Source organism: Pseudochaenichthys georgianus, chromosome 15 (assembly GCF_902827115.2).
Source record: "Pseudochaenichthys georgianus chromosome 15, fPseGeo1.2, whole genome shotgun sequence".
NCBI classification, from domain to species: domain Eukaryota; kingdom Metazoa; phylum Chordata; class Actinopteri; order Perciformes; family Channichthyidae; genus Pseudochaenichthys; species Pseudochaenichthys georgianus.
In genome coordinates, this window is record NC_047517.1 from 6,461,172 (window position 1) to 6,533,260 (window position 72,089).

The 72,089-nt window shown below is 40.3% G+C and overlaps 1 protein-coding gene and 1 pseudogene across 1 annotated transcript; one reads left to right on the forward strand and one right to left on the reverse strand.

Annotated features, from left to right (window-relative positions):
• Window positions 1–21,789: 21,789 nt before the first annotated feature.
• On the reverse strand, window positions 21,790–23,716 carry LOC139435264 (uncharacterized; annotated as a pseudogene).
• A 26,996-nt stretch (window positions 23,717–50,712) lies between these two features.
• On the forward strand, window positions 50,713–52,543 carry LOC117459980 (uncharacterized). Its single transcript, XM_034101166.2, has 5 exons — window positions 50,713–50,781; window positions 51,312–51,390; window positions 51,496–51,637; window positions 51,744–51,871; window positions 52,229–52,543. The coding sequence occupies exons 1-5, from the start codon at window positions 50,759–50,761 to the stop codon at window positions 52,541–52,543; spliced, it is 687 nt and encodes a 228-aa protein (XP_033957057.2). The 5' UTR covers window positions 50,713–50,758.
• Window positions 52,544–72,089: the final 19,546 nt, after the last annotated feature.

The following is a 72,089-nucleotide window of genomic DNA, read 5'->3' on the forward strand; positions in this document are numbered from 1 at the left end:
AGCACACAGCCAAAGTGCGAGTGAGCTAGGGAGAAAGGGAGGGCGCTGTTGTTATTAGCATCTGGTGCTAGCTGCTCTGACGGAAGAAGAAGATGTTTCTACAATGATGTGGAGGGAGAGTCTTCTCCAGTCAGACTGAGAGGCTGATAACTTCAGCTCAGTGAGGTAAAGGACTCTGAGTGTTTAGATAGTTCACTTTAGTCTAAGTTATCTCAGTGGGTCTCAAACGTTTTGATCACAATTTATGTAAACACATAAGGCAATCTTTTATAATTATTGGGATAAAACAGGTTTGAAATCATTCCAATGTATACTATAGGACAGTAAACCAGACATATCGTTTTAAACTGGAGATAAAAAAATATGCATAAATAAAATAGTAAAATAAGATATGAATGAACAACAAAAATAAAATGCGTTACATGTAGGCTATTTGTTATTTAATTATTAACCGATCTTTTTCATATGGGTGTTTAGAGTTGTACCCCCTAGATCTAGTCTCTAGTAATTCTGCGTGTGCACCAGATTGAAGCATTTTACTTCAAACATTTCTTCCCGGTATGCCTGAGAAGGCAGATATGCTTGTTTTTCTCAACAAGAACTGTTTTTAAAAGTTGGACTGTTGCACTGTTGTAGCTTCAGTGGTGCTCAGGTTAAAGTTACATAGCTGTGAATATTACTTTAAACTAACCTGTGTAAAAGTTTCTCGAATAAATGTAATTTTTTTGGTGGAAGAAGCATGTATCATTTTTTTACCCTGCCCCTCAAAGAATCGGAATCGAGAACCGTTAAGAACCGGAATCGAAAAGTAGAATCGGAATCGGAATCGTGGAAATTCAAACGATACCCAACCCTACTGAACACATATATCGACACTCGTCACTAAGTCCATATGTTGACACTCGTCACTACACACATATGTTGCACCAAACACAGTCTGTAGTGTCCATGACACATGAGCAAAGGGTATGAGGCGTCTGATCGCAGCAGAGCCTCCAGAGTGGTGATAGTTCCCATCAATCAATCAATCAATGTTTATTTATATAGCCCAATATCACAAATGTTACATTTGTCTCAGTGGTCTTCACAGTGTGTACAGAATATCAGTATGACAATACGACACCCTCTGTCCTTAGACCCTCACATCGTACAAGGAAAAACTTCCAAAGAAAACCCAGTTTAAAGGGAAAAATGGGAGAAACCTCAGGGAGAGCAACAGAGGAGGGATCCCTCTCCCAGGACGGACAGACGTGCAATAGATGCCGTGTGTAAATTGAAAAGATAATACATTTGCAACATAGGTAGTCCAAATGTTTGGAAATGCATGTGTGTATAATAGGAAGATGAATCCACGAGGACATCCATCCAGGACCTATGATCCAGGACCACAGCCACGACTCAAGATCCAGCGCTCGCGATCCAGGACACAGGACCGCAGGATCATCCATGACTCCGGATCCCAGCGTATATAGACACCAAAAAGAAAGACATTTGGGGAAGCTGGGTTAATCGGAACATGAGTGTACACGGGTATAGACAGAGAGAAGGAAGAAGTAAGATGTCCCCCGACAAACTAAGCCTATATCAGCAAAACTAGGGGCTGAATCTAATCAGCCCTAACTATAAGCTTTATCAAAAAGGAAGGTCTTAAGCGCACTCTTAAAAACGGATAGGGTGTCTGCCGCCCGAACACAAACTGGAAGCTGATTCCACAAATGTGGAGCTTGATAAGAAAAGGCTCTGGCTCCCATTGTACTTTTAAAGATTCTAGGAACAACCAACAACCCTGCATTCTTGGAACGCAATGCCCTAGTAGGACAGTAGGGTATAATGAGTTCTTTAAGGTAAGATGGCGCCTGCCCATTAAGGGCTTTGTAGGCGAGAAGAAGAATTTTAAATTCTATCCTGTGTTCTATAGGGAGCCAGTGTAAGGCAGCCAGAACAGGAGTAATGTGGTCCCTTTTCCTAACTCTGGTTAGTACATGAGCCGCAGCATTTTGAATCAGCTGAAGCGACTTGATTGACTTCTTGGTACTCCCTGATAATAAAGAGTTACAATAATCCAGCCTAGAAGTAACAAATGCATGGACTAGTTTCTCTGCATCGTTTTGAGGCAAGATATGCCTGATTTTTGCAATGTTACGTAGATGGAAGTAGGCGGTCCTTGAAATTGATTTTATGTGGGCGTTAAAGGATAAATCCTGATCAAATATAACACCAAGATTCCTTACAGTCTCACTGGAGGCCAAATTAATGCCATCCATAGTTAGTATGTCTTTAGATAATTTGTTTCGTAGATTCTTCGGGCCAAGTACAATAACTTCAGTTTTGGTCGTGTTTAACATCAAAAAGTTTAAGGTCATCCACGTTTTTAAGTCCTTAAGGCAGTCTTGAATTTTATTTAGATGATTAATTTCATCAGGCTTGATTGATAAATATAGTTGAGTATCATCCGCATAACAATGAAAGTTTACAGAATGATTCCTTATAATATTGCCTAACGGAAGCATATATAATGTGAACAAAATAGGTCCGAGCACTGAGCCCTGTGGCACTCCATGGCTAACTTTGGTTTGCGTGGAAGATTCATCGTTAACACGTACAAACTGAGAGCGTTCAGATAGATAGGACCTAAACCAGCCTAAAGCAGTTCCCTGTATGCCAACTAAGTGCTCTAGTCCAGGCTTTGTAGTCCTCTCCAGCAGGTGTGCGCTGGGCTTGCACAGGGATTGGAGAACGTCGGGCCCGGCGTGCTCCAATCAGTGTCCTCGGAAGTGGACCAGGAGATGACAGCCAATGACGTTGGGGCAACCACACCGCTCATTTACATAATCACACACAGCTGAAAACACTCACAGGCAGGTTAATGAGCAGACAAACAGCAACCGTAACACTCCCCCCCCTTAAGACACAAACCCACAGTTTTGTGAACCAAACACACTAACGAACTCCGAATAACACCCATTTACCATTACACACTCAACTTAACACACTAACATCATAAACTCAACCTGGACAAAACATCGGTCACCACATCCTCTGAGCCCTTTAAGGACGGGTGTCTACTGTTGTAGTCCCGCACAATCAGAGCCCATTGCAAGAGACGCTGATTGTGCTTGGTTACGCCAGGGCAGAATATGAAGGGATCATAACAGCTAAACACCACAATTGGCCAAAGGCTGGGTCCAACATGAATCTTAACATGTTGTAGCGCTAACACCAACACCAGGATTCGATAAACTAACTGACGCTCTCGGGTTACCGGGAGTGTCGAGAAGTCTAGAGGCTTGTCTGAGCCGGCGTGTTGCGCTGGTCTCACTACATCCTCACGAGGAGGAGGGGGAGCCACAATTTCTGGCTTCTCCCCGGACACAGCTTCATCTGAAAGCACAGGCACAATCACAGGCTCAGATAATGGGACATTAGGAACACTTTTACTCGCCTGTGCACGGGTATGGGCGATCAGACCAATACCGTTTGGTGGAGACATATTTTGCCGCTGCTCTTTCCGCTTCAGAGTTGCGCAGTTGGCGATGACATGTCCAGATTGGTGACAGTAATAGCATTCTCTCTCCTCTCTTTTTACGTTAGACACATTCCACGGCTCAGTCGATGGTGCGGCTGATACACGGTGCGATCTCTCAGTAGAGACCGGGGAAAACACAGATTTATGCATCAGCACATACTCATCGGCTAACACAGCAGCAGCAGAGAGGGAATGTACTTTTTGCTCATTCACGTACATACCAATGTGCTCAGGCAAACATTTCTTAAATTCCTCCAACATGATCAATTCCTTCAAGGAAGAATAATCTGTAGCATTACATGAGGCAATCCACTTAGCAAAACACATTCCCTTTTTCCTAGCGAACTCTACGTGCGTTTGATCAGGACTCTTCCTATGTTGTCTAAACTTTTGCCGGTAAGCTTCAGGGACTAACTCATACACTCTAAGTATGGCCCCCTTCACCAAGTCGTAATCTAGACTGTCCTCCAGCGAAAGAGCAGCAACTGCCTCCTGAGCTCTCCCATGTAAGTTACACGTTACCATCAGAGCCCTGGCCTCAGCCGGCCACCGTACCCCAGTGAGATGATAGTGAACTGTTCATGAAATTGTCATGAAAAGTTCATGAAATATTAGTGAACCATATTCATGAACAGCTCATAAACAGCTCATAACAAAGTTGATGAACTGTTCATGAAAGTGACATGAACATTAAATGGCACTAGGGCAGTTCATGAACTACTCATGAAACTCCTGTGCTGGAATGGTTCATGAACAATTCATGGAATATGGTTTTAGGCAGGTTCATGAACAATTCATGAAATGGAGTTTTCAGTGAGTGTGTAGGGATATTCAACCAAGAACATTTCAAGAATTGTTCATGAACATATCAAGAACTGTTCATAACAACTTCATGAACCGTTCATGAACAGTTCATACCCAGTCACTGAATATAATTCAATGGCTGGCTATGAACTGTTCATGTACATGAACTGTTCATGAACCACTGACTGTGGGTCAATTGGCAACCATAGAAAACAACAATTATGTCAATCACAATGGAACTTTACTCAAATTAACAAACAAACATACATGTATACAGGTGGAGCACTACAATTAATCCTATCACTATTTGAAGCAGTTCTTGACACTCAGCTACACAACATTTTTTGTTACGGGTCCCAAAAGCTTGGGTACCACAGCAACAACAAATGATTTCTGTAGAAAACAGAAAAGTGCAGCAGCAATAATTATACACAGGATCCAGTTGATCGTCTGGAATGCTTCTTACACAGTTACATTCAAATAGCTGAACTTTACAAACATCACATTTCTCCATTTAAGTTATCTGTCTGTCAGTCAATTACTGTATCTCAAGGAGAAATTCAACATAGTCAATATAAATTATTACATTACATTGCATTTAGCTGACGCTTTTATCCAAAGCGACTTACAATAAGTGCGTTCGACCAACAAAATACAAACTTGAAGAAAACAGAATCATATAAGTACATCAGGTTTCATAGAGCAAAAACATTTCAAGTGCTACTCAACTGGCTTTAGGTAAGCCAGTCCATAAGTGCTTTGTTAATAGTTCTATTGCTCGAAGTGGAGTCGAGAGATGAGTTTTCAGTTTGCGCCGGAAGGTGTGTAAGCTATCTGCTGTCCTGATGTCAATGGGGAGCTCATTCCACCATTTTGGAGCCAGGATAGCAAACTCACGTGTTTTTGCTGATGGGAACTTGGGTCCCCTTCGCAGCGAGGGTGCAGCGAGCCGTTTGGTTGATGCAGAGCGGAGTGCACGTGCTGGGGTGTACGATTAACCATGTCCTGGATGTAGGAAGGGCCAGATCCATTCGCAGCATGGTACGCAAGTACCATTGTCTTGAAGTGGATTCTAGCAGTTACCGGAAGCCAGTGGAGGGAGCGGAGGAGCGGCGTGGTGTGGGAACATTTAGGAAGGTTGAAGACCAGACGAGCCGCTGCATTCTGGATGAGCTGCAGGTCGGATGGCACATGCAGGTAGACCAGCCAGGAGGGAGTTGCAGTAGTTTAGGCGTGAGATGATGAGAGCCTGGACCAGAACCTGCGTCGCTTTCTGGGTCAGCTGGGGACGCATCCTTCTGATGTTGTAAAGCGTGTATCTGCAGCAGCGGGTTGTAGCAGCTATGTTTGCAGTGAAGGACAGGTTGTTATCTATAAACACATAACACTATCAAATAATACTTTCTATCAATATATCTATCTTTACCAAATATAACATATTATGGAGATCACAAAAATACACTGTCAATGTTAATAAACAAAAACCAAGGCAATGTGCCTGCAAGACTGCACTCAGGTAAACTAAACATATTACCCGTGCGCAGCAGCTAACCTGCCTGCGAGCCTTCGCTCAGGTCACATTTACCCAGGTGCGGCTGAAGCCCGCGAAAATGGCATCTATTGTTGCCGACAGTTTAGTATTTTTAAAATACCGTTACTATGTCAAACATGCTCAAAACCTTCTGACACACTCTCCTAAACATCTCCAACATTATATCTAATTCACACAAGTTAACATCGATCATTTTCATTATGTACTGACCTGTAGAAAACAGAAAAGTGGAGCAGCAATAATTATACACAGGATCCGGTTGATCGTCTGGATTGCTTCTGAGAAGGGGGCGGAAGTGTCCCCCTTAAGGTAACCCAGATGTCACCGCTCACCTGCCAAAGGTTCCACCTTGGCGCTACTTACTCGTACTGCTTCTCAAACAGTACAGATAAACCATAAAATGATATGAATGTCACCAAAATAAATACAGATAATGTTCAGTTTCAAATTCACTATTGTTTTGTTTTAAGATTAAACATTTTAAAAAAGAAAGAAATGTTCAAATAGTAGATGAATATTCAAGAGGTCTTTAAAAACATCACACTGATCATCAAAAGTTCATAAAATGCTCATGAATATTCCAAAATATTCTGAACTTGCCACAATCATCCAAAATTCATGAAATGCTCAGTCATGAAAAGTTCATGAAATACTCATGCACACTTTTTGGGGATTTAATTATAATGTTGTGATTGGCTGGATCATGAAAAGTTCATAAATTGCTCATAAAAGTCTGTCATGAGCAAAACAGGAACTTTATATGAATGAACAATGTTCATAAACATTTCATGAACTGCTCTTTAAAATGGTTCATGAGCATTTTAAGAATTTTGGTTCATGAACATGACAAGTGAACATATAATGAGTTGTTCATGAATGTTTCATGAGTGCTCATGAACAGCTCATAAAGTCATGACCTCCATCTCGCAGGGGTAGTGCCGCTGCAATACGTTCAAACGCACCAAAATATGCATCCACTTCAGTCTCACGGAAAACCGGCACTAATGCAATATTTTTCCCTACGTTGAAGGCAGGCGCGCAGCTCGGAGTCTAGCTCCAGCTGACGTATCCGCACTTCCAATTTCCAACTTTCTGACTTCCTTGTCCATTTCCAACTTTCGTAGCTCCAGCTGTAACTGCCTGGCTTTCTCCCTGTCGTTAGCTTCCCACTGACGCTGCCTGTCCTTGGCTTCCAACTGGAGCCGGGCGAGACGGACCTTGAGTCCACTCCCTTCCCGGGAATCTAGACTACCAGGAGACGGTGGACTATAGCGAGGCGGCGCGGACGGTGCTTTACACTGCTCGCTCCCCTTGCTCTCACTACCCTCTCCCTTAGCAAGGACATTAGGCACAGTGAGCTCAGCTTGAACAGGCAACACCAGAAAACCCTTTTCCACCAACTCATCCACCACCAGAGCCTTTAACTCTTTTTTTAAGGTTTGCTTAAGTCACTGCGAGACTGAAATGTTGCGCGATCTCACATAAGTCGTCTCTACGACACTGAACTAACTGCTCATGAGAAGGACAGACCAAAAACGACTCCAGATCAAAAGTTGCCATACTCAGCTAAAACTGCACACCTTACCAAATAGTTTTTAGCTGTACAAAACCACCTATAACCCCAGGAAAGTATTTAAATATCCCAGACGATCCCCCACGTGTTACGTTCCCTATTAGGCTAGGGCAGAGGTCTGCAACCTTTTTGACCAAAAGAGCCATTTTGCTCCTTTTTCCAAAAACATTTTTTGTCTGGAGCCGCAAAACATATTTCATAGTTTTTTATTGTTATATCAGACAAAAACTACAGTTTTTTTTTGCATTTATTAGGCTATTTATTACATGATATAAAACTGTTAACCTCTAATAAGAAACAAAGAACTCTTATAAGGAGAATTACAAATAATACACAGGCCTACTTTAAAATAAATTAAACACAGCACTTGAGAACGTCGGCCCGGCGTGCTCCAATCAGTGTCCTCGGAAGTGAACCAGGAGATGACAGCCAATGACGTTGGGGAAACCACACAGCTCATTTACATAATCACACACAGCTGAAAACACTCACAGGCAGGTTAATGAGCAGACAAACAGCAACAGGGTGGCTTAAATGGAGTGGCCTCTTTAAACACACCCTCAGGGTGTGAGAGGAATGGTGTAGTCCAATTAGCTGACACATCTATAAAGGCAGGTGGTTTTCATCAGCTCAGCCATTTGCCAGGAGCAAGATGAGCTGCAAGACACTGACAATAGGATTACACACAACCCAATTAACAATAGATATTTTAAACAAGATTGCGTGCACTCAATCTAGCAAAGTAAAGCTGTTTCAAATAAATGTGTCTGTCTGATGTAAAACAAAAAGCATACCCTTTAGCATGTGTGTTTGTTTGTGAGGCTTGAAGCCCTCACAGGTAGACAAAGGAAGAAAACTCTATTCCAAACAGGAAAGGGTGAGCATTAGGAGAAGAAGGGGAGGAACAGTGAGAGAGGAGGTGGTTTTGAACCTTAGGATAGGGCTAAGTAATTTAAATGGAAGACTCAAAATCCTGGGCAAACAGCTGACTGTTTGATATATGTGGGGAGGAAGAAATTGAGGCTAGGGGTGACTAAAGAAATACATACTGGATTATGGGAAAAATTGCTCAGAAAGGGGATGTTTGGTTGGCTATCTCCAAAGAACTGGATTGATGAATAACTAGCAGAGTAAAATGGCATTAGTGCAACAACATGGATACAAGCTGCAAAACCATAGAAGAAGACACTCACTGCGAGATTTCCATCCGATGACGTCAACCTACCTGTTTACCAAATCTTCTGCCTGGCCCTGACCGATCTTCTGGCTGTCCCCTGCTGGTTTATCTGCTTGGACTCCTGAACCTGCTGAGATTTGACATTAACTGTCATTGTCAAATTCACATTCATTAAGCAGTGTGCATAATACGATGTTTCAGATATTTTTACATTTTGGCTTAAAGTTGATTCCATTTGATAAAGGGCCATAATCATATAATTGTTTTTAAATGATTCAATTATTCATAATTCAGGCAACATTTCAGGGGATTTTCTGCAAATCTTCCAGATATTTGACAGATGTTTGCTTTCATGCGTTGGAAGTTTTCTTTTAGAAACTTCATCCTGCACACAACCAGATGCCAGTATGACCTTTTCTTTTCTGTATGACCAGCACAAAGTGGGTCAGGTTGTGTAATACAGAGGAAGGAAGTGAAAAACATCATGTCTGCCTGGTCCCCATGTGGCCTCAGTGGGATGAAGGGGGAGGAGGGATGTGTTTTTGAGGTGACACATGGTTTTTCTCAGCCCAGACAGATCAACATCTCCCTGGCCTTCTCGAGTCTTCAGGCAAACAGCTGAGACTTGACTCAATTCTGGTCTGTTTCTGCTGCCTTCCACATTGTGGTTTGTGTTTGATCTCAAGTTTGAAGCACGCCTCCTAAGAGGAATGGAAAGCTTGTGACCTTGGATTATCAATGCTCCAACTATTTCCCAGGTGCGTTTTAAGTAGTATCAAGGGTGTGATATAACCCTTAAAGCCTTTTTTTTAATTCATTCTTAGGGTTTTATTGGAGAGTTAGTCAAATTATGTTTCAATGGTGCTACTTCTTCACTGTATTAGACATCATACTGATTAGGTAAAATGAAAGATGGCAAAAGACTCATCCAAAAGTCAGATTTAAACCAATAATATACAAATAAAATACTTTTTGGGGAAATCTGATATGTTTAAGTACTTTTTGTAACTGAACCATTTTAGAGATCCACACAAATGTTGTAATATTGGCCTATTTCATGCTAAAATTGTTATGCATCTGCGGCCAAAGTACATAATGTGCTTTGTTCATATTCCATGTATTTTATTAAGCAAATGTAATCAGATTTGTATCATAATCAGAGGTGGCAAAAGTACACACTCTCTTTACTTAAGTAGAAGTACAGATTCTTATGTAAAAAAGACTTTGGTTCCACTTTTTACTTAAGTAAAAGTACAAAAGTACAGTCTCTGAAATGTACTCACAGTAAAAAGTAACATTTAAACTGGCTGTTTTTGTGCAAAGTTAACTAAACCTTACATCATATTAATATAATATGAATATAAGTGAAAAGGAGCTTAATTTCAACTTGTATTACTGCCATTCTGAATGTATTCAGCGTGAACAACAAAAACAAAGCACCTGTATTTGCTCTCTCCAACATTGTAGATGAGTTACTTTGCCTTAATATAGGCCTAAACAAATAAAAAATGATTATAGTGCATTCGCCACGAATCATTTTGCGCCCACAACTTCAAACATCTCCCTCAAGTAAGGCCATGGATGCGGGATGTCTTAATGGTGGTCTGATGAATCGCCTCCTCGATGTTATCTTCATTTTCAGTAACGTCGCTGAATGTACTAGCGTTACTCATGGACATTATGCCGTTAGACATTTCTCCCTTAATGTCTCTGCCTAGCTGTTTCGTCATACGTCTTTTACGTTGTTTTTGTCTGCCGTGCATGATCTGCACACCATGGCTCGTCTTCTCTACGTGTTATTGTCCTATCCACTTGGATTGGCAATGATGCAAAATAAAAATTCTACGCACATGCATTAAAACGAAAGTAACAAGCCTCTTTTGAAAATGTAAGAAATAGAAAGTACAGATATTTGTGTTAAAATGTAGGGAGTAAAAGTAAAAAGTCGTCAGAAAAATAAATACTTAACCTGGAGGCCCCCTGCGGGGTTTTTTTCACGAAACTGTCTCAGGGCTTCTTAACATTTAAAAACCTATTAACGGGAAGAAACTCAGCTAACTGACGATACGAACCATTTTTACGGAAACAAAACACAAGTCTCACAAGAAGCCCTGAGCGAAAAAATGCTAACGCACTTAGCACAGCACTCTAGGTATAAATACCCTTATTACACATCGGATCTGCACAAACAAGATATCGACTAGCAAACTGAGATTCCACAGATTCCAGAAGTACAAGGCAAGGCAAGGCAAGGCAAGTTTATTTATATAGCACTTTTCAACGCAAGGCAATTCAAAGTGCTTTACAAAAAAAAATTAAAGACATTAAGCATTAAAAAAGAAAAGCTAATAAAATAAACATTAAGGAAAAATACATGGATAAAAGTTACAGTGCAGTCTAAAATATGAATAGTTCAATTAAACATTACAAGAAAAAGTACATGGATAAAAGTTACAGTGCAGTTTAAGATATAAATAGTTCAATTAAAAGCAGCGACAAAAAGAAAAGTCTTCAGCCTGGATTTAAAAGTAGTAAGAGTTGCAGCGGACCTGCAGGTTTCTGGGAGTTTGTTCCAGATATTTGGAGCATAATAACTGAACGCTGCTTTACCATGTTTAGTTCTGACTCTGGGGACAGAAAGCTGACCAGTCCCTGAAGACCTGAGAGATCTGGATGGTTCATAGTTTAGCAGGAGGTCAGTAATGTATTTTGGGCCTAAACCATTCAGTGCTTTATAAACCAGCAGCAATATTTTGAAATATATTCTTTGACACACAGGAAGCCAGTGTAAAGACTTCAGAACAGGAGTGATGTGATCCACTTTCTTAGTGTTAGTGAGGACTCGAGCAGCGGCGTTCTGAATCAGCTGCAGCTTTCTAATAGATTTTTTAGTGAGACCTGTGAAGACACCATTGCAGTAGTCGAGTCTACTGAAGATAAAGGCATGGACAAGTTTTTCCAAATCCTGCTGTGACATTAGTCTTTTAATCCTAGATATATTCTTTAGGTGATAGTAGGCTTATTTAGTAACTGTTTTAATGTGACAGAGTCCATGACTACACCTAGATTTCTGGCTTTATCTGTTGTTTTGAACATTGCAGGCTGAAGCTCAGCGCTAACTTTTATACATTCTGACTTGGCTCCAAAAACCATTACCTCAGTTTTATCTTTGTTTAATTGGAGAAAGTTCTGACACATCCAGTCATTGATTTGTTCAATGCACTTACTCAGTGTTTGAATTGGAGCATAGTCTCCTGGTGAAATTGTTACGTACATTTGTGTGTCATCTGCATAGCTATGGTAACTTATTTTGTTGTTCTTCATTATCTGAGCCAGTGGTAGCATGTAGATGTTAAAGAGAAGAGGCCCCAAGATGGAGCCTTGAGGAACCCCACATGTCATATTTGTCAACTCAGATGTGTATTTACCTATAGAAACAAAGTTGTTTCTATCCTTTAAGTAGGATTTAAACCAATTTAGAACTGTTTCCGAAAGTCCTACCCAGTTTTCCAGTCGGTCTAGTAATATGCTGTGGTCAACAGTGTCAAACGCAGCACTGATATCGTACAAGTATCATTACTGAACGATCAGAACTCTCGACAGGGGAAGCAAACACAGATATCACAACACAGAGATTTACGGAGCAAACACGGCCAATTTGTCTTACCTTTTGCTGTTTCTGATCAAAAGTTGTGTTCAATGGCATCAAAACGATAAAAACGCTGCTGAAGGTTAATCCAATGGTTAATCCAATGTGTCTGTGTCACTTTGAAATGATTACTGATGTGATAATCCATCTTCATCTTTACTAGTTTGAGCCTAGGTTTCAGTTGTCAGAGCGTAACATAGCTTTCGACTGCGTGCGCGTCACTCTCACTCCTCAATGGTAACGTGTGTGTGTATGTGGAACTTCCCCTTCGATTCTATTGGCTCTAACGGTTCAAAAGAGATGTCAATCACCAACATCGACCAATGGGTTCCAGAGAAACAGCAAATACACCCAAATGGGTTTTTTCTTCTTCTAAATCTCTCTAAAAAGGTCAAATGTCACTTGTTTTGCATCAATCTTGATACAGGGTACTTATTATATGTTATAGTTTGGATTCCTAAAGCTTTTAGTCTACTATCCCATCATTCAAGGGTGGTTTTCACTATAAGTAATGTTTTTTTCCGGACGGACACTATAATTTACATTTTTTTACTTCAATCTGAATTTACTTTAAAATAAAAACATTTATATTGATTCTGACTTTTCTACATCCAACTCACAGGTTTATCATTGCTTTGAGAAAAAACGTTTAGAAGTGAAGTTATATTCATTTGTTCTGGGAATGTCATTTTCGAGCCCGAGACCTGAGACCTGAAAAACAGGCTCGTACAAGTGCAATATATACATTTAATGGCCAATATATATTTGTAAGAATCTCCTCAGAAGTTTTTATTCAGTCAACTTTGAAGCTTACAGATGCAAGCCTCATCCTAAAGAACACCATATGCCTACACTGGAAGCATATGCTTCCACAAAAAATACATCCATCTATTTTTACTCGCGCTCAAGCACACATACAGACTGACACACACAAACATGATGCACAGCAGGGGAGGGGAATAAATCTGCTCGACTTTCTCAGAAGTGTCTGTGGCCTGAGACATGCATCAGGGGCATACCGTCTGGATTTCCAGCGGCGCTGAAGGTCCCAAAAGAAAGCCAGCTGCTCCATCACACTCTTCACCTGAGGCCACACTCATTTAGAAATGCTGAACTCCATACAGCCTCATGGCGGGCCAACATCTCATTAGTGTTTCACCTCTACTGCCCCGGCTCTGACCTCTGACCATACATTTCAGAGATGATGTAAGGGATAATGTGCAGCAAGGCAGTTATTAATTATTACATGGTTAGATACAGTACCAAAAAAACCGGATTTGACTCTAAATGATACCAACGGCTGTAACTGTGATGACACTTAAAATGGTGGTGCACTGATGGAGTTTTCTGTAACTGTCCAAGTCTGTTCACATTTCCTTTTCTATTAACCAGTCCTTAAACACTGCCAGAGCCCATACCGTGGTGTTCCTTTTAGTGTTTACTTCCTGTCTGTCTTCTCCTGCTGTTCCCTTCAGTGTTTACTTCCTGGGTGTTTCTCAATGTCGAGGAAGGCTCCTCCAGAGCCACTATTTCAAGGATGCTACAGTACGTCATCGAACCCCGCCGAAGGACTGTTCCAATGTCCAGGATCCTTGGAATTCTACCGAGGACTGAATCCTTCATTGCGGGAAATTTCGAGGATGCACCAGTGTATCCTCCGCGGTCTTAAAATCCCCACAATGCTTTGCGCACGGACCAATTTCCCAAATCTTTGGCGGAAAATGTAAGGCGGGGCCTCTCATATGAAGCACACCTGCACACTTGCTAGCCTGTCCCATTCCTCGTTCTCCGAATGAAAGGAAGGATTCTTGCCTAGCCTCTGAAAGACCTGACTCGGAGGGACATGTCCTAGGAAGCGTCCTCGACATTGAGAAACACCCCCTCTCTTCTTCTGCTCTTCCCTTCAGTGTTTACTTCCTGACTGTCTTCTTCTGCTCTTCCCTTCAGTTCCTCTCTGTCTTCTTATGGGCAATTGTAACATTCCTGCCTCCTCACCACCTCTACTTCTCTCCTCCTCGGTCCTCCGGTAGTGACCTGGAAATCGATGTCAGCGCGCCATGTTGAAGGACATCTCATTTATCTAAATGCACATCGAGGACCGAGCATCGAGGAGGCTCTCTGGAGGAGCTATAACCGAGGATACATACACTGATGTATCCTCGGGGATCTATTTCCGGCAACAGTGATGTTTAAAAGAGGCTTGACCCACGGCTGGACTTATCTCAACCAATGACAGCTCTGCATACTCTATCCCCTGGATATTAGGCTCCTTTTTTTATTTTATTAACTGCTTTAATTGTGACGCGATGCTTACAGTAAGAACAACTGCTGGGGTCCGTGCAGAACAGTGTGTATAATATATATCACTCAATAATATAACAGGCCTAAAATACACTGTTTATTTTTAGGCTTTAGTAGATATCTACAAACAAAGAGTAGCTCTTTCTCTAAAACCATATAGTGCTCTTCATAATAAAATATACAACGGATGTAGCCTGATATTATATGCTTGAGGAGCTGAAGGTGTGTGTTGTCCAGTGTGTTTTCATTCCATGACCTTAAATTGACTGGATTTCTTTCGGAGGACTGATAATATACTGTCGTCACCTAATCAGATCGTCCTCCTTAGCTGCGGTCTGCTAGCAAAACATTGCAGACGTCTGGAATCTCCAAATTCACTATCAGAATCGAGTATTCAGCTAAGCCGTGTAATAATTTAAAAGAAATGCTCAGATATTAGTAGAAGCCTTTCTTAAAGGTCTCCAATTATACTATTTTTAATAGTGTTTGAATTGTGAGAATTTTTTTTCCTCAAAATACCGAACAGATCACCCTTTGTAGCCATGCCTCATACCCCTCTATTTCAGCCCTGTTACTAAAGTGCGGATTCTGGGTCCGTGGCTTTAAATATTGCCAAACTGCTGCTTGCCACGCCCCTTTGGAGCGTGCATGAGCTCTCCTCTGTGCAGAGAGAGGTTTCTACCCACATTCTCAGCTAAACGCTGCCGTGATTAAACACCATATTGTATTCCAAACCACATCAAGGATTATTTCTGAAACAGTATGGAGCTCAAACGTTTTTTCTCTTACGGGTTTACCACAAGGACAGTACCTTTTGTATATCCAGCTTCTTTACACATACTCTCTCAGTACAAGTTAGCTCTGAGTGTTAGCGATGCTTGCTAATGTAAACACAGACCATATTACTTCTAAAACACGTCGCGCAGTGTTTCTGATACTGCAACGTTTCTGATAGGGCCGTGGGTGTAAAGAATTCCCATATTTAAGTAATGTCGTCATGACCGCAGCAAATCTGGATCAGCTCTGTTTGTGGAGTCTATTTTTATTAGGGCCGGGACTTTAACGCGTTAATTAAGATTAATTAATTACACAAAAATTAACGCGTTAAAAAAATTAACTCATTTTAATCGCACTTTAATCGCACTTATTTTTGCACAGCGGAACGTTTCTTACTGGATGAGTTTCAGGCGTACCGATTATACTGGAGCACCAACTAACGTTCATGACTTCAGCATGGGACTTCAAACAACAACAAACCACGGTGAACAATAGTCAAACATGAACGAACAAGCTGATGAGACCGCTTTGGTTGGCCCCGTGGATGGGACATTTTGTTTTAAAAAAACGGACGGATGGAAGCGTTGATAAGAGCACGGTTGTGTGCAAATAATGCAAAAAATAATGTGCATATCACCGCAGCACATCAAGCCTAAAGTGTCACCTAAATGCAAAGCATGTAGCAGCTAGCGTGGACGTTAGCCCGACTCCGAGTGCAAGGAACCACACCCTGACCCAACCCACACTCAACCAGATGACTGGTTTCAGGGCCAGGATAAGTAAGTCCACGTCTGAGAAAATAACCAATTAATTCTAATTAATTAGAGTAATTTTTTTAATCGAGTCCCGGCTCAAATTTTTATATAACATTAGAAAGACTGATTCTTATTGAAGAAGAAGATTCAACTTATTGTCATTACGTAGTACAGGCACTATGTAACGAAACGGTTTCTCTGCATTTGACCCATCCTAGTGTTAGGAGCAGTGGGCTGCCATTATGTATGGCGCCCAGGGATTATTATTACATTATAAGCTTATTGTGCTCATTTTATGTTGCTGTGATTTTGGAATAAATAGACGTTTTTAGCTTGCAATACTAAAGTAGCAAGGTCAGGTATAGACACTGGAAGAATACAAAGAGGCAGTCAGAACAGGACATCGCTCCGACCTTGAGCTTTGGGTGAGCCCCGCTCCCACACATAGCTAGAAAGCAGCATTATGAAGACTCCACATTTTCTGTAGAGACTTTAGCGAAAACAAATTGCGTATGATGGCGACAGAGTAGGCAGGGACTTCCACAGGGTGGCCGAATGCTGATTGGGAGGATTGTGTTGCCAAGAGACTTTTTTCAAAGTCTGTGCACCTACCAAAGGGAACTAAGTCCAAACCACGGTATCTCTTCACCTAGTCTTGACCAATCATAAATGTACGGGCAACGCCCTGTGCAATAAAATATATTGTCGCATGAAGTTCGGGGCTCTTTCCGGAAATAGTGGTTACAGATTACAGCTTTGCTGCCTGTGATTTCTATGACGTGACGGAGTCCTTGGCCAAGTGATATATATCTTTTGCTCTCTTATAATAAATAGTTAAACTTAGAAGTTGTCTGTCTTTCCTGGCATTTTAAACACAACAGTTGTACCCCCGTTTTTAGAGATTTGAGTACGGAGGAAAAAAGAGAGGGTTGTATTTTCTGACACTTTGTGTGTCTCCTTACACACAGGCAAGGTCGGCAATAGAACAAATCAAATGGGGGGGCACACACTAATGTCAACAACCAACACACAAACACCAACGCAACTTCAATTTAAAATAACATGCTGTAAAGTCTGTTGTCTTTCACACACATTGCAGAGGTGTAGTGCTATTTTATAGCGCACCTATGACTTGTGCATACATGCATGGTTGTGGCACGACCACCAAAACAGAAACATATGGACATAGGCCACCATATAAAAAGTGTGCAAATGTATTTAGTATCCTATCCATGTGAACATGTTTTAGGTGGGGGTGGACCTCACCTCCTCTAGGAAGGTCTGGGGGCATGCTCCCCCGGGAAGATTATTTTTAAAATATTGACGTTAAATGCATCAATCTGATGCACTTTGAGAGCAAAATGAAGAGATCTATGGATAGCCTACATCTCTCAACATCCATATTTCAAACCGGAGAGACGTGATGTAAGAATTACATATTTATTGTTTACACGTCATATGAATGAAATGATTGCCATGATAATACAACAGGAGAATGTAATGGTGTTTGGCGATTAGGCCCCGGTTTGCAGGATAATCATTCAGGATGGAAAGCACCGCTCCGATGAAATCCCCGGGGTCTAGACACTGGTGGTGGTGCTGAGTAGGTGAGACCGGTCTGAAGAAGGAAGGTTTAGCTTTGTCCTGGAGGAGACTGGAGGCGAGAGGGGTGGAGGTGGGTTGCGGTCATCTGCAAATGACAACTGACAGGGAGGAAGAGCAGGCATTTAAGGAATTTAGCATGTGCAGCTATTGGCTGCTGAAGGGTGACGCCCTCATATTTAATGAGGGGGGAAGGGAGCCATCGAGTGACGTGTAAGTGACTCGTGTTAGGTCTTCCTTATTGAACTTGCGCTAAGCTTCATGAAACAGAACTGTACACAGATTTACTTTTTCTTTATGGATATTTTACTAATCACTCCCCTTTTAAACTGTATTCTTGTGTTACTGTCCTATAGTATTTCATACCCATTTTTCATTTATTCTCTTAATAACTATAATATGATCATATAAAGGTAGTCTATTCCTCGCAAATACTTGTTTACATAAATGATGACCGAACCGTTTGAGACACACTGAGATAAGTTAACCTACACTAAAGTTAACTATCTAAATACTGAGAGAGTCCTTACCTCACTGAGCTGACGTTATAAGATCCTCTCAGTCTGACAGGAGAGGACTCTCCTCCACCTTGGTGTAGAAAAAGCCCTTTACTGTATATCCGTTAGCATAGCTAGCTAACCAGATGCTAACAACAACATTCCACGTTACCGCTCGCGCAGTCACAAAATGCGCTCGTGCCACACACACAGAGAGCCGAGCTTGAATGAAACACAGAGACCCAGAAGTAGGCTACTTGTACTGTACTGTATATCATATTATTTTCGATGGCTTTACCAGGGTTGCCAACTTTGGGTACCTGGCTGGAGTGAGATTTTGGTATCATGGGTTTGATTACACATATGCGCACGAAATGACTGCTATCGTGTCAGTAGCAGGACCTTAGCATATATATAGGATATATATATACAATATATACAAATACATAATATTGGACACAGACTATAAAGGGCACACAGTTTCATTCACTAATGAAAGTCAAACACATGTTTGTTCCCACTGTTTTATTGTGTGCATAGGCCTGTCGCGATAAACAATTAGTTATCGTACGATAAATAAAAATGAACTCGATAAATTGCCATTTACATGAGGATGTGACTAGCAGTTTGAAAGGATGTACTTGAATTAATATTATATATTATCATTATGTCAGTGGTCTAAAATGGTCATACAACGGTGCCGACAATATTATCGTTTATTGCAATAATTTCCGGGAAAATGTATCCAACAAAATTAATTATCGTGAGATGCCAATACATGAAACACACACACACAAACAAATTTACAGACTTACTCCAAACTGCCAAATATATTAATTAACACACTCTCACTCTCATACTCTTTGACTCTATTTTGGCCTAGTAGAACAATAAGCTACAAACTTTTACTTTTTATAATTTCCACTGGATCTTAGATCTGCGCATGTGCAATACGGGGCGGCAGTGGTGGCCACGGAGTATTTGTGTTGGGTAATCTATGGTAGGGCTAACCCATACAGTGGTGGGGCTCAAGTCAGTATTTGCAATGTAATTGCATACACGCTCCCCTTGACAGTGAAATGCCACGCGTGAGGTTTAGATTATTTCCTCAATCCAAATGGAACTGTATGAAATAAAAAGGCACATTTGTCATGTAGTAAATAAAAAGGGCGACCTGGAGCCAATCCTGCAATTTCCCCATAAGTGAAAGAGTTGACATGCTGAAAACCCAACCCCTGTCTGGGGAGATTCTCTCCCAGGAGATTTTTTGAAATACTAACATAAAATACACATTCTGGTACTCTCTTGAGAAGAAAAATAAATACATCTATTACTACACAACATATTTAAAAAAATGAATGCCTTTTTTGTTACTTTGTTCTGAAAGCTGAACCTGCTGCTCCTCACAGAGAGAAGAGGGAAGAGGCTGTGTGAATTACTTTACATTGTGGATAAGGGTGGATAGCCCCCATTGTTCTGTGTGTCAAAATGAAAGACAGCCCACACACCTATCAATCATCAAACCGTGGGGTCTTATTTCATTATGTGTTGATTTCTATCAACACGTAATGTTGTATCGATGTATATAGAGATGTACTACAGCAAAAGTATTCTCCGTCGGGACTTCTTGCAACAACACAACACCGTTACCTTGATTCTGATTGGCCAGAAGACATTATCAAAGATGTTCTATTGAGAAGACGATCACTACGTGACAAATGTTTTCAAAACCGTTTCTAGTCTTCGGTATTCTTGTTTTGGCGTGAGAATAGTTTGGGCAGCGTGAGAGCGTGAGATTGAGAGTGAAAGCGTGTGTCACACGCCAGATGCGTGAGAGTTGGCAACCCTGGCTTTACTGTATAATCAGTGTAACAGATGGACAGATTGCCACTGGGCTTTCATCTAAACACACAGCCACGTAATGATAACAAAACAAAAGTCGGGGGTCATTGGTCAAGCAACACAGCAATCAGAGAGCAGCAGTGAGCACACCTCAGGCTGTGTTTCATATTTGTATTATTTATTTCTGATGTATTTCACACAAAAAACCTTTAGTGGAAACGTTTTCACTTATATGATTAAAATTAAAACAAACTGCAAAGTGGCAAGGCTTGCCCACCCTGCATATTCCGGTCATATAGCAAAAACGATCTTTTATACTTCATATTATCTGCACAAACGACATATCATCTGAAAGCTGCGATTTCACAGATTCCATAGGCCTAGGTCTCATCACTGCACGGCCAGAACTCACTGAGCTAGTAACCAGAACAGAGCAAGAAAACAACATCCGTTTTTTAAAACCATAACAATAATTACATCTTACCTTTGCTATTTTGTGATCAAAAGTTGTGTTCAAGGGAATACAAACGCTGCTCAAGGTTAATCCAACACATTGCTGTTGTGTTTTCTGAAATGCTGTTGTGTTTTCTGAAATGTTGCGGCGTTTTCTGAAATGCTGCGGCGTTTTGTGAAATGCTGTGGCGTTTTCTGAAATGCTGTAGCGTTTTCTGAAATGCTGTGGCGTTTTCTGAAATGCTGTGGCGTTTTCTGAAATGCTGTGGCGTTTTCTGAAATGCTGCGGCGTTTTCTGAAATGCTGCGGCGTTTTCTGAAATGCTGTGGCGTTTTCTGAAATGCTGTGGCGTTTTCTGAAATGCTGTTGTGTTTTGTGAAATGCTGTTGTGTTTTGTGAAATGCTGTGGTGTCTTGCACTTTAGGGCCACCGTAAGTAACAGTACTTCAAAAGTTACTAAAAAATGGTCGGATAAAGCAGGATTATGCGGTTCGACTAATAGTTGCTCAATTTCAATACCATAAGTCAGAACAAGGTCGAGAGTGTGATTACAACAGTGGGTTGGTTTATTTACACTCCGACGGAAACCAATATAGAGTTAAATGCAACAGTCAGGCTATTTTTATCATCGTCAACATGAATATTAAAGTCACCTACGATAATTACTTTATCTGTTTTAAGAACCAAAGTTGATAAAAACTCAGAGAATTCTGATACAAATTCTGAATAAGGACCTGGTGAACGGACGGTACACATAACAAATAAGATTGGCTGCAAAGTTTTCCAGGTCGGATGCGTAAGACTAAAAACAAGGCTTTCAAAGGAGGTATAATTTAATTTTGGTTTAGTATTGATAAGTAAACTTGAGTCAAAGATTCCTGCAACTCCACCTCCTCGGCCTGTGCCTCGAGCAATATGAGTATTGATATGGCTGGGTGGAGTGGCTTCGTTTATGCTGACATATTCTTCATGTCTCAACCAAGTTTCAGTGATACAGCATATATCAATATTATAATCTGATATTAAATCATTTACCAATATTGCTTTAGATGCTAGAGATCTTATGTTCAACAGACCACATTTAATCTTCCTGTTTTGTTGCACTGTAGTAGTTGTTACATTTACTTGTATTAAGTTATTATGTGTGACACCTCTATTAGGTTTTACTTTAAATTGTCCTTGGGCAGACACACACACCGTTAATATTGGGTATTTTATTCGAGAGAGCGCAGAGAAGCGTGTACAACTGTGACTGCTCCTCCTGGTCTCAACTCTAGTTTGTCATGGATTAAGTCCACAAAACCCTGAAATGTTTGCTGAAATGTGATCTGCACCTTCCAAAGTAGGATGAATGCCGTCTCTCTTAATCAGATCAGGTTTTCCCCAGAAGGCTGTCCAATTATTTACGAAGCCCACATTGTTTGCTGGGCACCACCAACACAACCAGCGCCGAAATGATGACATGCGGCTATACATGTCGTCATTCATAAGATTGGGGAGGGGACCAGAGAAAATTACGGTGTCCGACATTGTTTTAGCATAACTACACACCGACGCCACATTAACTTTGGTGCATACTGATTGGCGTAAACGAACATCATTACCACCGACGTGAATTACAATCTTACTGTATTTATGTTTATTCTTAGCCAGCAGGTTAAGATGCGCCTCAACGTCACCCGCTCTGGCCCCCGGAATGCATGTGACTGTGGAGGCATTGGTCTCTAAATTGACGAATCTCAGAATAGAGCTACCAATAACCAGAGTTGGCTTCTCAGCGGGTGTCTTGCTGAGTTGAGAAAATCTGTTCGATAAGTGAACAGGTTGGTGGGGACCTGCGGGTCTCGCTTTATGCCCCTTCTGAGCAGTCACCCAGTCTCCTGGCTGCCTCGGGAGTTGCTGGGGGACGGCTAGTACGAGCTACCTCTTGCCGGTCTGTACCGACTAACATGGGTTTTAATTAGGTCTGTCAAACGATTAACATTTTTAATCAGATTAATCACAGCTTAAAAATTAATTAATCATGATTAATCACCATTCGAACTATGTCCAACATATGCCATTTCATTATGTATATTGTTGTGGGAATGGAAAGATAAAGGCAAGAAGGCGGATCCATTTAACATACAGTATCTATATTTATTATAAAAAATGTCTGCGTGTCAAAATGAAAGACAGCCCACACACCTATGAATCATCAAACCGTGGGGTCTTAATTCATTACGTGTTGATTTCTATCAACGTTGGAGTACTTCAGGAAAGTCGACAGGGCTAGTGGAGTACTTCGTGACCACAGAGTGTGAACGTTGTGATCAGCTGTTTTAGCGCAGTTCTCCAGTGAAGGGGGGAGTCTCCCTCCGCAGCCGGTTGACGTAGTTTTGGCACAATTCCGTTGTACAGACCAACGTTAACAGCAGCCCTGTCTGTGCACACGGAGACCGACTCTGTCGTCCGGTGATCTAACCGCCTTCTGGAAAAGCTTCACAAGTACGTCGGTACACAAATGCGCTTTGTGATACAAGTGACGGTACGCATTTCAGATTACGCACATAACCTGCGTACCAGTTATGTGCACCCCTGTACTACAGCAAAAGTATTCTCCGTCGGGAGTTCCTGCAACAACACCACGCCGTTATCTTGATTCTGATTGGCCAGAAGACATTATCAAAGATGTTCTATTGGGAAGACGATCACTACGTGACAAAAGTTTTCAAAACCGTTTCTGGTCTTCGAGATTTCCAGACAAGTGGCTACTGAAATCAATCTTACTAACTGCTGTCTGTGCAATTTACTCTGCGCGAGTTGGCAGACTTTAACATCATTGTTCATGGTGTGGCTAAGCCATTTCTTGGTATGGGTGTAGCCTACCCCAGCCCCAGCCATACCCTGGCGCTGCCACTGGTGGGATGTATGGGGCGGGCCATTCTGCACACGCGTTAAATGCGTTAAATATTTTAACGCAATTAATTCAAAAAAGTAATTACCGCCGTTAACGCGATAATTTTGACAGCATTAGTTGTAATGTAGCCGAGTTACTTTCTAAAATTCGGAGCCGGGCTTCTATGGCTATGATTCCAGCCTCCAACCTAGCAACTGTACTATATTTAACACACGCAGGCCTATTGGTACCAGTAAAGGAGGAAGGGAAATAACCAAACATAAGACGGATAGAGTAGGAAATGGCACCCGAGGGTGGGGAAGTAGCCATTGTTAGCTATCAAGCTAAAGTAGCTACCGTCAGCAAAACCGAAAGAAGTGTAAGCAACTGTGGAGTTATAGTCGCTAAGAGAAGGAGAGTTGTGAGTGCTTAAGCTGTAGTAACGTGTGATTATAACGTCAGGTAGCTGCCGTGATCAAGAGTTTTAAAACGATCGATTAAGTTAAAGGGGACCTATCATGCAAAATGCACCTTTGTACGTCCTTTATACATGAATATGTGTCCCCGGTGTTCCAGGGAACTCACCAAGTGTCAGAAAACACAACCCTCTCTATTTTCCTCCTTTGCCAAATCTCTAAAAAAGGGGCTGCAACGGATCTGAAAAAAACGGATCCAGATTTCAACACTTTTCTACGTCACAAAGAGGTGCTCCGTTTATTGGTCAACTCTCCACCTATCATGGGAATGAGCCAAGGCCACGTGCATTGCCAAACCTCTCATTCGCATATAGGCTATCGGCAGGCTAAATAATCAACCCCAGTGACATCTGTATTTTTGCCTGCTCTTGCCAGGATGTCTAAGCCAGTTAAACGTTGTGCTGTTGTTAGCTGCAAGACTCGGGACAGGGGACTGCATGCAATGCCATCAGTGGAAAAAGAAAATAATCTGTGGCTAGACTTCATTTTCAAGGGACATGTGCCAGAAGACCCCGGCAGATTTCTGTTTGTGTGTTCCAAACATTTGACCACGGACATGTTTATGAACTTCTCTCAAGTCCAACACGGATATGCCTCCAAACTAATGCTAAACCCGGGATCAATACCAACCATCCGGGACCAGGCCAGTGAGGACACATCCAATTTTGAAGCTGTAAGTTTTTATTTAGCGGTGTTTTTCCTGATAAAGCTATCTCTAGCTTGTATATGTAGCATGTAGCTTCGCCGTATCAATGTCACCTCAAACCCAAATAGTAATCGGTTAGGTGTTTATATGTTTTTGTAGCATTTTATTTTGTACGCTCCGCAGTCTTTGCTTTGTCTTTTATTTTAATTATCAGGAATTTGCTAACATGTTCAGATATACTGCCGTAAAGGCGATCTGTGTGAAGGCTGTAAAGCCACGCCCTAGCCGATAAGTATTTATTCTCCTATGTATTAGTGTTTTGTATCCTCTAAAATCATATTGAGTAAGTTATAATAACAAACGTAATCTTCTGTAGGTAAGTGCCGTTTTTTCCAGCGTTATATGTAAAAGCTTTTGTGATTGTAGTCTGTAAGAACGATCAGATATCATCGATCTGTAAGCTAAGCTACGCTACGCTAATGAGACATGCCGTTTTTTGCAGCGTTATATGTAAAAGCTTTTGTGTGTTTAGTTGTTTGCGCCCATGAATATAAATGGGGGTGTGTTAGGATACAACACTGTGTGTATGTATGCGAGGGGGGACACACACCACGAGTAAAACTGAGCTAAAGCCCCGTTGGTCTGTTGTTGTTGACAAGGCCTTACCTCTAGCAACAGGCTAATTAGTGGCTAGCACTCATTACAGTCAGTCTACTGAGCTCAGCCCCTCTCCAACACATCACCTGTATTGAGTCAGAAACACAGCATGCACGTTACGGTTCAAAACTAACTCAGATTGGAAAAGGCTAAGCAAAGAGCTTTGCTAAATAGAGAGTTTTAGCCCCATCTTTTGGGATTTCAGACTATATTTATCCAAATAGTATTTTCTCATCCTGAATACTAAGTTGAGATGATTTTGTTCTAACTATGTGTTCTTCTTTACAGGCCAGCACCTCACATACTTACTAATTAGTGACAATTTGTACATCCTTTCCTATTATTTACATTTTTTTTTATCATGGCGGAAATGAAAGACTACCTGGCAGCCCTGCACTACAATGAAAACGCTGAGCGTGCACAAGCCACTACATCCACTGGTAACCCTCTGTATAAACTGCAGTTCCCAAAGGCCAGGAAAGGAGAATGCAGAGCAAAACCAGTAAAGACTGACCCCACATTCCGTAAGTGTTTAAAATATTTATTATACAACTATTTACAAATATAAAATAAAAAAATTAGAAAGAACTTTCAGTTTTTTACATGCATATACTAATCTAAACCACATTTTTTGTTGTGCTTTTTTTTTAACATTGCACAGGCTACGTGGCCAACTTGATGGACCTCATCTTCGACCAAGTCTTTGTGGACCCTGCACCATCATGAGCGACCTGACGGGGAGGAGGTCATCGCCGGGTTCAATTTGGCTGCTGTCTGAACCCAACATCGACATTTCACGCATCAGGAAACTCCCTGCGTATCCTGAGGACAACGCAGACCGGAAACACCACTCTGATCCTGCGTCCAAGGAAGCCCCAGCACCAGCTCACAAAGCTTCTGTAAAAATATTTAGTGTCATTTATACAAAATACAAGTAGGCTACATTTAGTTTTTTTGTATGGGTTCAAAGAACCGTTGATTTTGACAATAAAGTTCTGAGTTGATATCAAATGTGTCGTGATTATTCATGTTTGGATGGGTAAAGAATATTCTGATTTCAAAAGCATAAGGTTGTGTGTGGACTTTTTTTGTCGTACACATGGGTGTGTTATGCCATTGCTGTGTAGTATATAATATAATAGTACATGTACAATGACAGAATGAAAGATTGCATAAAGCCATATACACCAGTATTTATTTCCATGAACAATATTAGCATTCGTTTTACAATTTCAGTCAAAACAAACAAACCACTCACTGCTCTATTTGCCTCAACTGTAGTCCACCATGTTCAGCTCTGTAAATAGTCAACGCATTCTGCAGGGAGAACATATTTAGGCACACAGGCTCCAATCCAGGATGGTCCACCATACAGGTTACAGAGTCCTCAAGTTACTGCATCCGTCTTGACACCTAGTGTGATAAACATATATTGAATGACATGTGAAAAATGTATTCTCTAAACAGACAACTTAGTGAAGCTATCAAAAATGGTACCTGTGGTATCTCCATGCAGCACACATTCTCCGGTTCAGAAGGCATCGTGGTGCAATTTGCACAAAGAAGTCAATAACTGAGCTTTTAAAAACACATGAAACTACACACATTGAGTTATACTTTTTATCACCCTAAGTTATTGAACTTTCCAACGGTTGTTGTACGATGTTGGAAGAAAAGGACTGTAAACTATTAATAAACGCAATGAGGCCATTGTATATATGCTGAACATATGAATGTCTCCCTTTATAAATATATATATCGCTGTTTTTGCGTTACAAACTGTACACATTGCATTCTTGCTAATTAGCCAAAATATGAACGGAATAAGGAGCAAGCATCGTAACAGAGTAAAATAAATAGGGACAACAGCTTGTCAGCTAACCATTCAGAAACGTCCAGCTGCAACCGAGATTTTTGCACCTCCACCAAAACCTCCGCTGCTTCAGGGTCAGTTTCTGGATCAAATTGATAATATGCTTGAACACATGCATTGCTCTGAGATGACATGTTTATTCCACACTCGTAATCACAGCAAGCATGGTAACGTGACTCGCCGGCTCATGCCTGCTCTTCTGCAGGGGGGCGTGGTCAGCTGCTGCTCAGAATTTTCAAAGACAAGCTTGGAATAGAGGGAAAATGAGCGAAACGAGGCATGGCTAAAAATGATCTGTTTGGTATTTTGAAAAATAAAATGTATAAATATACCTTATATAGGTATGGTCATACACTATATCATTTAAATATAGCATGATAGGTCTCCTTTAAGATAATAAGCTATCGGCAACAGAACAGGCACACGGGATAGCCCGGAAGTGACAACACGCTTACCGCAATAGTGAGGGTCCGTCCGAAATCGCTACAGCAATCGACTAATCAGAACAGAGCAAGCTGACCAATCAGAGCACAGTGGGCTCATAGGGAGTGGGGGGGCAGGAGCTCCAACAAGGGGTGTAGGACAGAGTGATATGGGCTCAGAACAGTCTCATAATACACACATGCACACAGGAGGATTCACACTTGTATTTCATGATCCGCAAAAGGATTCACACTTGTGTTTCCGGATCCACACTTGTGTTTTTCAATGCACACACAAATGTGTTCCGTTTCATATACATGTAAATAAAATCCAAATACAGAAAAAAGTTTCACATATGTATTTTTGATCCACACATATTAGTTTTCCGTTTAAAACCTCTGAACCTGCAAACACAAACCACTTTCTGTGCACGGATCGCTGTGCATTCGTGTGTGGGTTTTTGAGACTCCCCTGACGGTCAGCCAATTCATACTTGTATTTTTTTCTATCTATAGCCAATCAGATGTCTCCTTCATTCTAAGCCAATCACATGAGCGCGCCCCCACGAAGGTATGATTTATTGCGTTCATGACACTTCATATACGCATTTTGCGCAGTCCGGTCAGCTCGCTAAACAGCGGGCGGAGCTTCAGGTGATTATGCAGAGCTGCGTGTCTCCGTCAGACTCAGCAGCTGATCTGATCTCTCTCGCGTCCGGTTATATTTCACTCGCGGTTATGTCGATATCGATCAGATCCAGCTCTTCTGATCGGCCTTTATAGAGAGCACCGATCAAACTATTAAGAGTGAATATCGGCCGATAATGACCGGCGGGGCTCCCCCTGTTGACAGTTCACTGTCTAGCACTGGCTTCGTAGTGCACTGATCGATTAGGCTAAGCTAACCTGCTTAGGTTAGCTTAGCTTAGCTGCTCCCTCCACACTCACAACAACTTCATACAGACATAAATAAAGCAGCTGTATTGGCCATACAGGAAACACAAATTTAAAACGGTTTTGCCTGCCGTTTTTGTGTACACAAGCATTCATCAATGGTTCGGAAAGTGGCATTGTACCTTAATAATATAAAGGCTTGTATTTGCGTGCATTTCCTGTTCGGAAAGTGGCAATGTACTGAGAGTGGTGGTGTCCTGAGATTAGCGCCTGCCGGCAAGCTCCATGGACCTGTCAGCTCCGGACTGCGCAAAATGCGTACATGAAGTGCTACGTCATGAACGCAAGAAATCATACCCTCGTGGGGGCGCGCTCATGTGATTGGCTTAGAATTGAGGAGACATCTGATTGGCTATAGATTGTAAAAATTACAAGTACGAATCGGCTGACCGTCAGAGGAGTCTCAAAAAACCCACACACGAATGCACAGCGATCCATGCACAGGAAGCGGTTTGTGTTTGCAGGTGCAGCGGTTTTAAACGGAAAACAAATATGTGAGGATCAAAAATACACATGTAAAACTTTTTTCTGTATTTTGATTGTATTTACATGTATATGAAACGGAACACATTTGTGTGTGCATTGAAAAACACAAGTGTGGATCCGGAAATACAAGTGTGAATCCTTTTGTGTGCATGTGTGTATTATGAGACTGTTCTGAGCCCATAGAGTGAATACACATACTATACAGAGATGCTGTATGAGAAGCCAATGTGATTTTGGAACATTGAACAATGGAAATCTATTCTAGTAGACCTCAACAATGGAATTATGATCAGTAGAAATGGCCAAGACATGGGACCTTTAACATGTAATTGTGAGAAAAATCGCACTACTTCCGTTGAGAGTACCTTAAGCCTTTCAATCGGATTTTAAAATTGCTTTCGGTAACACTTCATATTAAGGTACACAAATTCACCATCAACTAGTTGTTCATTAACATGCATATTAGCAATATATTGGCTCTTTATTAGTCATTATAAAACACTTATTAACCTGTTAAGCCCCAAGCCTGTTTTTCAGGTCTCAGGCTCGAAAATGACATTCCCAGAACAAATGACAATAACTTCCCTTCTAAAAGGGATTAAGTTAATAATATTTTTTCTCAAAGCAATGATAAACCTGTGAGTTGGATGTAGAAAAGTCAGAATCAATATAGATTTGTTTTATTTTAAAGTCAATTCAGATTGAATGTAGTAAAAAAAAATTAAATTATAGTGTCCGTCCAAAAATAAACCATTACTTATAGTGAAAACCACCTTTGAATGATTGGATAGTAGACTAAAAGCTTTAGGAATCCAAACTATAACATATAATAGGTACCCTGTATCAAGGTTGATGCAAAACAAGTGACATTTGATCTTTTTAGAGAGGTTTAGCACAAAAGAAACCACCTCTGGGGTCATTTGGGTGGAAATGGGTGTATTTGCCGTTTCTCTGGAATCCATTGGTCGACTTTGATGATTGACATCTCTTTTGAACCGTTAGAGCCAATAGAATCGAAGGGGAATTTCCACATACACACACACTAATAGGCCATTAGTTGAGAGTTTTTCCTCAATAACCCTCAATAACCCTAATAATAATTAGTTCTAATTAATTTATTGCAAGTAAGGAAGTTGTTGTTCACGAGTTTTTGTCTTAATATGCTCTGCTCAATATGGGCCTAATAAGGCAGTAGTACCACAAGAATACTAATTCTCCCATAATAACACTTAACAAATATGATCTATTCTTATGTAGCAAGCGGACCCGGCGCCACGAGGGGGCAAAAGAGGGCATTGCCCCCTCAGTTGTATTCTTTGCCCCCTCACTTTGAGCATCATTCATCCATCAAAAAGTACGATAAATGTCACAATTATTAAATAACTTTAAATAATTATTTTCCCCAATATACGTTACTATGTTTGGATCAGATATGTGGGCAGGCAGTCAAGCAACGTGTAAAAAAGCCTCAACCCCAAGTGAGCTTGTAGTTGGCGTGTGTGCTTAGCTGTAAACACAGTCCACAGACCAAAACGTCCCCGTTTTCCTTGCAAAGTCTTCGGTGGCCGGTACCCGGTTGAAACTCCGGAAAATGCTCCCGTTTTTGAATGTGCATTAGATAACATAAAGCAAGGTGAAATAAAATGTTACATGATGTCAGTAAAAACAAGTCTATGGTAAAAACAGAGTAACAGAGTTGTGCCTGTTTGTAGCGTTAGCGTATTTCTTCTTCTACTACTTTTTCTTTTACCTCTACTTCTTCTTCTTCTACTTGTAATTCAATGTAGGCTACCTGCCCGCGATATATATTATAAATATTGACATAGTACAACAATAAGTCTACCCTTATAAAGAATTCATAAATAATTAGGTTATTAATTAAGTTGTAAACACTTTATTAATCATTAAGAACCATTTATTACATGGCTTAGTTGAATACTCGATTCTGATTGGTCAATTCAGAACACGTGACACATTGTTAATACCGAACAGACAGACCGCTGTCAAGGACTTATTTACCGTTGTTAAGGACGCTCACATCTTCAGAAAGAAGTCCGGTCGATTTAACTGTATACAGTTGGGCCGAAAAGCAAACTGCAGTTTATCCCGGCGTATATAGACACCAAAAAGAAAGACATTTGGGGAAGCTGGGTTAATCGGAACATGAGAGTACACAGGTATAGACAGAGAGAAGGAAGAAGTAAGATGTCCCCCGACAAACTAAGCCTATATCAGAAAAACTAGGGGCTGAATCTAATCAGCCCTAACTATAAGCTTTATCAAAAAGGAAGGTCTTAAGCGCACTCTTAAAAATGGATAGGGTGCCTGCCGCCCGAACACAAACTGGAAGCTGATTCCACAAATGTGGAGCTTGATAAGAAAAGGCTCTGGCTCCCATTGTACTTTTAGAGACTCTAGGAACAACCAACAACCCTGCATTCTTGGAATGCAATGCCCTAGTAGGACAGTAGGGTATAATGAGTTCTTTAAGGTAAGATGGCGCCTACCCATTAAGGGCTTTGTAGGCGAGAAGAAGAATTTTAAATTCTATCCTGTGTTCTATAGGGAGCCAGTGTAAGGCAGCCAGAACAGGAGTAATGTGGTCCCTTTTCCTAACTCTGGTTAGTACACGAGCTGCAGCATTTTTAATCAGCTGAAGCGACTTGACTGACTTCTTGGTACTCCCTGATATGATAATAAAGAGTTACAATAATCCAGCCTAGAAGTAACAAATGCATGGACTAATTTCTCTGCATCGTTTTGAGGCAAGATATGCCTGATTTTTGCAATGTTACGTAGATGGAAGTAGGCGGTCCTTGAAATTGATTTTATGTGGGCGTTAAAGGATAAATCCTGATCAAATATAACACCAAGATTCCTTACAGTCTCACTGGAGGCCAAATTAATGCCATCCATAGTTAGTATATCTTTAGATAATTTGTTTCGTAGATTCTCCGAGCCAAGTACAATAACTTCAGTTTTGGTCGTGTTTAACATCAAAAAGTTTAAGGTCATCCACGTTTTTAAGTCCTTAAGGCAGTCTTGAATTTTATTTAGATGATTAATTTCATCAGGCTTGATTGATAAATATAGTTGAGTATCATCCGCATAACAATGAAAGTTTACAGAATGATTCCTTATAATATTGCCTAACGGAAGCATATATAATGTGAACAAAATAGGTCCGAGCCCTGTGGCACTCCATGGCTAACTTTGTTCGTTAACACGTACAAACTGAGAGCGTTCAGATTAGTGTTAATTTCGTTGACTAAAACTATGACGAAATATGTTCGTCAACGACCTTTTTTTCCATGACGAAAACGAGACGATGACGAGACGGCACCGACGGCAGTAAACGATAACTGTAACGAAATCATCATGCAATATCGTTGACGAAAATGTAGTTCACTAAATAAAAACTATGCCAAAATCTCTCTTTACTTTCGTTGACGAAAAATGAGGAGACGAAATATTATCAAAGATAACGTTACATCTCTGATAGTCAGTTTTTCTCCCAGCAGTTCCATTTCCGGTGCTGCGGCAGGGCAGCAGCTGTGTCTGTCTGTGCTGCGCGCGGCGGTAGATTTGAATTACACTGGGCAGCGGCACACTGTGAACTGTCAGGAAGACTCGGGTCTAACTCATGGTCTAACTAACCTTATTTAACAGAAAATAAAATGGCCATAACAGGGCTTGGGAGCAGTGGTCGCTCTCGCGTTAAACGAATACCCCCCCGTCAGCGCGAGTGATTGATAAATTGTGCACTCGACGGATAATAATGGATTATGACGGAAATGTTACGATCCTGTCCGTCAAAATGACTGACAACGAAAAAGTCTAAAGCCACCACTGCTTGGGAGAAAGAAAATATGTGATATTTGGGCCCATTTTCGCTACAATGAGGCGGAGAAAAAAAGCGAATGCATTGTTTTATCAGAAGGGAAGCAATGTGGCCAAAACACAGGTAAAAACACCACCAACCTGAGCAGATACTCTCTGCAAAGCGGCATTCTTAATCATTCAACCTGTGTTTTTCATCAAATAAGGACAAGATATTATCTTATTTATATATACTAAAATGACAAATTATTGGTTTTGGCTAGACTAGTTTGACTGAAATGTTCTATATAATCTGAAATAAGACTAAAATGCTCAGACTTTTAGTCGACTAAATCTTGACTAAAATGTTTACTGTTTTAGTCGACTAAAATAAGACTAAAATGCTCAGACTTTTAGTCGACTAAAACTTGACTAAATAAAAACAGGATGAAGGTGACTAAATATGACTAAAACTAAAAAGAAAATTTAACACAGGACTAAGACTAAAACTAAATAAAAAAATAGCTGACGAAATTAACACTAGTTCAGATAGATAGGACCTAAACCAGCCTAAAGCAGTTCCCTGTATGCCAACTAAGTGCTCTAGTCTTTGCAATAGGATATCATGCTCGATAGTATCAAATGCAGCACTGAGATCGAGCAAAACCAGAATAGAGACAAGTCCCTTGTCTGAGGCTATTAGAATGTCATTTGTGACTTTAACCAGAGCTGTCTCTGTGCTATGATGTGTTCTAAAGCCAGACTGAAAATCTTCAAATAAATCATTGTTTTTTAAGTAATCACACAACTGTTTTGCGACCGCTTTCTCAAGAATTTTTGAGAGGAACGGAAGATTAGAAATAGGTCTATAGTTGGCTAAAACCTCTGGATCGAGGTTGTGCTTTTTAAGAAGCGGTTTTATCACTGCTACTTTGAATGATTGTGGAACATAGCCTGATAATAAAGACATATTCATAATATTTAATAAAGAAGTGCTAATTAATGGAAAAACTTCCTTCAACAGCTTAGTTGGAATTGGGTCTAACATGCACGTTGATGGTTTAGAAGAGAGAATCATTGAATGTAATTGTTCAAGGTTTATGGCTGAAAAGCATTCTAGTTTACTATCTCGTGTAATATTAGAACTTACGTTTCCGGGAGCTGTTGATAACACTATACTGGTCAAAGGCAAGAGGTCATTAATTTTGTTTCTAAGAGTAACAATTTTATCGTTAAAAAAGCACATCAAATCATTACTACTGAGTGCTATGGGAATATAAGGCTCAATGGAGCTGTGGCTCTCTGTCAGCCTGGCTACAGTGCTGAAAAGAAATCTTGCATTATTCTTATTCTCATCTATTAATGAAGAGTAGTAGACTGCTCTCGCTTTACGCAGTGCTTTCTTATATTCATTGAGAGTAATATGCCAAATTAAACAAGATTCTTCAAGTTTAGTGGAACGCCATATCCTTTCAAGTTGTCTAGACTTTTGATTTATTTTGCGGGTCTCGGCATTATGCCATGGAGCTAATCTATGTTGTTTTATGTTCTTCTTTTTCAAAGGAGCAACAGAGTCTAATTTTATTCGCATCGCATCTGTAGCACTATCAACAACATGATCAATTTGGGGTGGTGTACATTTTGTATAAGTTTCCTCCCTTATATGCAGACATGCTATCGAGTTAAGTATTGGTGGAATATCTTCCTTAAATTTGGCTATAGCACTAACAGATAGGTTTCTGCTGCAAGAGCTTTTGACTAATGCTTTGTAGTCTAGTAACAGTACTTCAAAAGTTACTAAGAAATGGTCGGATAAAGCAGGATTATGCGGTTCGACTAATAGTTGCTCAATTTCAATACCATAAGTCAGAACAAGGTCGAGAGTGTGATTATAGCAGTGGGTTGGTTTACTTACACTCTGACAGAAACCAACATCATCTAATATAGAGTTAAATGCAACAGTAAGGCTATTTTTATCATCGTCAACATGAATATTAAAGTCACCTACGATAATTACTTTATTTGTTTTAAGAACCAAAGTTGATAAAAACTCAGAGAATTCTGATAAGAATTCTGAATAAGGACCTGGTGCACGGTACACTGTAACAAATAAGATTGGCTGCAAAGTTTGCCAGGTCGGATGCGTAAGACTAAAAACGGAATCAAAGGAGGTATAATTTAATTTTGGTTTAGTATTGATAAGTAAACTTGAGTCAAAGATTGCTGCAACTTCACCTCCTCGGCCCGTGCCTCGAGCAATATGAGTATTGATATGGCTGGGTGGAGTGGCCTCATTTATGCTGACATATTCTTCATGTCTCAACCAAGTTTCAGTGAGACAGCATATCAATATTATAATCTGATATTAAATAATTTACCAATATTGCTTTAGATGCTAGAGATCTTATGTTTAAGAGACCACATTTAATCTTCCTGTTTTGTTGCACTGTAGTAGTTGTTACATTTACTTTTATTAGGTTATTATGTATGACACCTCTATTAGGTTTTACCTTAAATTGTCCTTGGGCAGACACACACACCGTTAATATTGGGTATTTTATTGGGTTCGGGATTCCTATGGATGACTGCCTAGGAGAGAGCGCAGAGAAGCGTGTAAGACTGCGACTCCGCCTCCTGGTCTCAACTCCAGTTTGTCATGGATTTAGTCCACAAAGCCCTGAAATGTTTGCCGAAATGAGATCTGCACCTTCCAAAGTAGGATGAATGCCGTCTCTCTTAATCAGACCAGGTTTTACCCAGAAGGCTGTCCAATTATTTACAAAGCCCACATTGTTTGCTGGGCACCACCAAGACAACCAGCGCTGAAATTATGACATGTGGCTATACATGTCATCATTGATCAGATTGGGTAGGGGACCAGAGAAGATTACGGTGTCCGACATTGTTTTAGCATAACTACACACCGACTCCACATTAAGTTTGGTGCATTCTGATTGGCGTAAACGAACATCATTACCACCGACGTGAATAACAATCCTACTGTATTTACGTTTATTTTTAGCCAGCAGTTTAAGATGCGCCTCAACCTCGCCCGCTCTGGCCCCCGGAATGCATGTGACTGTGGAGGCTTCAGTCTCTAAATTCACGTGTCTCATAATAGAGCTACCAATAACCAGAGTTGGCTTCTCAGCGGGTGTCTCACTGAGTGGGGAATATCTGTTAGATACGTGAACGGATTGGTGGGGAACTGCGGGTTTCGCGTTATGCCCCTTCTGAACAGTGACCCAGTCTCCCTGCTGCTCGGGAGTTGCCGGGGGACGGCTAAGAGGAGCTACCTTGTGCCGGTCCGCACTGGCTAACATGGGCTTTACTGTAGCTGAGTTACTTTCTAAGATGCGGAGCCGGGCTTCTATGGCTATGATTCCCGCCTCCAACCTAACAACTATACTACATTTAACACATGTATCGGTACCAGTAAAGGAGGTAGGGAAGTAACCAAACATGAGACAGGAAGAGCAGGAAATAACACCCGAGGGTGGGGAAAGAGCCATGGCTAGCTATCAAGCTAAAGTAGCTACCGTTAGCAAACCCGAAAAGAGTGTAGGCAACTGTGGAGTTACAGTCGCTAAGAGAAGGAGAGTTGTGAGTGCTTAAGCTGTAGTAACGTGTGATTACAACGTCAGGCAGTTGCCGTGATCAAGAGTTTTAAAACGATCAATTAAGTTAAGATAATAAGCTATCAGCAACAGAACAGGCACACGGGATACCAGGAGATGACAACAACAACAACAACAACCGGAAGTTACAACATGCTTACCGCAATAGTGGTCCGTAACAGTTTGAAAAGCAAGCAAACTGTCTGATTGTCTTTAGTTTTTAGGATTTTAACATTAATTTTAATATATTTGGAGAGCACAGTAATTTGGAGGAATGGTTAGTGGCTGATGAGTCCCCAGTGAAGAAAAGAAAAAGACAAGAGGGACAAGAAAACAGTGCAGAAGTAACGGGGCAGCGGTCCAGACATAGACATCAAACGGCGACACATATTCAGTGTGCAGTTACTTTGGCATTAGGGCAGGGATATCTAGATACTTTCCAAGGTTTGACATAATGAATTGTGCAACTTTTAAAGCAAGTAGCGATGTTTTCAAATCTGTAATCAAAAAGCTCCTCAAAAACGCTATCGAAGCAGTTCCTGCCGTTGCTACGTTAGTTCAAACAGTAACAACGGACTATTTTTCTTAGCGGATGCATGTCAATTTAAATCAATACAACTATTTTTTAAATCAATAAAATCATTTTCTAAATCCATAAAAGCATTTCAATTAATATTGGGAGTCATAACTTTACTTTGTTGAGAATGTGGCCATGTAATATGCTAACCCAGTCTCACGGCATTACGTGTTCACCAACACGATTTTTAATCTATTGATTCGTGTTCAACAACTCTTTGCCCCTTTTTTTCGTGTTGCACAGCACGATTTTAAAAGCAATGTATTTCTACTGCCTGCAGCACGTCTTTTTCTCCGGTCGGGTCGAGGAAGACCGGAAGCTGTGTGGTTCATAAAAACATGTTCTTACTCAATATCAAGCGACAGTTATTGCTTTTATTTGAAATCGTATAATTTTGGACTTTTGTTGCCGTCTGTGAGGAAAATACAAGGGGCTCAGAGCCTCGTATTTTTTAAATCTTTTTTTCCTTCTAATTTGTTATTCTTTTCAAAATAACACACTGTTATTTACTCACCAATAACACTCAATTATCCTTGCTTTTATTTATTGGTTTAATTCCATTACCTCGGGCTTTTTTGGCGTCCGTCAGGAACTGAATTTCAAAATAAAAATAACCGGAAACAGACGTAGGCATTTCGAGCGATTACCCAAGATCCTCAGCTATGGTTTTAAACTCGCTTATTGGATGTTTAGCCGCAATGCAGGCTGGGATTTGGTGTTTATATGATATGAAATCCGGAAAACATTTAAAAAGAATAATAATATAATAATTATAATATATAATAATAATTATAATAATAATAATAATACACGGTTCGGCTGCATTGTATGTTACAGATCTGCAGTAGTTCTTTATTTATAGAGCCCTGATGAGAGGACCTTTGGAAAAACTGAGAAAATGCCGCCGAAACTGAATACTTGACGTGGATCATAAATATATTCAACAATTAAACAACATCTTCAATTTCTCTTCACACAATACGTCTCCTTGCAGTATCAACACTAATTCGGCTGACTTTTACATTTGATCTAATTCACAGATAGGTTATATTTACACCATAACGGTGCACAGCTGATATAAAAGGACTGTAGTTTTTAAAGATATTACTGATTTTCTTTGAATGTAAGAATGTAAATACTGAGTCTGAAATAGTATAGCAATATGCTGTAAAATTATGTGAAAGCAGGAATAAAACGTGTCCTACACTAATAATACAAAGTTATTATGGCTGTGTGTACCTTGTGTGCACCGCCTAGTGGTTAAAGCACGTTATTGAATTATTGTTTTTATGTGTTATAATAACACATAACAACAATAATGTACTCTTAATATTTTTTTCATCAAATATTATTTGAATATTTGAATAAAAAGATGAAGAGTACATACTTTCATAGGGGGAAAGTAGAAGGTCTGTGATAGAAATATAGAAGTACACCGTAGTTGTGTATATGATATGTCAATAAACCTTTGAAAATCTTGAAAGGGATGTGCAAAATAGCCATAATATACAGTCTTTAATTAACTATTAGTAGAGAATAACGAGTAATGAATATACTTTATTACTCGTTTCCATTCATGTCAATTGCAGATACATGTTTAGTCTTCTCAAGCACCAACTATCAAATATCTCTCCTGATTGTTGGCACTTGACACTCACCTTACCTGAATTGTACTCAGGTCACGTGTATCTAAAGTCTGATTTAAGGGTTGTTTATATTTCACATAATTAATCAGAATCTGCAAAGTAACTCAAATAAATGCAGTGGAGTAAAAAGACCAGGTTAACCTCTGAATTGTCGTGGAGTAGAATTACAAAGTAACAATACGGTACGATACGATATACTTTATTGTCCCCGTAAGGAAATTTGTTCTGGGCTCCGTCCAGCAGTTCCGCATACATGTACATAATATACAAACATAGTGGACATTCATACACATATCATCAATCATACACCGTTTGAACAAACACAATACACACAGACGCACATACTGACAATGGTGACAATGGCGACCTATTGCACAACCCTTATGGCCAACATTTAAAAAGTACATTTCATTACATTTGACTTTTGACTACACTCTAAAAAACAGTGGGTTATTTCATCTACCCAACCATGGGGTTATGAAATGTTTAACCCATTCTGGGTTATTAATATGGTATTGGGTTATTTTTGTGTAACCCAAGTGCTGGGTCAAAATATTTTTGTCTACCCAACCATTTGGTTATGAAATGTTTAACCCATTCTGGGTTATTAATATGGTATTGGGTTATTTTTGTGCAACCCAAGTGCTGGGTCAAAATATGTTTGTCTACCCAACCATTTGGTTATGAAATGTTTAACTCATTCTGGGTTATGTATATGGTATTGGGTATTGGTTTGCATGAATCGCAACAATTTCACATGTATTAGATTCATTCATGTTGAGATAAACTGAGACAAAGGGGACTTCCATTGTTTGATTTTGACCGCGATCTGGCGGGAAAGGTTTTCCCCTGCATCCTGTGTGCACTCGCGATATTTGGGCATAACCGTAAACTTAACCATCATCATCGCGAGAGAAGATCATTGAGACAAGAAAGACCGTTGGGGAAAGTTGGAGGAGGTAAGCAGAAAACATTGTCATCTAACTGTGAATCTGTTAATAAATGTCATCAACTGCTAGTCCATGAGCGATATTGTGGTAACGTTGATAGTTAATTTGTTATTTAGTGTTCTTTTTTATCTCACTTAAAAAGCCGAATGAGCCGACGAACATGCTAAAGCTAACGTAGTTAACTAGCTAGTCTGTGTAACTGCCAGTTAGAGAGATGGTTGAAATGTAGGATATCAGGATTGAAAACTAAATGACGGTAGCATTACCAAGTTAAACGGAAAGTGTGCTACCCCAGGCGCTTATATGTCAGTAATATCAGCCCCTTTTACAAAAGGAATGTTGCGCCGTTATTCGGCTGCGTCACGTAAATTAGCTGCCAAGCTAGCTGCCATGCGGAGCTGACTGCCACTGTGGTTTTCGCTCTGCAGTTAATGTTACGTGACGGATGCCGCTCTGCTCTGTAGCCCCCTCCACGAGTAAGGTTTCCACGGCAGGTATTATGTATGCTAGCAGCAACACACAGAGTTAACACAATTATACAAACATGGGTTAATTATTGGAGGTAACGGAGTTATTTATTTTGTTAAAGTTTCAGCTACAATAAAACAACCATGGTGCTGTTTCTTTTGATGTGAAATATTATTTATATATTTTAAATACAAATAAATGTTAATTCTGTTTACAGTTCTGTCATCACATTATGTAATGTCATTTGTTAATTCAGTTTTAAAGCTTAGCACTTAAGGCTGGATCCATGTCTTTTAAATTGAAGAACTCTGTTGAATTGGTTTGGATATGACTAAGTAATTCGTCAACTTCTGTCTGATAAGGGGACTGATAAGGTTTGGTGTAAAAAAAAAAAGCAGGTTCTCTGTAACTTCACTTTCACTTTCATTGGTCTCTCTCAATTTTTCACAGCAATTTGTGACTGCAAAAGTTCCTGTGGCTGCTGTCCGTAGTTGGTTAACTAATCTTGCTCTATTGTGGGTTGACCTGTTTCTAGCAGTCACAAAAGTGTATCACTCTATATAAAAATAAAGGCTTTGATATAACCATAAGTCTGCAGATAAAATACAATGCTAATAACCATAGTAAGTGGGGCTCATGTGTGCTAAATACAACAGGTAATACAAATAAATGAATAGGAGAAGCAGACATTTGTCAGTTTTAGTAGCCTCATCAGCAGTGAGGTTGAAGTCAAGCAAATGTACATTTTATGTTTTGTTTTAATTAAGCTCTTTATGTGTTTTTTGTCTCAGATCAATGGACGATTTTGTGTGTGACACATTGACACAGTGGCAGTTGACAGACCTTATTGATAGATTTAAAGGTAAGAACATGTTTTTGTTTACGTTCACAGCAAGCAGATCGTCTGTATAGCTAGGTAAAGGAATTATTTGAAATGGCATTGACTGCATTGTATTTTATGTTACTGAAAATGCATTTTTATTCCAATAGCTTCCATGTAATTAGCCTCTTATTTTTTGCTGTTCTCCATGGTTTAAATATGTCCTTGTATTTTGTTTTTTTGTCTTTCAGACGAGGGAATTGACGAGGAGAGTTTTCTTCTTTTAGACGAGGGGACCATCAGCCAATTGATTCCAAAAGCTGGCCCCAGGCTTAAGTTCCTCAAAAAATTTAGAGGACTTGTAAGTATAGTTAGATCACTGCAGATGTGAGAGGCTACACCCCTCCCCCACACACGCATATTAATTCTGAGGATTTGTTCAAATTTGTGAGCAGATGGCATATATTTGCTTTAAATGCAAAAGGCAAATTCCAGGGGATGCCAAGACTCTCTTTCAACATTTACGTGCAGTACATCATGTAAACCATTCATCAACATATTTCCAATGTAGTGAAACTGGTTGTGGTAGAACATTTTCTTTTATAAGGTCTTATAGAAGATACCTATTAAAGGAGCATGAAAACCAAAGTGATACTCCCGATGATCCCCTTGAAGGTCCAGCCCAGCCTGTTGACATACAGCTTGCTGAAAATGAGCCTGTACAGGGAGTTGAGGATGAATGGGATGAACTAGGGCAAGATGACATGACCAACCGGGTAGCCCTTTTTTTTAGCTCATCTGAGGTCTAAACCTTCTTTGACATTCTCTAACTTAAACTTTATGGTTCAACACACCTCTAATTTAATTGGTGATATTGTGGGCAAACTAGAATCAAAGACTATGTCTTTATTTCGTCATTTTGGTCTTGATCAAAGCCCAGAGGTAGAAGAGCTTGGGCTGGAGTTCTTGGAATTAGCCGAGCCTTTCAAAGGACTTGATACAGATTATAAACAGATGCAGTATTTTGCTAAATCAGGAAACTTCATTCAGCCAGTTGAGGAGATTTTCACTGGGGGGGCATGCTTTGTTCAACAAAGAGCCTCTGCCACTGGCACTGTGCGACAAGTCTCAGTTCGTGATTCATATCAGCGTATTCCGCTGCAGCGCCTTCTAACCAAGCTACTTGAAATTCCTGGGGTTTTACAGGCCGTGCAAGAATGGCAGCAGAGAGAGAGTGATGCTCTTCAAGATTTATTTGATGGGCAGTTTTGTAAAACGCATCCACTGTTATTAAAAGAGGTTTCGATCCCACTTATGATTTACCAAGATGATTGTGAGACAGTCAATCCGCTTGGGTCTAAGACTGGGGTTCACAAGTTAGGATTTATATATTTCACCCTAAAGAGCTTGCCACCAGACCTGCTATCAAGTTTGCAGTCACACTTCCTTTTAGCAGTGTACAAATCCGATGACGCTAAGACCTATGGCCTTGATGCAGTGCTGCGCCCTATTGTGGAAGAGATCAGGTGTCTTGAGAGGGATGGCATCACTGTTGATACCCCCAACTTTCAAGGTGTTGTAAGGTTTACAGTGGTCCAGGTAGTGGGAGACAATTTGGGCGTGAATGCCATGCTTGGCTATATTGAAAGCTTCTCTGGAAATTATATGTGTCGGTTTTGCAGAATACATAAGGATGCCCGGAGGTCTCAGACGCTGGCAGATCCTGCACTATTGCGTGATGTCAATAGTCATGAGGCAGATTTGCGTACAGCCGACCGCTCCCAGACAGGCCTGAATAGAGACAGTGTCTTGAATGACTTGTCTTTCTATCATGTAACCGACAACATAGCACCTGACATCATGCATGATATACTGGAAGGCGTAGGGCCATATGAAGTCAAGCTTGTGTTAACTTCGCTGATTGAGCAGAAACATCTAACACTTGACAAACTAAACTACAGAATCACAAGCTTTGACTACGGCTTTTGTGATAAGGGTAACAAACCTTCTGTAATTAGTAAGGATGATCTAAAAAAGGTTAAAGGCGCCATGCATCAATCAGCAGCTCAAATGTGGTGCCTACTTAGGTTGCTGCCGACAATGATAAGTGACCTGGTCCCCATGCATTGCAAGGAATGGAAACTTCTCCTACTGTTACTGTTATGTATGGAGTTCATCTTCTCTCCTTCTCTTACTGTTGAAGCAACACTGTACTTAGCTAAAATCCTTGAAGAGCATCACTCTCTCTTCCTGGAGCTCTATCCTCTTCACTATTTGCTGCCAAAACACCACTTCATGCTCCATTACCCAAGAGCCATTCAAAAGCTCGGACCCTTGACTCAGTTTTGGGCTATGAGATTCGAAGCGAAACACAACTTTTTTAAACGGGTTAGCCATGTAACATGCAATTTCCGAAACATTTGCAAAACCATGGCCTTTCGCCATCAGATAGCGCAGTGCTATCATTTGCTGTGTGGAACTGTGTTGAGCCACAATACAGAAGTTGGTCCAGGGCACACTACCTTTCTGGCCAACATTGAGGGAGTTAAAGACATCGAAAGTGGTCTAACAGGCATTCCCCTTTTCAGTGAATTGTATGAACCAGCTTCGGTTACCTTTAAGGGAACTGCATATCGAGCGGGCATGACTGTATTCCTGTCTTATGACCCAGATGGAGAGCCCCAATTTGGTCTCATAAAGTCCATTTTAGTACTAGACCAAACATCACACACACCAACAATAAAACTTGTTGTACAGAAGTGGGAAACACAATGGTTTGATAGGCATTTCTTTGCATACAGTGTGATTCCCACTCAAGTTTTGGCAGCTGTTGATGTGAGAGAGCTGCTTGATCACCATCCCCTACATGCAGTGAAGTCATTCAGCGAGACTGATGACAGTTTATACATTTCACTGCGCTATAGACTTTTTTAGAAAATCAGTTTACTGCCACCAGTACAGTAGTATGACACTTTGTAAATAGCATTTTGACTCGACAAGTCCATTTTTTTCCTGCCATATTTGTTTAGTGGTTAGCTATAAATGCTGCTTAAAAGGTGCCTTTGGACTACAGGGATGATCATGCGATGGAGTACTGGGATGTTTCTGTAAATACTGGGATGGATGTGATAAATTGTACAGTAAGTATTTTTTGTTTAATCTGTCTACATATCGTTGCTGTTGGGCAGAAACCTTGTGTCTCCATATTTAAACTATGTTTTTTATATTTCTAAATGTACTAATTCGTCATAGTGTTGTACAAAAGTAGTACAAATAGATCTACAAGCTCCCAACGTCAAGAGCTTGTCGATTGGCTATTTCACAATTTTAAAATGTTAAAAATGATAAACGGAACAATTTTGGACATACACGGTTTCCACCCGACGGTGACGGGTAGTCACTGTCAGTTAAGAAGTTACATGTTTGTTTTATATCTTTTTCAATTTGCCGTAGATCTGCATGGTCCAAACTTGTCGCATTTTTCATTCACTCGGGTGAAGGGTTTCTGAGTGGTTTTGTGTCTCTTAGGGGTCAATATAAACCATACTTTACACAGGTCTCTGAATTTATCAAAACTTTGGCGTGGTGCATATCTTTCACACAATGCATACTGTGTGCAGTCTACTGAGTCTGCTGGTGTGGTACACTGATTTACATTACTGATGCTCATCCGGCAATTCTAGGTGGCTGTCACTGTTTGTTACATTAACCTGGGTTCTGTTTAGATTGAACCTGCTGTGCCACCTACAAGTCCTGATGTCCAACCAACTGCCACAACTCCACCCTCCATGGAGGACCAAACGGCACCTGTCGTACCAGCGATGATACCTCAAACACTACATATAATTCCACAATTTGTAAGCTCCACTTTTTAAGACTTGGGTTTCACTTTTTTCTTTAATCAACACTAAAGAGTAATAAACGATATCTGTGATGTTGTCCCTTCTTGCAATTTTCTCAGGATATCCGCCAGATTCTCACAGGCTCAACTGAAGGCAAGCTGATCCTGGGGAGCCTTGATGAGGATGTGATCATCCCTTCGCAAAGAAAGTGCCTTGTCCGTATTTTGGTATCTCACCTCATGGAGAAGTTTGGAGAGAGGTAATTAAAAATAGTGGGGTTTTTTCTTGTTTTTGCTGAATGTTATGTTGGTTTGAAAAAGGTATATGAATCTTCTTTCAGGGGAAAAGATAAGACGGGACACTACTTTCAAGTCTCACATTTACCTAGACCACCAACATAAACATGCACAACACATGTACCAAAACACACGTTCAGTAGTGTTTTTAATTTATTAGGATGCCTATTAGCTGCAGAATATGCTACAGCCATTATACTGGGGTGCAACACATGTTTTAGAAATACTTAAGATCTAATTTGACAATGCTGGTAATTTAGTTTTTCTGTGTTTGCAGTCCTACCAGTGAGACAAAAAAGGCCTTGGCTGCAGCTTTGATTCATGGGTTTCCCTCCTTGAAGGACGAGTCGGACACAAGCAGTGGCTTCGTAAGTAATTAACATTTTATTGAGGAATTGATGCTAAAACAGTCAGTTGAACACAATATAACTCATCTCCCAGCACCAGAGTACTGGACTTCTGTGCTGTTTGATGCCCGGTGTTGTCAGACAGACATACAGACAAACCCTGTTCTAGATGGCTCAGCCACATGTTGTCGCCACGCTATCAAAATGTGCCTCATCTCTATTCACCAAAGACTTTCATTTCTTGACAGGGATACTGGTTCACCCCAGGACGGAACCACCGCCCAGCCACTGGATTCCTCGAAGAGAGGCTTTGGAACATCAGAAAGAGGATGAGAAAACCGGCCAGGTCACGGAGCACGCAGCAGACACCACCACAAAGTAGTGAAGCTGGCACTCGTAGGACATTCATACCAGGTAATCGTTGGAACTGAATAATTTGTTTAAGTAATACAGACACATAATTTGAGATTGTTAATATCCTTATGTGTACTTTTATAGAATGTACCATATCGGAAGAAAGAGCCATACAGTGTAAAGTGGAATTCTTTGGAGTGAGCGGAAGGAGGAACCTATTGCGGTGAGCACGTTGCACGTTGTAACTTCCGGTTGTTGTTGTTGTTTTCATCTCCGGGTATCCCGTGTGCCTGTTCTGTTGCTGATAGCTTATTAACTTAAACTTAATCGATCGTTTTAAAACTCTTGATCACGGCAACTGCCTGACGTTGTAATCACACGTTACTACAGCTTAAGCACTCACAACTCTCCTTCTCTTAGCGACTGTAACTCCACAGTTGCCTACACTCTTTTCGGGTTTGCTAACGGTAGCTACTTTAGCTTGATAGCTAGCCATGGCTCTTTCCCCACCTTCTGGTGCTATTTCCTGCTCTTCCTGTCTCATGTTTGGTTACTTCCCGGCCTCCCTTACTGGTAAGGATACATGTGTTAAATGTAGTATAGTTGTTAGGTTGGAGGCGGGAATCATAGCCATAGAAGCCCGGCTCCGCATCTTAGAAAGTAACTCAGTTAAAGTAAAGCCCATGTTAGCATGTGCGGACCGGCAAAATGTAGCTCCTCTTAGCCGTCCCCCGGCAACTCCCGAGCAGCAGGGAGGCTGGGTGACTGTTCAGAAGGGGCATAACGCGAAACCCGCAGGTCCCCACCAACCCGTTCACGTATCTAACAGATATTCCCCACTCAGCGAGACACCCGCTGAGAAGCCAACTCTGGTTATTGGTAGCTCTATTATGAGACACGTGAATTTAGAGACCGAAGCCTCCACAGTCACATGCATTCCGGGGGCCAGAGCGGGCGACGTTGAGGCGCATCTTAAACTGCTGGCTAAAGATAAACGTAAATACAGTAGGATTGTTATTCACGTCGGTGGTAATGATGTTCGTTTACGCCAATCAGAATGCACAAAACTTAATGTGGAGTCGGTGTGTAGTTATGCTAAAACAATGTCGGACACCGTAATCTTCTCTGGTCCCCTCCCCAATCTGATCAATGATGACATGTATAGCCGCATGTCATCATTTCAGCGCTGGTTGTCTTGGTGGTGCCCAGCAAACAATGTGGGCTTCGTAAATAATTGGACAGCCTTCTGGGGAAAACCTGGTCTGATTAAGAGAGACGGCATTCACCCTACTTTGAAAGGTGCAGATCTCATTTCGGCAAACATTTCAGGGCTTTGTGGACGTAATCCATGACAAACTGGAGTTGAGACCAGGAGGCAGAGTCGCAGTCTTACACGCTTCTCTGCGCTCTCTCCTAGGCAGTCACCCATAGGAATCCCGAACCCAATAAAATACCCAATATTAGCGGTGTGTGTGTCTGCCCAAGGACAATTTAATGTAAAACCTAATAGAGGTGTCATACATAATAACCTAATAAAAGTAAATGTAACAACTACTACAGTGCAACAAAACAGGAAGATTAAATGTGGTCTCTTAAACATAAGATCTCTAGCATCTAAAGCAATATTGGTAAATGATTTAATATCAGATTATAATATTGATATATGCTGTCTCACTGAAACTTGGTTGAGACATGAAGAATATGTCAGCATAAATGAGGCCACTCCACCCAGCCATGTCAACACTCATATTGCTCGAGGCACGGGCCGAGGAGGTGGAGTTGCAGCAATCTTTGACTCAAGTTTACTTATCAATACTAAACCAAAATGTAATTATACCTCTTTTGAAAGCCTCGTTTTTAGTCTTACGCATCCGACCTGGAAAACTTTGCAGCCAATCTTATTTGTTACAGTGTATCGTGCACCAGGTCCTTATTCAGAATTCTTATCAGAATTCTCTGAGTTTTTATCAACTTTGGTTCTTAAAACAGACAAAGTAATTATCGTAGGTGACTTTAATATTCATGTTGACGATGATAAAAATAGCCTTACTGTTGCATTTAACTCTATATTAGATTCTGTTGGTTTCTGTCAGAGTGTAAATAAACCAACCCACTGTTATAATCACACTCTCGACCTTGTTCTGACTTATGGTATTGAAATTGAGCAACTATTAGTCGAACCGCATAATCCTGCTTTATCCGACCATTTCTTAGTAACTTTTGAAGTACTGTTACTAGACTACAAAGCATTAGTCAAAAGCTCTTGCAGCAGAAACCTATCTGTTAGTGCTATAGCCACATTTAAGGAAGAGATTCAACCAATACTTAACTCGATAGCATGTCTGCATGTAGGGGAGGAAACTTATACAAAATGTACACCACCCCAAATTGATCATGTTGTTGATAGTGCTATAGATGCGCTGCGAATAAAATTAGATTATGTTGCTCCTTTGAAAAAGAAGAAAATAAAACAACATAGATTAGCTCCATGGCATAATGCCGAAACCCGCAAAATAAAGCAAAAGTCTAGACAACTTGAAAGGATATGGCGTTCCACTAAACTTGAAGAATCTCGTTTAATTTGGCATATTACTCTCAATGAATATAAGAAAGCACTGCGTAAAGCGAGAGCAGCCTACTACTCTTCATTAATAGATGAGAATAAGAATAATGCAAGATTTCTTTTCAGCACTGTAGCCAGGCTGACAGAGAGCCACAGCTCGATTGAGCCTTCTATTCCCTTAGCACTCAGTAGTAATGATTTTATGTGCTTTTTTAACGATAAAATTGTTACTCTTAGAAACAAAATTAATGACCTCTTGCCTTCGACCAGTATAGTGTTATCAACAGCTCCCGGAATCGTAAGTTCTAATATTACACTAGATAGTAAACTAGAATGCTTTTCAGCCATTAACCTTGAACAATTACATTCAATGATTCTCTCTTCTAAACCATCAACGTGTATGTTAGACCCAATTCCAACTAAGCTGTTGAAGGAAGTTTTTCCATTAATTAGCACTTCTTTATTAAATATTATGAATATGTCTTTATTATCAGGCTATGTTCCACAATCATTCAAAGTAGCAGTGATAAAACCGCTTCTTAAAAAGCACAACCTCGATCCAGAGGTTTTAGCCAACTATAGACCTATTTCTAATCTTCCGTTCCTCTCAAAAATTCTTGAGAAAGCGGTCGCAAAACAGTTGTGTGATTACTTAAAAAACAATGATTTATTTGAAGATTTTCAGTCTGGCTTTAGAACACATCATAGCACAGAGACAGCTCTGGTTAAAGTCACAAATGATATTCTAATAGCCTCAGACAAGGGACTTGTCTCTATTCTTGTTTTGCTCGATCTTAGTGCTGCATTTGATACTATCGACCATGATATCCTATTGCAAAGACTAGAGCACTTAGTTGGCATACAGGGAACTGCTTTAGGCTGGTTTAGGTCGTATCTATCTGAACGCTCTCAGTTTGTACGTGTTAACGATGAATCTTCCACGCAAACCAAAGTTAGCCATGGAGTGCCACAGGGCTCAGTGCTCGGACCTATTTTGTTCACATTATATATGCTTCCGTTAGGCAATATTATAAGGAATCATTCTGTAAACTTTCATTGTTATGCGGATGATACTCAACTATATTTATCAATCAAGCCTGATGAAATTAATCATCTAAATAAAATTCAAGACTGCCTTAAGGACTTAAAAACGTGGATGACCTTAAACTTTTTGATGTTAAACACGACCAAAACTGAAGTTATTGTACTTGGCCCGAAGAATCTACGAAACAAATTATCTAAAGACATACTAACTATGGATGGCATTAATTTGGCCTCCAGTGAGACTGTAAGGAATCTTGGTGTTATATTTGATCAGGATTTATCCTTTAACGCCCACATAAAATCAATTTCAAGGACCGCCTACTTCCATCTACGTAACATTGCAAAAATCAGGCATATCTTGCCTCAAAACGATGCAGAGAAACTAGTCCATGCATTTGTTACTTCTAGGCTGGATTATTGTAACTCTTTATTATCAGGGAGTACCAAGAAGTCAATCAAGTCGCTTCAGCTGATTCAAAATGCTGCGGCTCGTGTACTAACCAGAGTTAGGAAAAGGGACCACATTACTCCTGTTCTGGCTGCCTTACACTGGCTCCCTATAGAACACAGGATAGAATTTAAAATTCTTCTTCTCGCCTACAAAGCCCTTAATGGGCAGGCGCCATCTTACCTTAAAGAACTCATTATACCCTACTGTCCTACTAGGGCATTGCGTTCCAAGAATGCAGGGTTGTTGGTTGTTCCTAGAATCTTTAAAAGTACAATGGGAGCCAGAGCCTTTTCTTATCAAGCTCCACATTTGTGGAATCATCTTCCAGTTTGTGTTCGGGCGGCAGACACCCTATCCGTTTTTAAGAGTGCGCTTAAGACCTTCCTTTTTGATAAAGCTTATAGTTAGGGCTGATTAGATTCAGCCCCTAGTTTTGCTGATATAGGCTTAGTTTGTCGGGGGACATCTTACTTCTTCCTTCTCTCTGTCTATACCCGTGTACACTCATGTTCCGATTAACCCAGCTTCCCCAAATGTCTTTCTTTTTGGTGTCTATATACGCTGGGATCCGGAGTCATGGATGATCCTGCGGTCCTGTGTCCTGGATCGCGAGCGCTGGATCTTGAGTCGTGGCTGTGGTCCTGGATCATAGGTCCTGGATGGATATCCTCGTGGATTCATCTTCCTATTATACACACATGCATTTCCAAACATTTGGACTACCTATGTTGCAAATGTATTATCTTTTCAATTTACACACGGCATCTATTGCACGTCTGTCCGTCCTGGGAGAGGGATCCCTCCTCTGTTGCTCTCCCTGAGGTTTCTCCCATTTTTCCCTTTAAACTGGGTTTTCTTTGGAAGTTTTTCCTTGTACGATGTGAGGGTCTAAGGACAGAGGGTGTCGTATTGTCATACTGATATTCTGTACACACTGTGAAGACCACTGAGACAAATGTAACATTTGTGATATTGGGCTATATAAATAAACATTGATTGATTGATTGATTGATAAAGAATGGCTGAAACACAATTCGCAGCCCCTCAACCAGGTGGAGCAATACATGCAGGATACAGCAGTGTACAGGTCAGTAGGAATGCACTGAGGACACTAGCTGCAGCACTCATTCAATGTCATTTTGCCTATGCATGCATCTCATCATGGTACTGTTGCACCTCAAGTCATTCAAATCTGAACTACAGACTTCTCAAAACAAACTACTACTAGACCTCTCACACCTATGACCTAACCCCTGCTCATTATGATGCTATAGTGGGATGGCTCAGGGGAGGACAGAGTACAGCAACTTGCAATGGGCCTGGTTTTCAAGGGACCAGTGCCATGTACCTGTCAAAAATAAAAGGGCACAACACCAGTGGGAGCTCCATTACTCCCCCCGCCCCCCCCCCATAATCGACACAAACATGGGGATGAATGCATTTTACTATTATGCTACCAAAATGTGGAACACCCTACCACCAGCCATCAAGAAAGTGCAACTCCTTACCCTCCAAAACTGCCATACAAGAGCACCTGTCTGCAACTGCCCTCGGGGCTTTTTGTGTTATCCTTTTAACATTCTTGTACTGCTGTACTTTCTGCAAACTATCAAACAGGGCCAAGTCTTTAAGGGAAAACGGGTGGGACATTCAGGGGATCCGCCAAGAGTTCCCACATCTATTCACTCCAGGCATGGTAAGTTAGGAAGGAGTATATGTTTACATATGATGTGGATGCATTGTTTATAACAATCTTTTATCAGTATGTCAGCTGCCACATTGAATTTTCTTTTTCATTTAGATTGCACAGGACTTTCAGATCCTACATAGAGAGGCTGCGCCTAAGCTCTTCGAAACCTGGCTCCCTTTGTTTAAAGACAAGATCCTGCACCTGGCGAGACGGGAAGGGAAACTTATCTCGTCGCTTGATGGATTAACACCCGGTAATACATTGTTATATTGTACAGTAGACTTTATTTTGCTACTAAATGACCAATTCACAGATTTGCCATGCCACATATTGATACCTATAAAATTGTCTTCCTACAGATTGTTTGGGGGAACTTGCTCTGAGCCAGTTACCAACACTGCTTCCACCAACTGTCTACAGGGTTGGCCGAAAAGTGTTCCGGTACACTATCGAGGGGTCTAAGTTGGCCTTCATCGATCATAAGCCTGTAAGTCCCTCTGCATATCTAAAGGGAAATGTTATTCTTTTAATCACTTGAACCCAGCATCCATATTCTTGGGGGGGTGGCTGGGACATTATCCAAAAATGGCAGCTAGATCGGCTATTTTTGGCGAAGAGATTTGGTGAAGATGGAAAACAGTGGTCTAAAGTACAGAGCCAACCAGGTCCAGTTTAAGTGGTTAAGAATGTGCCTGACTGCCTGTTATTCCTTGGCTCAAGAATAATTCAGAACATTGTTTCTGAATATGCATTTTATCCGCCACTGCCAAATCTTGCTTACCCTTTGCACAATCTTTTACTTTGTTTAATTTATCTTGTCTTTTGTTCTTTATTTCTTTCTCAGGTTGGAACAAACTTGGTGGAGTACCTCCATGAGGCGAAGGTGTCAAGACCTTACCCATATGTCCTGTCCCTGGGAAACGATATTTGGCACACCTCTCAGGCGTTCGTTATTCTTGATGGGGAGGCGTTGGAACAAAACACATTGCTTCAGGCAGTCAATGTCTGTTTCAAGGTATTCTATATCTTTGACATCGACTACACGAAGCAGTGTGAAGCTGTATGGAAATTCTTCCAAAATGCAGTGTACGAAATCAAGGGAGGAGAGGAGTCAAAACCTGCTACGTCCTTGCGTGCAGCAATACTTGCTTGCAAGTAGACTTGTGGTCTTGATCCTTTTCTTTTCTTCTGCTGGTCCTCCTGTTCTATTCTCTCTCTTCTTCTGCTTGGCTCAGAATAGGGTTCTATCTGGTTAAATCAAATATTGCAGGATTTTTGAAGTGTGTGTGTGTGATGTTCAAAATACTACCTAATGCTCAAAGTATTTTATGAGCAAGTTGTGTGCTGAGTTAAAAGAGCTAAATGGTGCAGATCTACAGGCTCATAGCGTGGCACAAAGTGCTATGAGCTTGTAGATCTGGATGCTGTTATGATGTGTTTATTCTAATGTGTGTTATGTACAGTACAGCCTGTAAACAACACACAGCCTGTGTTGTTTACAGGCTGTACTGTACATGCATAAATGTTAAGTTTTGTTTAAAGAAAGTTTTGCCCTTTATTGTGAACTGAATCTTTTGCACTTTATTGAACTGTCAATTGTTATAACAATAAAATGAATATTTTTCTAAGATTCCAACATTGTTTAAAAGCGTTTATTGCATATTATATTATTTGCATGACCAAATATAGGATGTATTTTAAAAGGGTTTGTAATTTAAATGTTTAAGAGACATGGGTATTGCATTAAAAACATGACGATAATAACTTGTAGAATTAACCCATCGCAGCTATTATGACCCAGCATTTGGGTGTAATATTTAACCCAATCTATGGTAGAATTAACCCAGGGCTGTAATTAATTTAACCCAGCATTTGGGTGTAATATTTAACCCAATCTATGGTAGAATTAACCCAGGGCTGTAATTAATTTAACCCAGCATTTGGGTGTAATATTTAACCCAATCTATGGTAGAATTAACCCAGGGCTGTAATTAATTTAACCCAGCATCCATGGGTGTAATATTTAACCCAATCTATGGTAGAATTAACCCAGGGCTGTAATTAATTTAACCCAGCATTTGGATTAAATGTATAACCCATCTGCTGGGTTAAAATACACAACCCATTTCGTTGGGTCAAATTAACTACTGCTGGGTTGGTCCAATATTGATCCTGGCGTTGGGTTAAAAAACGACCCAAATGGGGTTGTTTTTAACCCAGCATTTTTTAGTGTGTACATTTCATTTCCTGTGAATGTTAAGAAGCTTAACGGACATTGGTAGGAATGAGTGCTTATAGCGGTTCAGCCTGCTCTTGGGAACCCTGAATCTTCTACCAGAAGGTAGGAGCTGGAATTCTGGGTGGAGTATGTGGGTGGGATCAGACACTATTTTGTTTTCCTGTCTATTGGACTGCTCATATATGTTTTGGAGAGATGGGTGTTTTTTAACCCCCATAATTTTCATAGCAGTCTGTACCAGGCGAGCGATCTGTGACTTTGACTGCACTGTCAAGTTACCGTACCAGGCAGTGATACCATACCTAATGATGCTCTCCAACACTGCATGATAGAACAGTAACATGAACTTCTGGTCGACTCCGAAAGCCCGGAGTCGACGCAGAAAGTACAATCGCTGTTGAAGTCTAGAGCACAGACCTTGAACATGCGCCTTCCAGCTGAGTGTATTATCCAGATGGACACCAAGGTACTTATAGGAGCTGACCTGAGTTATGGGTTCATTGTGGATAACCACCAGGCTAAGGTCACCCACTGCCTTTGGGTCCCACACTATCAATGAGCTGTCATGTGGGTATATATTAATGCTGCGCATTATGGACACAAGCGATTTTCACCCATTTATTAATTATATGTTTTACATTTGATAACACCAATGTGTTTAATACTGGAAACTTCTAATTGTGGGGAAACGATAGCTGGGGATTATGGGTAGTGTAGTGTCTTCGGCCATCCTAAACTCAGAAATGTTGACAATCGCAATGATGCTCGAAATGTCCCTTATAGGCCTACGTCTATTTCCGGTTATTTTTATTTTGAAATTCAGTTCCTGACGGACGCCAAAAAAGCCCGAGATTATGGAATTAAACCAATAAATAAAAGCAAGGATAATTGTGTGTTACTGGTGAGTAAATAACAGTGTGTTATTTTGAAAAGAATAACAAATTAGAAGGAAAAAAATATTTTAAAATACAGATTTCCGTATTCTGAGGCTCTGAGCCCCATTTATTGTCTGAGCCCCATTTATTTTCCTCACAGATGGCAACAAAAGTCCGAAATTATACGATTTAAAATAAAAGCAATAATTGTGGCTTGATATTGAGTAAGAACATGTTTTTATGAACCACACAGCTTCCGGTCTCCCACGACCCGACCGGAGAAAAAGACGTGCTGCAGGCAGTAGAAATACATTGCTTTTAAAATCGTGCTGTGCAACACGAAAAAAAGGGGCAAATCGTGTTGGTGAACACGAATCAATAGATTAAAAATCGTGTTGGTGAACACGAAATGCCGTGAGACTGGGTTGAATATGCGGGATAATGTGCAGCGACTTGGTCACCTTCATGCCGATCTAGATCCCTCCGCTTCGCGTCGGGCTCCTGATCAGCCTGTCGGTGTTCTTTTCCCCATAATGACCGCGTCGCTGCACATTATCCCTTACTTATAAACCAGTTCTAACAGTTTTCATACGTCAACACAGGCTCACTATTTGGCAAGATGACTAAGCCTTATATTGGCTAGCTTACTTCGTCTTCTTCATCAGCCAGCATCCTTGGTATCTGTTGTTCAGTGAGTTTATTCCCCCCCTTCAATCAATCAATCAATCAATCAATCAATCAATCAATCAATCAATGTGTCTTTATATAGCCCAATATCACAAATGTTACATTTGTCTCAGTGGACTTCACAGTTTGTACAGAATATCAGTATGACAATACGACACCCTCTGTTCTTAGACCCCTTCCATCTTGATGTTTCTTGATATCTCTTTATGACCATTTATTTATGAGTTGCTAACATTTATAATAAGGCTTAGCAGTACAGATAAATGTGGGCTCACTATTTGGCAAGCAACCGGTCACAGTTGCCCTGTTTATCTCAAATCTTATAAAAGCTTATTAATGATTTATAAAGTGTTCACAACTTAATTAATAAATGAATTACAAACTATTCATAAACCCTTTATAAGGGTAGTCTTATTGTAAAGTGGTACCGATTTTTCTCATGGCAGTTAGACTCTAGAGACAAACCAGGAGGCTTTGCTTTTAATCTGTGTCTGTCCATTTGGTGTAGTATTTTATCCAATATTACATTTGGTTTATATATTAGTCACTTTATTATGAATTGCCAGGTTTTAGGTCTGGGTTTGAACATTCAATTCTGAAAATAAAAAATCAACCATTTAATGATGATTAATGATTCATTTTTCTTTAATCCTGACATGACTAGAGTAGATAGTAATTAAGTAAGTCAATCTGTATAGGAAGACAAGTTAAGGGATAGAGGAGAAAAGGTTATGGTATAATTACAGAGCCTGTCAATTTATGAATTGAGGAAATCAAAGTTAGTCTGTTAACCAAAGTGCAGCCATCTAATAATGTACTATCTGTTATTAAAGATCAGAGGAAAATAACAGAATGAGAGGGGTAAATCCGGAATAAAGAAGCAAAGAGATTGTAGAGCAGTGAGAAGGAAAGGAAGAAAGAGAAGACACGTTTAGGTCAGGATGGATATCCGAAAGTGGTTGTCCAACAAGAAGGCTGGTAGTTCTGGCAGCAGCAAAGATATTGTGGAGGCCGAGCTTCCAGAGAGGGATTTAGTTCAGAGCGAGTTAACTCCACCAGCCAGAGAAGATGTCCCGGCGGCGGCCGGAGCACCTTGTTCCACAATAAGCACTAGAATGGGTCAACAGCCGCCTCCAGCTCCACCTTTTAATGCCACTGCGCCTGACGATCTTGGGACAGAAGGGCCAGCCCAGGTTATCCTGCAGTCCAACCCTGTCCGAATAATTAATGGGAAAAAATGCACCTTTACCAATAATTGATTTAATGGAAGAAAGTGGCTCGAATATTCAGTTGTGGCTGATGCTGCATTTTGCTTTCCATGTAGAAAGTTTAACATAGGGTGTAGTGCTAATGCAGACAAAGCCTTCACACAAACCGGCTTCTGTAATTGGAAATGTGCAACTGATAGCACCAAAGGTTTTTCAAGACATGCATCCAGCAAGGAACATTTGAAATGCAACGCTCTCTGGATCGAATATGGTGCTCGTAGTGCTACAGGATCTGAGGTCTCCACGCTTGTTAATGAGGGGCAACTGGCAAGAAATCGCCAATATTTAAGTGCGATCGTGGACATCATTGAGTTCCTTGTGTCACACCAGCAACCGCTCAGGGGGACGTTGGATGCTGTGGAGTCAAGAGAAGACGTGGAAAGTGGACTGTTTTTGTCTATGATGGAATATACACTGAGGAAAGACCCGGCCTTAGCAAAGGCATTCAGCACTATTCCGAAAAATGCCACATACACATCACATGACATTCAAAACGAAATAATAGGGCTCATGAGTGAAATAGTGACCAGTGAAATAGTTGAAGAAATAGGAGACAGCTGGTACACTTTAAAGGTGGACGGGACCAAGGATCCAACAGGTTGTGAAAATGTGTCAATCGTGGTCTGTTATCTAAATAAGAACAATGATATTCGTGAGAGACTGCTGGTAATGGCCACTACGAAGCATTGTGATGCCCTAAGTCTGACAGACCTTGTCATTTCTGAGCTAAGAAAGGCAGGCTTAACAACAGACAAAATCCTCAGCCAGTGCTATGATAGTGCAAGTGTGATGTCAGGGAAAAGAGGAGGCGTACAGAAAATACTGCAGGAGAAAGTTGAGAGAGAAGTCCCATATGTGCATTGCTTCAACCACCAATTACATCTGGTGGTTATTCATGCCATGTCCTCAGAGAACACTCTGCAAGTCTTTTTTATGTGTGTGACATGCTTTATCGCTTTCTGAAAAAACCAACCGTGACTGCAGTGTACACAGGACAACGCCTGAAAAGGTTATTGGACCAAAGGTGGACCGGTCACCTAGGTACCGTGTCAGTCATAGTCAACAGTTATGACGCTGTCGAGCAGTTCCTTGCGGAGATTGACAGCAATGGCCTTCCCACCCAACTAAGAGTAGAGGCAGCAGGTCTCCTAAAAGCAGTTCAAGTTTACTGCGGTTATGGTCCACAAAATCCTCACCCTTCTGGACCCTCCTAACAAAGTCTTGGAGGATAAAAAAACAGACCTACACTGGAGTGAAGGTTGTTAAAAGTGCGTTGGATTGTGTGGAGCATCTCAGGAGTGACTCAGAGTTCCAAGCCATTTGGGCACAGTGTTCCACTGGCAGCTCAGCTGATGCATCAGAACCAGCAGCTCCTCCACCAATGAAGAGAGTTTGCCAAGTCCCTACACACCTGAAGCAGTACGTGGTGGAGAGTACTATAGGTCAGCAGGACATAGGAAGTGAGACAGAGTGCAAGCGGCTCTTCTTCAGCACATTGGGGAAATGAACAGGAGATTTTCTGAACGAAACAGCCAGCTGGTCGAGGCGCTTTGTGCCCTTGACCCAGAAAATCCTCACTTCTTGGATGTGCAGAAGGTGACACCGCTGTTTGAGCTCACGAAAACCACTTTGGTGGAATCTGAGTTTGCTGTAGCTCGGAACTTTTTGCAGTCTGAAATGGCCCGCTCTACTGGGGATGTGTGGACCCCCACTTCCATCCTGCAGCGCTTCTCCAGGCCTCTTGCCGCTATGCCAACCGTGCTTACCGCACTGAAACATGGAGTGACTTTTGGGGCATCCTCGGCTACGTGTGAGAGCACCTTCTCAACGCTAACGAATGTCTTCAGTCAGCACAGACGAAGCATGCTGTACCCAAGAAAAGCCTGCATGATACAATTGGCATATGAGGCGGATCTCACCAAATAAATTCGGGAAAAAGACTGGAAGGAAGGCTTATTCAGAAAGTTCAATAAGCAAACAAGGAGGCTGCAACTTTACTGAAATAAGGTAAGATACAATTCTGCAGATTTATCTTGTTACAAAAATATGTCAATTAATGACATTGCCAGTATTTTTCGTTGTTATGTGACGACCCCTACTTTACCTGTTGTGTGTGTGTATGTCCCTTAACGTTCAGCACTGATTGAGGGCACCTGGCTGTCGGAACGGTCATGAGCAGTGAAAGGCCCGAGCCAGAGACTTGCTTGCTCTCTCTGTTGGAGGATTTGTTTTGGAGAGCAGCTACCTGACTTATGATTTTGTTTCCCTTCACCTTAGTTTGGCATTCAACACTTTGCACGACCACACGATGTTCACACACCCACACATACACTACTGATCTTACTGATTAACACATCCCATTGTGGTAGCTCTGTTTAGTTTAATGGTAATAATAAATATAATTCCTTGCATCGCGTCCGTTCCACGTTTTTGTTATGGCCAAGAGCCAGGCCGTGACAGTTGTGAAAAAAAAGTCGCCCCCTCTGATTTTTTAACAGCACCCTCAGTCATTTCATCCTGGAGCCTGGCCTGGTAGCAAGACATGAAACTATAAGTGTTAATTGTGTCTAAATAACAAAAAAAATATTATTTCTATCTAAGAATATGTTTTGTGGTATTGACAGTTCAGTTACCAATAGTAAGGTGATATTGAACTGTATGTTTCATATTTGCACATTTATATTTTAGTAACATTTGTACTGAAGGTTAGACGGGAAACCGGGTACAGGAAGTAGGAGAAAGTGAACTGAATAGCATGACAGTAGACTGCTACTAATTTTCCCTATGCAACCTGAAGAGTAAAAGGGTCAAGTCTGTCAGAAAGCAATGACTGTAACTGTAAGCCTTACTCTGTAAGGATTAGTAACATGTATTGTGTTTATGTGATGACAGAGATGTTTAAACTCAATGAGAAAATGCATTAGCATTCACGCTAATGTTAGCATACACGCTAGCGTTAGCCATACTAGCCTGTATATGTGCTTATTGCACAGATAGCATGAGCTGTATTTACCTTGTTTACACTTAGCGGTCCTGTGTTACTCTGTGTATGTTACACTTGCATGTACAGTATGAGATCATTAAGTGCCTTGTAACTTCTTATTTTTTTCTTTTGTCAGTGACTGCAAATAAGTCAATAAAGGAGCATGGCTGCTCATTCCCTGGCTCTCAAAAGAGTTTGGCTGGCTGTTTAATCTATGTTCACACTGAGACAGTAAAACACATAGAGAGAACAGTACACCTATTGTGTAAGTACATACAAGCAGTCATTGTGAAAATGGCAAATTCCGTCAATGCCAATAAAAACCAATGTATGGAGATGTAAACTAATTATTGGATTTAAATACGTTGAATGGCTATTTCAGAGAGAATACTGATCATAAAAAATATCAAGGATGGGTGTTGATTTTATTGGCTTATTATATTAACTTCACTATTACCTTACAGATCATTTTTACCGCAAGAGAATTTTTTTTTTGATGGTGCCTCATCGTAGCATGGAGCATGTACCTGCTCTATACAACATTTGGATAACAAACAGTAACAAATGTGTAGCTTTTGCCTCGGAAGTGATCCGACATTTACAGATATGCTCCCGGAGAGGTGTTTTGAAAGGTCAAGCAACACCAGTGGAGACCGGCCTGCTTCAGTGTCACAATTCACCAAATGAACAGCATAATGCCGGAGCTCTCTGATTCAGCTTAGCGCTAAAAGGTTATAACAAATGAACAGTTTAGCACCAAGGTCATTTATCTATGTGATTGCAAAGGTTGCTGCAATTTCATGGGACTGCATGTCTGGGAAACGTTTGGCATTGTGTACAATTACAAAGAAGCAATTAGCATTTATATAGGCTCCGGTGGAACATGAATAGATAACTACAGGAGGTGCTCTCATTATCACCAAGGGCATGTGTAACTTAATAAAGAGCGTACGATTATGGCCCACTTTTGCTATTACGCACTTTCATGAAAAGACCAATTAAAATGTTCCCATGAAAATGACATAGGATGAAAATAAAATTAAGAACATTTGCAATTGTATAGCTTCTTATTTGTTATTCATGAAAGAAATGCAGTTGCTGAGGTTGTGATTTTCACCCCAGAAAGGCACAATCAAGTGTCCTCCTTCCCATAGCCTCAATATCGTCTTCTCCGGCTTGACCAAGACACTGATGGTGGGGGGGTAAATGCCAGTCCATTTATTTTACCAGCGTCTTTCTGGAAAGGCGCTGACAATTATCATTCGCCTCCTGATGGGGGGATGTCTGGGCCTCTCATGTGGCAGATAAGAGCGGAGGCAAATAAACTGGAAGAGCGAGACGTGTAATGCCATTTGGCAAACTGGCATATGAAGAAAGGTCCCAGAAAGAGTGTCATCAAAACAAGTCACCAAAATCTTATTCCGTCAACTCCCCGCCTTCCTAGACCAGACGCACACGCAGTCAGGGCCATGGCTGTTTGATCTCTGAAAGGTCCACGGAACGGGGAGAAATTAGCTGAGGCAGAAGGTGCACAAATGATGTTGACACTGTCATAGGTCATCTCTGCTTCACATACCGGAGGCCTGCAAAGTCAACAGGTGTTCATTTAAAGGGGGAGGAATCAGAGTGAGGAGTACAAAGCAAATTTGATTGGAACGATTCTGCAAGGGCTGAAGGTCCCTGGAAGTCTGCAAAAACGTTCAGAACAAACATGGAGGCGCTCCGTTACAGAGTCAGAGAATGGGTTAGTCAGGGTGTTCGGTGTCAGTGTCAGCATGCTGTCTCCCAGACTGACAATCTGTTCTAATGAGCTCACTGGGACTGGAAATTCTGCCCATGGTTAGCAACAGAAAAAATACATATTAACGATATTTTGGATTTTTTTTTTTTTTTTATTAATTTACCCAACAAAGTTCTTACTTAGAGCCTTTTGTCTTGCACATCGGAAAATGAATTTGTACCCTCGCAGCAAAATGTAGAACCCCACCTTTAAGTATTTTTCAGCCAGTCATCAGACACACAGCTGTCTATTTCTTCAGTAAAGACATCAGACACTTCTTACCTCTGAATTAAAACACATAACTGGAACCATCAGAAACAGATAGGTCAGTTAGTGTTAACACTACAAACAGATTTACCTTACAACAACATTGATACAAATAAATAACTAATATCGTCAAGTCAGTATCAATCCGTGTATCCCGTCCATTTGTTCTTCTTTATTAAACAAGTAAGCGGAAGAGCGTCTGAGAGGCCTTTTTGCTTTTTACCTTACTAAATGGTCTAATGGTCATTGGAGCGAGGGGCGGGGCGAAACTCACTGAAGTGATTTCAAAACAAAAGCACTCGTTTGCTTGGAACTGTGATAATATTATAAACAAGGGGAAACAAGGTGAATTTAGCGATCACAATGAAAACGGCCCAGACACATATTGAGCCCAGAAAATGAATGTTATTACGGGCTATAATATAATAAGCCTAACATGGACAACATTGTTAGGAGATTTAAACTATGCAGAGACTCTGCACTGCGGTCAACTCAGTCGTCTCTCGCTGTTATTATTTGTTCTGCCATTAGTTCTTCTTGAGATTGACACTGTTGGACTCAGTACTGGTGAAACTACTCCCACAAGTACTATGAAGTACTTTTACTGTGTACTTTTTGAGTAATCCTCTGTCAATGTCGCCTCCTGAGAACAAGAATGCATGTTTCTTTGCTATTTTGAATAAGCGTTACAACTTTCTTCAGGAGACTTATATTGTTGGACAGAGTATTTTAAGAGGATATGGTAGACACGATAATCAGCAATACTTCCAGTCAGTACTCCAGCTGCAGCATTTTTACCCCTTGGAAAGTCTTTAGAGACTGGCCTGGATAGTTGATCACTTCTATCATTCAGCACACTGACACACCCTTGTGACTCTTGTTGGCCTCTTATGACAATGCATGTCTTTTAAATAGGATTATTTCTCTGCTCCTAGTTCGTTCCTCGCAGATTCTTCCATCAGTCCCAATCATTGCATGTCAGTCCATAGAGCTTCGAAAAATGTGTCCAATTCAACAAAATGTTTTTTTGTGAGTGAAGGCCAGAGCTAAATTATACATTTTTGATTGTGTAATTACAAGGTGAGAGAAAATAAATCCACATCCTCCTACTAAACTTATTGTATTTGCTTTTCCGTGTTATACTTATACTTACTTGTTTTAGAACATTTGCATGTTGAACTACATGCTGGATATCTTCCCCAGCCTCAAGGAAATACAATAAAATAAATTAATTCATAATTTTAAAAAATTGATAGAAATGTATGCATTAATAATGTTGTAGGCAAACATTTCAAATTAAAATACAAAAGGAAAAAAAGTTTACTTTTGAAATGATTTCTCACAAAAACCTTTCTAAATTATAGTAAATTATTAAAAAAGGTTTAGTCTATATACGTGTTTCTGCCTAAAATAGTTGAAATTGAACGTAAACTATATCAAACACCACATCCATGGCAATTAACCAATTGTTGCCCGCTATTTAAATTGACTTTGGTTGAAGTTAATAACAATATTGATATTATATATATTTATATAAATATATAGCATATCATTGATGCAGTCTTTCTGAACACTTTTAAAATAAAATACTGCAAATGATTTGTGGAAGGATAAATTCTTCATGGGCTTCAATGGCTCTCTAGTAAAGGGTGTTTTATGGTTGCTTGTATTATTATTGTATTATTATTATTGTACTCAGATAGTCGTTTGTTTAAATAGCTAGTGACATTTGAATAAATATTGCAAAAAAGGGCCAAAAAAAAGGCATATATATATCCTGGCTGGCTTAGCCAGTGTGTATTTTTTCAAGCACCACAAGATTCATAGTTTATAAAGTTCAATTCTGGGCCATTGATTGTGTCATTTCTCCAAACACATACAGTAAAAATGCCTGTTTTGAAGCCTTAAAATGGTGCAGGAAAAGGACTTTACATTGGGTTATACTTAAAGACTGTGTAATCATATGTGTAATTCGTTGCACAATTCAAACGGAATCAAAAGATAATCTTTCTCTCTCCATTGACTTCAATACATGATTTTTCCGAAATAAGGTCCCATGGAGGTCCCCCAGAAGGGGAGGGACTTCGCCACTCTATTAGACCAGTAAGGTAAAAAGCAAAAAGGCCTCTCAGACGCTCTTCAGCTTACTTGTGTAATAAAGAAAAACAAATGGACGGTAGATACACCGATTAGTATCACACTGGTATTCTCTCTATTAAAACAGAATACCTGATGTTGTGGAAAAGTAATTTTTCAATGCTCAAAATGAATGACACACTTTTTTTCACACAACATTTTCTGAAAAACATGTTTTTTTTGTAATTCTAACTCATAGAATATATTTGCCAACAAGAATGCCTAGGTTGTGTACCAAAGAACTCTCGACACTGTCAGGAGTAACAAGTAAACTTTAAGCTGCATATCAAATGAATCTAAACTAAACAGCATGTATCCGTAGCCAACACATATTAGATCAGATATAATTGTGATTCTCTAATAAGGGACAAAAACACCTGTATCCTGGATGAAGATGCTCGAGATTGTTGTCTTTTTCTCGTATTCTTTATTTTGGTGATAAACCTACTTGTTAGTGTAGCAGGCCCCTTCTGATCCCTTCTATGAGGCTGATAACCACTTCCCATTAAATCCTCAACTTATGTTTTAATTCATTCTTTAAATAATGAGATCATGTTGTAAAATATCCATTGTTTAAAACAACCTAAATGTCCAAAAGACAAAATACAGGATATGACCTTAAGGTCCACAAAGTTAGCTACAGGCCTGAGAAGGGAAAAACACACAATCACAAACTTTGTTTACTTTCCATTGAGTTCTTCAGGTTATGTATTGGCTCAAGATAAATCAAACTCATAAAGTGAGGCAAATAGAAATAATCAGCTGATGGAGTGTAGATGTGGAAATAGGTGCATTCGATCAGCCGAAGTGTTTTTCGTCACACTTTATAAGCCTATAACCACACCTTCTCTGAGGTGCAGCGTCACAAACAAATGATGGCCCTGATAGAGTAGACTACAAATATATTCGGTGTGCAGATCTTTGTTTTCACAATAAAAGTGTAGTTTCTTAGTGAATGTCCTGTACTGGTCTTAACATCTCATAACATCAGCTTTTCATGTTCCTCTTGGATGTTCTTCTTGATCCTCAGAGAAGGAGAAAAATGTTGAATCGTGTCTTTCAGGCATGTCCTTTCCTAACAAAAATGACTCAGGTTATTATACATTTTTGGAGCATTTCCTATCTTTTGTGACTTTTTATCACTTAAATATTGCTGCAACTACTTCTGCTAGCGCCTGTCAGATATGCTGTTCTTTTGGTAAAAATGTATTAAACAAAAGGGCAGAGATGAGATACATAAATCCTCAACAGTCAGGCTTCAACTTATTTTCCTTTTTTATTTTGTTTAACTCTTGGGAATCAAATCAAATCAAGTTTTATTTATAAAGCACATTTAAAAACGATTTTTGGTCGAGCCAAATAACATATAACATATACATAAGAAAAAGAAAAAAAAAATGTCAGGTGTCATGCTCAGCTCTGACTAGAAGGCCAGAGAGTGTGTCTTCAGTGAAGATTTAAAAATTGAGAACAATGTCTACTCAAAATACAAAGTTTTGTGAGTCTTGTGAGATCTAATTAAAACGTTTTTGGATTAAGGACGAGACAAGACGTCTTAATGTCAAAAAAGAATCTGAAAGTGTTTGTGGTTTAGATGCCCGAAATATGGTTAATGGTTAACACAAACTCATGAAACGTTCTACAACACAAAATATGTCTGTAAATACCCTACTTAGGAATGTCTGAAAATTCTGAGTCATGAAAACAGCTGTTGACTAAATAATGTCATCATGCCTACAGAATGAGTTTTTAGCTTAGCGGTGATGACACGCAGCCATGCAAACGAGGTGTAGTTGGTTTATAGCACTGTGCTAGGTTTTTATTTCTGCCGATAGCATTTACGTGCTAAATGAAGAATGTTAGTATAATTTTGTTGGCAACAAAGCTTGTTTTCTGCAATATACCAAAATCCAATGGGGAAATCCATTTGGTGTTTGTCGAGGGAGCCCTTGCAACTCTAACTTCCAGGATGGCCTACTAAAATATGTAGTCATTGCACCACTTTATAGCACAACAATATCATCTCAAAGGAGAAATTAAACTTGATTATGAGATAATTCCTCTCTTATTTCACCTTTAGATGACCTGTCATTACAGCCCTGTCAGAATGGCTTTATCCTGGCCTGTAATTCATTTTATTGTTGCATTAAACATCTGTAGGTAAACATGTTTAGCAAGGTTTGATGCATGAACACTCACACCTATAGATACAGGGTCTGTGGCGCGCTTCATCCCTCTTCCATACGGTGCCATATATTGACATTTGTGTGTAAAGAAAACAGGTAACACAGAAAGGATTGCTTGGGGGATTGTGTGTAATCATCTCTCAGTTCTCGTGCCTTGGGGGGGTAATGGAATTCCCCCGTGAGCCCTGCAGCTGGTCTCCTGCTTCAAGTTTACAGAGAGAACCATCCGGCGGAGCATGGAGAGTAATCAACGTGATATCCTTCACTAAGTCATTACTCAAAATTGGGTTCAGAGCAGCATTCTTGGAAAGAGCAGAGCTGCGAGTTGAATGGCAGAGATCATCGCTCAGATTCCACAGAGGGGTGGGAAATATCGATCCAGCTGATTTTAATTTCACAAGGAATGAATAGTGTGACCTCCGTTTAACAGCTGTATGACAAAGATAGGAACATACTGTAGGAGCTGTCACATAGGATTAATCTGCCTCTGGAGGGAAAAAGGTGTACATTTTTAAATCGCTATCAGATCTGTCTGAAGCGCTAATATGTTTTGTCAAATGAATAGTAACATCTAGAATAAGGTCTGAGATGAAATGAGACCAGTGATAGCATCAGGAATCCTCAGAACTTGAAACACATTTCCTCTAAACTCTAATGCGTTTTTCCACAAGTTGTTATTTGTCCTTGGTTGGACTCTGTGGTACTCCTGCTGTTTGAAAGAGTGTGAGCAGACCGTAGTATTAGTAGTATAGTCATATTTTCCCTTAAATCCATGGTACTGCATAAATAAATAAGAAATAATTTGCTAATAATGATAATAATACACTATTATATAAATGCCTGTGTCTAATAATGACACTGTTATTATAATTATTATTATTACTATATTTTTTACATTTGAGTTAGCTTGTGATTTGTTATTGCAAATCAAATTAAAAAAACTACACAATATATTTTATCTGCAGCAGTTGCTGTCTTTGATGTCGGATTATTTTGTTTATGGCAGACAACAAATTATGGATTTCTGTATTTTTCCTCTGACAACCTCTTTCTGTCACTATCGACTCCAAGGCCATCGGTATCTGCTGAAGATCTTTAATCTATATATTATTCAGCCATGGATGAATTCACATTTAGTGCGCTTATTTGCAGCAGCAGGACAGTGTATGGGTATAAATAAGATGAATCTTGTATGTTCAGAGTAATAAAGAAACATGTAACTGTGTTTTTAATAATGATAAGAACAGTTGAGCTCTATGACACAGAAGAAGACCTATCATGCTTTGGCTGCGCAGACAATAAAATACTTGTTAGTCATTTAATTATATCGGATTAAAAGGGCAGTATGTCACCATTCATTACATTACAGTAAGCTGACGCATTAAAGCCATTTACAAATCACTTATATACTGTTGACAATGGCTACAGGATCAATCTGAGGTTAAGTTTCTTGCCCAAGGACATATTGACGTGTTGACTGCAGGAGTTAGGGATCGAACCATTGTAAGATACAACACCATACTGTTTGACCATCAACCATTATACAGAGCTAGAAAAACACAAATATTGACCATGACGTCACTCGACTGGACACAGCAAGAAACGCCACATCCTATTTACTGTCACTTAGATTATTACTGAAACATGTTATCAACATCATGCTTAACGGAGTCCCCACAATGTTGCAAAATATGAATACAGCTGGCCTCTTTTGACAAAACAGGTCGTAAAGTGAAGCCAATGTGAACATGCTTTAAACCTTTATTCTGACGAATCAGAAACTTCATTATGCCCTTCTTTTACAGTCTAGACTCTTTAGGATACATTGAACAGTGAAGACCTTGCACCCATGAGCAACTCTCATAGGAACGAACGAGGCCCCGCCCCGACGCTGTGTCCAGTTCTTATTAAACATCCATGTTTGCCCCACACTGATTTGTTGCTCCTTTTCGCACCCATCTCCAATTGATTGCTTTATGTCCTTTTATGAGTTTATTAGTTCAGAGCACATCATCTACTCTCTTTAATAAAAAAGATACATGTCACCTGGCAACAGCATGTCAATATAGAGCCACAAGGCTTTTTTAAACTATTAGAATGCTTCATTTATTAATCCCTGCAAACATATTGACTTTTTTTTTACTGCTACAATAGAGAGCTGAAGGAACTACAACCAACTGGATCATCCTTTGGTTGCTAGCTCTTCCAATGATTTCCCCCATGGGCTTGTATTCCTATTCCACCCTAAGCCTTGGGTGAGGCCAAGGTAACATCAAGGGTCGCGCTGATCCGCCACCTTGCTGGAACAACCTGGGAAGCCTGCGCTGAGACGCTGCGAATATCGACCCAAGCCCTGGTCTTCGCTGCAGCGGAATACTGCACCCCAGCCTGGAGCAGAAGCCTTCACGCAAGTAAGGTTGACGTGGTCATCAACAACGCCCTCAGGATTATAACTGGATGCTTGAAGCCTACCCCTGTGTCCCTCTTGCCAGTCCTCGCGGGAATAGCTCCAGCCGGCCTCCGACGGGAGGCTGCCACCCTCACCCTGGCCAGGAAAGCCCAAAAGCATGATTGGCACATCCTGCATAACACGACAACAGCGCCTCTAAGTAGGCTTGAGTCCCGCCTCCCCTACAACAAGGCAGCACAAGAGATTCTCAATTCCACCTCTGAGGACCTCTCCAGAGATGCATGGTTGGCGGCTGCTTGGAGGCAGGAGTGGGAGCTAGCCGGGCCCTCCCGCATCCATCGCTACATCTGTGACCCAGGAGATGGCGCCATTGGAGGAGATGACCTACCACGCCGGCAATGGACCACACTAAACCGCCTACGAACTGGGGTAGGTCGCTTCAAAACATCAATGAAGAAGTGGGGCCTGGCAGACAGTTCTGCATGCGAGTGCGGTGACCCTGAACAGACTGCCGAATATATAATAACCACCTGCCCTTTATATAGACCACCCTCGGAAGCCAGCCTCTTCGACTTAGGACCAGAGATGCGGGCATGTCTAAACGACACCGAGTTCGACCTACGACGTTACACGAAAGAACAAGAAGAAGACTGCCCCGGTGGAAGGCTTGTAAAAATGTAATAGAGAGGTGGGATGGGATTGTGTTGTCTGTCAACAGAAGGTTGATACACCAGTACAGCAAAGATGTGTGCACCAATGATGGTGTAACCTACGGCGAATTGTGCAATATTATTAGCATTCAGGTTTTCCTGGGGTTTAAATCATTGCACCGACTCATATCAGTTTGTAGGTGTTCTGTCAGGGTAGAGCGAAGCAGGCAGGACCCAAATGCAGGTTTTACATGAAAAATACCTTTATTTCAAGGCTAAGTAATAATACAGAGCTCTCCCCCGTGAACACAGTCAACTACAAACAAGGATCTAACAATGACAGACAGAAAAAACAGAACTTAAATGCACACAAGACTAATCACACAAACAAGACACAGGTGAGGCGGGAGGAGAAAACACAGAAGCCGTTTCTCAATCGCAACTATTTCAAGTATACTACGTCATCGAGTGGCGCCGAAGGACTGTTTAAATGCATGTTAAATGCCCAGCATTCTGCGCCGCTCTATGACGTAGTATACTTGAAATAGTTGCTCTGCAGCATGTGTACTCGCGATTGAGAAACGGCCGGTGTGTCCTTGGGCAAGACACTTCACCTGAACTTGCTCCTGTGGGTATTGTCCACAGTTTCTGACCATTGCATATATGATATATGTGTAATGTGTGTATATGTAAAGCGCTTTGAGTCATTGAAAAAGCCCTATAATAAATGTAAGGAATTATTATTATTATTAGAGACAGAAAGCAACAGGCAAGACAGGGGGTGAACACTTTTCAAAATAAAACAGGAAACCAAAAACAGATCAAGACAAAACACAACACAGACAGATCGTGACATGTTCATGTGAACCTATGATGTCAAGTATAATGCAAATCAATGCTGCTTCAGAGTGAATGACGCAACATTTTACATTCTTATGTTCAGAGAATGTTTTGCTGACTACTGACTGAATCTGTGCAGAGGTTGTCACCTACATTAGGTTAGTTGGAAGCAACTATATTAAGTTGAACCTAATATTTTTCCTTTAAACGTAATATTGTTGCTTTCAACTAACCTAATACAGCTATGTGAAATCTGTTGACATATTTTGTGTAAACTTTTCATTTTTTTCAGTGTTGGAGGTGTTTCACATTCCTCCAATGAAGAAAAATACAATAGTCAATGTGGTCAATATGCCATCATGGACAGTCTTTGACACAATGCTGCCAGAGAAAGCTGAAACCTCCATCACTCAGCGGACTCAATACAGAGTTTGCAATAACAATTCATGTTAGCATTGTGAACGTTTCGTCAAGAATCTCCCTATATATTGTTGTGTTTCACAACAATAAACACTGTGTTAGCAACTGCCAGTTAGAAGCTAACAAACAACATAAACAGATTAAATAAATGAACTAAACCACCATTCTAATATGTCTGTTAGACACTGACTTCAAAACGTCAAATGGTTTAATCTTTCTCATACTAATTAATGGAGAAAATAGATGAGGCGTAGAACCTTTTTTCCAGTTGTGAGGGTTACCTTTAAAATGTTTTCTGTTACAATTACTAGTTATCTGTAACAAATGTAATAATCAGTAACCTAATCTGAGTATCAAAATATAAAGTAATGTAACCTGATTACTTCTCACTAGATTCCCTAAATCTCAAATGCAATGCAAATAAATAAAAGACAAAAGACAAAATAAATAACAATAAGATGTTTTTTTATTTAAGTGTATTATCGGAACAATATGACCTTAGAAAAGAAGAAACCAAGATATTTAGGATCAAAAATGATTTGATGTATAGAAAAGCTGTGTTTCATGAAGCATATCCAGACAGCAGCCTATACACCAACACTGAAACACACGAGCACATAATACAGTTTAAAAAAGCAGAAATAAAATCTGAGCTGACAGAAAATGCTCCGTTTTAGTTTAATTGTGTATTAAACTAAAACAGAGCATTTTCTGTCAGCTCAGATTTTATTTCTGCTTTTTTAGTGTGTTAGATTAGTGTGTGTGAGCTTAACTGTGTGTCAGTTAAGCTCACACACACTAATCTGATTAGTTGCTTTTTTATGTAACTGTAAGGGAATACAGTTACCATTTTTTGTATCCTGATTATATAATCCTGTTACATGTAATCTGTTAGTCCCCAAGCCTGTTATTACAATATTAAATATTGCAGCAGAAAATTGAAGCTTGGAGTGAAACTAATTGAATCTGCTCTTGACCTTTTTGTAGCAGAGCACAAGGTTGAACTTGGCAGAAGAACTTTAAAACACCTGCCAAACAAAAAGCAGTCACACCAGGGTCCAGACGGACAGCACTCGCAATACATCTTCATTTCCGTGATGGTCAGTGAGCTGTGACAGGGTGCCGTCCAGCAGAGGGAACTAGTTCAGAGACGGAGACGGCAGGAAGGAGATCTACCTCTGACGGGAACGTCCGCGTACACTTGGACTTGACCTTCAAGTTCTGGCTCTAAATTAGGGTAAGGGATTTAATTCCTAATCTTTTTCAAATTGCATTTTTGCATCTAATCGAAACCAGCTTAATGTCATTGCACTGCAACTGAAGCAGCTATTCAGTGCAATGACCACGCAGTATGATCACTGCAACAATGTTAAGGTCACCTGGGAGCTGTTTTCTACTAATACTGTCTGAGGATCATAAACCCTTTACTGACGTTATGGATGAAACATGTCCTCTGCACTGAAAAAAATTAAACAAAGCTCCCATAACTGTTTTATGGTTAGTTGAAAGCAATTATATTACGGTAAAACTAATATTTTGTATTTAAAATGTATATTACATTACATTACTTTTTTATGTCAGACCCTGTGTGCTGAAATCTACTCAAACAGAGTACTTCATGGTAGTGGTCAGCTTTTAAACACAAACTTGTATCTTTCAGTAACTTTCTCAGAGAATTTAAGCATAAATCTGTCAAATGTTCAAAAACAGCCTTGTTTCACTGAAATCTCTCAAAATCACAAACTGCCATTAAGAGTCAGATGCTTTACGAAATCTAATAAAACAGAGTACTTTCATGGTAGTGGTCAGCTTTTAAAAAGAAAAGTGTATCTTTCAGTAACTTTTTGAGAGAATTAAGCATACATCTGTCAAATGTTCAAAACAGCCTTGTTTCACTGAAATAGCCTCAAAATCACAAACTGCCATTAAGAGTCAGATGCTTTATGAAATCTACTAATACAAAG

Excerpts from the sequence above, each read along its gene's own strand:
- LOC117459980 (XM_034101166.2), top strand. The coding sequence starts at position 50,759 with ATGCAGGATACAGCAGTGTACAG. Across the intron at positions 51,638-51,743 it reads GCTTGATGGATTAACACCCG|ATTGTTTGGGGGAACTTGCT; the intron begins GTAATACATTGT and ends GTCTTCCTACAG. Across the intron at positions 51,872-52,228 it reads CCTTCATCGATCATAAGCCT|GTTGGAACAAACTTGGTGGA; the intron begins GTAAGTCCCTCT and ends TTTCTTTCTCAG.